At 41.8% G+C, this 72,089-nt stretch overlaps 1 protein-coding gene across 1 annotated transcript; it reads right to left on the reverse strand.

Moving 5' to 3' along the window:
• Nucleotides 1-9,065: 9,065 nt before the first annotated feature.
• LOC136694891 (BOLA class I histocompatibility antigen, alpha chain BL3-6-like) lies at nucleotides 9,066-37,500 on the reverse strand. Its single transcript, XM_066668718.1, has 8 exons — nucleotides 37,259-37,500; nucleotides 14,484-14,750; nucleotides 13,913-14,206; nucleotides 13,417-13,701; nucleotides 12,535-12,699; nucleotides 12,092-12,211; nucleotides 10,647-10,712; nucleotides 9,066-9,319 (listed from the first exon to the last, which is right to left on the reverse strand). Exons 1-8 carry the CDS (start codon nucleotides 37,461-37,463, stop codon nucleotides 9,066-9,068), a joined length of 1,656 nt encoding a protein of 551 aa, XP_066524815.1. The 5' UTR covers nucleotides 37,464-37,500.
• Nucleotides 37,501-72,089: the final 34,589 nt, after the last annotated feature.

Below are 72,089 nucleotides of genomic sequence, written 5' to 3' on the forward strand. Positions count from 1 at the left end.
TGTTTCACCCCACCACTGAAAATCCTCAAAGGCTATATATGGAACTAAAAGAAAGAAAAGAAATTGAAGGAAAAAAAAAAAACCACAACAAGCAAGATAAAACCTGAAGGACTGAAAATGAATTTAGACCATATGGAGTGGATTGGGAGTGAAATCTGTGATCTTCTGTTTTAAATAGAGGAGAATATATGTGCTGCTTTTTATTTCATGTATTATTTTTAAATATAAGAGTTCTGAACAAATGGTATGACTTGTTATTTAATATATGCCCTGTAGTAGTCATAGTGGTGCATACTGACACACATTTTAGTTGAGCCCCCCCCCCCCCCAAGTTCAATAGGAAAATAAGAGTCCTCTCTGAACAATCCTGTGACAGATTTAAAAAAGCTAGTCCACCCACGTCCAGGATTATAACAGTATGTGCTCCAGGACAATAAGAGTCCTCTCTGAAAGACAATACAGAACAGTGCAGATACTGTTTGTTTTTATTTAGTGAATCAAAAAATGTAAATATAGAAATTACCACTTAAACTATATCCCAAATGACATTTTTAAACAAACCTTGCTGTCAGGAATCGCGGACAGACGGAGGTGGACGCACTCGCTAAAACACAGTATTTTATTTACGAAATATAATAAACAAAGACTTAAACAGAAAGACAACCCACAGGGAACTAAGCAGACTTGACAGATAACCAGACTATGGAACGAAACAATACTAAGGTGAACGCCGGAGACAGACAGACTGAGACTGGGTAGAAACATAACCTGGGAAACTAAATGAGAAACAGCAGAGACAGACAGACTAATCTTAAAATGGAGAACTAATGCAAACAGGAAAGACAGACAGACTAAAGACCTAAAGAAATACTTAACAGAGAACTGAACAGAGATACTTAACAGAGACCTAGAAAGTTAAACGAACACAGATAGCTAAAGCTAAACACATTGCTAAATCCGAAACTAAACACAGGACTAGAGCAAACACAACAGACAGACTTAATACCATGGCCTAGGACAAGACAGAGACAGTCAGACCAGAATGAGTAACACGACACAGAAAACTCTGGAAGCAACACAAAAGACTTAGAGCATGAAACGAATGACCGACAAACAAGAACTGAGACAAGGGAACTTAAATACGTGACACAGACAAGACACACCTGAGACAGATAACGAGGAGGACGGACAAGGAGGCGGAACAAAGGCGGGACAAGGGCGGAGACATGGACAATAACAAACTGAGCCATGTGCTAAGAGAGCACACGGCGGGGAAAACAGACATGACAGGACGAGGGTGTGACACTTGCTGAAGGCTTTGTGAAGGCTACAGGACGGTAAGAACAATAAACAGTTAAAATGCCCAGTTCAGCTGGAAGAACATGAAAATTGTCATTTTTAACACAAATTAAATAGTTGATATAATTAATTAACACTAGTATTCTATAATTAAATTGTTTATAGAATGTTAAATATTAAATATAAATAAATTACTTCTAGCAGCCTCTAGTGATACCATAGCAACTACATAGCAACACTCCAGCAGCCAACTAGAAACCGTTTCACAACACATTAATAACCACCTGGGATACTTCAGAAACCATGTCACCAAGACCAACTGAAATACAACAGCAAACCACCTGGCCTCACTTTAGCTAGGACCGTGCTTGTTAGGGGTTGTTTTGGATCAGGGCCTGAGGAGTGTTCCAGCTGTGTTCAGAATCAAACTGTACTTTCATTTCACCAAAAGAAATTAGACGCTGAAATCGAGCTGTAACTTGATGCTGGGTTCAAAATCCAAACACAAGAAACAACCAAACAAGTCTGTTTCATCCTGGTCAGTGCAGTGGGGTTCAGGAATCAGAGACAACAGGTAGAAAATGTCCAAACTTCTCCACAGTGGAGCACAGCTCTGGTTCTTAATGAAACATCGGTGACCTGCTTTGGTCCCAAATTCACAAGTCCACAGCAGCGTTCTCTTCCTGTCTAAACAGCCCTGTTCAGAATGCCCGCTTTCAGCACCTGTTCCTTTTAATGATAATGAGCCTCTCTGTGTTCACCCCGACCCAGAGTGCACAGCAGTGAGGAGTGCCCCCCCCCCCTTGTCCGGTGAACTTGACCTTCCTGTTGTTGGTTTGGCATGGTGGATTCAGGTACAACTGCAACGATTTGTGTGTTTTAATTATTTTAGGTTGGACCATGGGTGTCGGTATATTTTTCCCTATTTGTGTGGGTTTACAATGTGTGGAGTAACGGGGTGATTTGTGTGCATTTAGTAGTGATTGCTGTGGGTGTTGTGCCATGGTCTGAGGCCTTCAGTCATTCTCTGCTTCGCATTGTTGCTGTTCTGTGCTTTGCATCTTCGCTATTTTGCTGCTTCACAGCTTAATTCCAGGTAGGCATGTTTCCTCTCTCTGAGAAGATTTCCCGTCATCTTTTGTATTTACATTCTATGTTTCGTTAGAACCGTCACACTGCCAGCTGCTCCGCCTCTTCTATCGGTTGTCGCTCTGTGCCGACAGAGATAGATAAACTCCTTTTAAACGGAGTTTAAACATTCTCCTAGTTGCTCCTCCTCTCGTGGTGCTGCTGTTTTTCTCCACGTCTTGGCTAAGTCGTGCTGCTGCGCTGTATAGATTCGTATCACTTGCGGGTCTGTTAAATTGTTTTGTTTGTTTTTGGTTATTTTCTTTTTTGTTTCGTTTTCAAAGCGCAGTTTATTCTGTGACAGTTATATTTCTTTTGGAAATTGTTGATTTTCTTTTGTGTTAGGTTTTCGTTTCTATTTTGTTAGATTATTTGTGTTAATTTTTGGGTTTAGTTAGCGGGTTATATCCCAATTTCGGGCTTGCTCACTTTCTTTTCTTATTATTTTTTATTTTGTCTTATTCTTTGAGTGTATACTATCCTTATTGATTTTCATTTGTTTATTTTGGTTTTGTTGTAACTGGTTATTTGAGTTGTCAATTTGTTTTATTTTTTTTTTCTGTTTGAGTCCTCTTCTCGCTCTCTCTCTCTCTCTCTCTACTTGTGGCAGCTAGTTTATGGCACCTTGTTGTCATTTTAAAATATATAGTAATTTTGAATGATTTTTAATGAATGTTGATGTATTAATTTAAAAGCTGCAGCTAAAGTCTTTTAGTGTTTTAGGGTAATGTTTGAACGTGTATTGAAATAAAATTCTTATTGTGAAAATAAATTTGTGTGGACCACAAGCCTCTGTCTCCAACAAACAAACCTGGGTCGCCTGGCTAATTTTACTAGTCTTATTTCCTGAGGTGAAATTCCTCAGGTGGCGTAGTCGGACTATAATCACAGAGTATTTTTTTTTATATATAACCCATTCTGTTAGTGGGTATTATCCCTCTTATGACCATTAGGGCGTGGTGATTTAATGGGTAGGAGGTAGGCCGCGTCACATCCACATTCGTTGTGTCTGTTTTGCTGCATTTAACCTTGTCTGTGTTCTCAAATTATAGATAGAAAATGATGCAAACTAGTGGATCAACATTGTTTTTCTTATGTAGCTAACAGCATGTTCTTTCCCATAATTTGACATCACAGTGTAATTGCACATATGAGATTTTATATTTTCAAAACAGTTTGGTTACAGTCTGAAATGAAGCCAAAGAAATGTTTGGGCAAATTTGCAAGGAGAGCTGATAATGATGATCAGATTGATGAAATTAAAGCAACCATTGAAGTTAAGGGTTAAAGCCAAGGATCAAGACGTCAACATGTAAGAAACTAAAACAGGTGACAGTGGTGAAGAGATCAGAAAAGAAGAGAAATGATTTTTGGTGAAAGAGTGAGGTTTTGGCATGAAATGGTTGGAAGCCTTATCACATTTGGGTCTGGTGAGAATGGATGGAATGATGTAGGTGTAAAAAGAGAATTGAGGCAAAGAGAAAGCTGTTGATTTAGAAGAAGATGATGTAAAAGATGTACAAGTGTTCAGAGTAAATGATAAAAACACAAATGCATGACAGGCTCGTCGTGATGGCATCAGTAGCTTCAAAGAAATAAAGCCCAGGGGTAGATAACTTTCCAAAGAACTTTTGAAAGGGAAAAAGATCAAGGATTTTTGACAGTAAGATTTCAAAGTAATTTTTAAGGCTTTGAAAAGTTTAGTTAAGAGGAGTTTTTTATAGAAAGAGATAATGGCTCTAATTTTTAAATATTACTATTAAACACTTCTTGTTTTATCTGGATTAATATTGCATTGCTCCAATACTACATGAAAATTATTTAATAATGCTAAATCTTTTCCTTACAGAGTGATACATTTTCTCAGCTGTAATAAGATGGTAATGAAAGCTCTGATAGCTGAGGTGTTTTTTTTTTTTATAAATGAACCAGTGGTTTGACATTTGTGATTGCAGGAGTGCAAAATACATCAAGGATTTTTATGGCTTTTTCCATAACACTTTTGTCTCTCAGGACTGTCTCTTTCTACAATAGGCACAGACACAGAAATCTGACTCTCAGAGATTCTGCAGTCTTTACCCACTGTTACAATACGAACTATTATAACGAACTGGAATAACATTGTAGTTATTCAAATTAATGTGAGATAAAAGGAGTCGTTCTGATTCTGCTCCGCTTCTGATGACAAGTGCAGAGAATTTAGAATAGCCCCACCTCCTCATCTGATTCTGTCCAATCACAGCACTGGCCCGGTGTTTATGTGATAGTGCAAAGATGAAGTTAAACGCAGCAAAACAGACACAACGAGCGCGGAGAATTAAAAGAATTTTGTTGATGATTGTTGAGCCTTCTGGAGGTGTTATGGGCTTAATTCAGCGAAACACTGACGAGGGGAGGGGCCTACCTGATGACCCCTGTGAAGAGCTAGTGATACAGTGGGTGGTTTGAGTACTCATGGGCTGGGCTCAGTGAGTAACCGTAGATGTTAAGGGTAGCTGGGTGCTGATTGGATAGTCAGCAACCACAGGGTGTAGCTGTAGGATTGGTACAATAGAAATTGTGTGGCTGCAGGTAGGAAGAGTGGAGTGGGCCTTATGTGAAGCTCTAATGGATTGGCATAGAATATTTTACATCTTATCTTGTGTATAATTATATTATCCATTCCCTCAATATAGTAATCCGTTCCCTCAAGTTAATAATCTGTTGCCTCAAGTTAATAATCCATCCCCTCAGTTTAGACATCTCACAGGCTATGCGTTAGGACACGTTTAATCTCTACTGCCCATTCCTTATTTACACGTTACAGCCATGTTTTAATCGACTAAATGCTGAATAGTTCAGGTCGAGGAGAGGGTGAATAATTTTGAATCCGTTGGGACTCAACGGATTCATTTAACTGATCATTCAGCTATAAAATAAACCCCCAGCACTGAGCTGTGGAACAGTGGAACTGTGTTCTCTGGAGTAATGGATCTCCATTGAATAGCACTGGACCAAGTCTGAGAGGTGTTTGTGATCCAAAACTGGTCCAACACCAGTACTTCACCTCATCAATATTTATGTGGCTGTCTGCAATCAAACCCTCACAGCGACGTGTAGTATAAGTCCTCCCCAGAAGAGCAGAGACTGTTCCTGTGGAAAAGAGGAACACACCCTGATTAAAACCCATTTCAGACTGAACACAGAGTGTGTGAACAGCACAGTGTGTATTAACACACACAGAGACAGGTTGTGTTTGAGGTGACGATGACTCCCTGAATTTTCAGAGCTGTGGGCTGAAGAAGATGAGAGATTACATTGTCAATAAATGTTATTGTTCTGGCACATATTCAGACAATGACACACGTGATCAAATAATGCCTTCCTTAATTACTACATGAGGTTTAAAAGAAATCCTAACCTATAATACACACCCACTGCATGATCACTGAATTAGGAACACCTACCTGGTTTCTACACTCACTGTAGAAGCACTTTTATCAGCTCCACTGTCCGTACAGGATCACTTTGTAGTTCCACAATACAGACTCTAGTCCATTATTTCATTTATTCATTCATTGTCTGTAACCTCTGTTCTTCAGCACTCAGGACCCCCACAGGGCAGGTGTGGATTATTCTCAGCGCTGCTGTGACACTGATGTGTTAGTGTGTGTTGTGCTGGTGTAGAGTGGATCAGACACAGCAGTGCTGCTGGAGTTTTTAAACCCTGTGTCCACTCTCTGTCCACTCTGTGAGACACTCCTCCCTCGTTGGTCCACCTTGTAGATGTAGAGTCAGAGACAGTAGCTCATCTGTCGCTGCACAGTGTGTGTCGCTCGTCCTCTAGTCCTTCATCAGTGACACAGGACGCTGTCGGCTGGATGGTGTTGACACTGAGGGGTTTAAAAACTCCAGCAGCACTGCTGTGTCTGATCCATTCTACACCAGCACAAGACACACTAACACACCACCACGGAGTCAGAACAATAAATCATTGCCTAGTGCTGCACACTTAACATAAATGCATATATCACACACTAAGCTCACGTTGTTCTACCAAAGAATGGTTAAAGAAGAATAAAGTTAATGTTGTGGAAAAGCCAAGTCCCCGTCCTGACTCCTGACTGTAATCTAAAATAAATGTCATGGAAGGACCTGAAGGAAACAGTTAATGAGAGGAAACACACCGACATAATGAAGCTGTAGTTGTTTTAAGTCGAGCTGCAGGACTGATCAACAGTTACCAGACCTGTTCAGTTGTAGTTATCACTTCACCAGACCTCAGACCAGTTCCTCAAACCAAAGGCTCACATACCTTTGTCTCTCACAGATCTGTAACATTGGATCATTTCCTCCAAGAAATAAATGACCAAGTCTAATATTTCCATTTGGTTTTGTTCTCCTTATCAACTTTTAGGACGTGTGTTAAATTTAGTTCAAATTTATACAGAAACAAAATACAGGAGGTTCTTAAAGGTTCACGAATGTTCCAGTTCCACCGTGTGGTCATACAGGAGATATATATATAGATTAAAATGGGACTACTGCATTAAACACAATACATTTTAATCCTAATATGTGGACTGACAAATACACTGCTTATGTGCTGTAATACTACTACAATCCAGTCTCCTAAATTTCTCAGTATTTTGTGAATCTTACATCTGTTACATGTTGATTTTGTTTAAAAACTGTACAATGAGTTTTCTGTTATAACTTCTGAAACGATCCTGTTTCTAATGAGGTGGTGGAGTGTGTTCCATGACTGTCACGCCCTGGTCCTGTCATGTGTCTGTTGTCCCCACCATGTGTTCTTGTAGCACATGGTTCTGTTTATTATTGGTCCTGTCTCTGCCCTAGTCCCGCCTTAGCTCCACCCCCTCGTCAGTGTCTCCATCTGTGTCTCCTTTGTAGTCCTGCCCCCTCGTTATCTGTCTCAGGTGTCCTTGTGTATATTTAAGTTCCTTTGTCTCAGACTTTCTTTGTTGGACATTCCTCTTCAAATCAGTTTGTGTTTCTTTTTCATCTGTTTCCTCTTTAAGCCCGTACTCTTTTAGTCGTCTGTAACTCTTGTCAGTCTTTGTACCTCTCTTGTCTGTGTCGTCTGTTCCTCTTTCACGTTACCTGTGATTCCTCTTGGTCTCGTCTGTTTCTCCTTCCCTGAGTGTGCTTGTTTTGTCTCTGTTAGTTTCTTCTTATTATTTCTTCCTTGTGCTTTGTGTGCTTGTTTGTTTGTCTGTCTCTGGTCTGTTAGCACTTCCCTGTCTCTGACCTGTCAGTATTTCTCTCTCTGTCTCTAGTCAGTAATTCCCTGTCCTGGTCTGTCTGTATTTATTCTCCCAGTCTAGGTTTCTTATGTGTCTGTCTCTCTAGTCTAGGTCTCTCTTTAGCTCTTTGTCTAGGTTTTTCTCTTTAGCTCTCCCTGTAAAATCTGTCCAGGTCTTTTTGTTTCAATAAAGATAGGTTTAATTACATGTTTAAACATAATAAATTATAAACACTGTGTATTTTTCACTGATAAATGTATTAATTAAAACACAGATACAGGAGGAAGAAACAATGAATCCTTAGGAATCACCTGGATTTCTGCATTAATGACAAAATGTATTCTGATCGTTATCACAACTGTGGACTAATGTAATAAAGCTAAATTACACACAAGAACTACACTAAACTAACACAACAACACAGTTCCACTGGTCATGTTTCTACTGACAATTGTGTGTAAACATCTACAGCACTAGGGCTGACACCTGAAAGTAAATGAGTTTAATCATCAGTCTGAGACCCAGTGAGCAGTCGAGAGATTTTATATTTAAACAGATAAAAAATTACAAAACAAACAGAAGGATCACATTTTAGTGATGAATAATACCTTTTTCTACTGGAGCTATCTGATGACTTGCTAAAAAATAATGCTTGTGAGAACATGCACTGATTCACTTATGGGAAGCTGAGGAGAGGGGTTGTAAAGTAGACCACAGCATAGGGCAGGGGTAATTAATCAAAATTCATTAAGGTCCAGTTACAGAAGTTTCTCAAGCCAAGGTCTGGAACATAACGTATAATCTGCATATGATCAGTGCCATACCCTGTACTAGAGGTGGGTGGATCGATCCAAATATCGATAATATTGATACCAGACCAGCGCTGGTGTCTGCCGCTAAAGTCTGTGTGAGACTCAGCGAAGAGCAGAGCGTGCACACCCCCCTCACATAGTGGAGTCACTGCGCTCATCATAATGCACAGATCTGATTGGCTGAGTAGCCCCACGTGTGAAATGCAGAAACACATGTGATTAGTGAGTTTCCTGGAGCGCTAAACCTCAACCGTAACGACTAGAATAGTCACTCCACTAAACACTGTTCACAACTGAACAGCTCTTAATAGTTTATCAGTTACAGGTCCAGAACGGAGTGTATCTGGGTCCGAACTCGGGCTGCCTTTCATGACCCCTGGAATAGGATTCACATCGATAGAGTGCCTACAGTAGGTTAGAGGCAGAAGTATATATTGGGCTTTAGGCTAACAATAAAGATGAACCGGTGAAGAAGAAATGTGGATCACTGTCCAAAGGTGTACCCTCCATCCCCTCCACCTCCTCACCATCAGAGAGAATATTCTCAAAGACCGGCTTCCTCGTTAACAAGACCTGAAATTCAGCTCTCTCCAGTGTCTGCTGCCCCTCCGCTATCTCCGGTGAGTGCGGCCCCTCCGCTATCTCCGGTGAGTGCGGCGCCTCCGGTCTCCGCGGAGTCTGCGGCCCCTCCGCTCTCCCCGAAGTCTGCGGCCCCTTCGGTCTCTCCGGCGTGTGCGGCCCCTCCGCTCTCCCCGAAGTCTGCGGCCCCTTCGGTCTCTCCGGTGTCTGCGGCCCCTCCGCTCTCTCCGGCGTGTGCGGCCCCTTTGGTCTCTGCTATTGATAAAGAAAAATGTATGTTTATATTTTTTGAGAAACAATATCTAAAAGGGGATTCATGATGATCCGTCTCATGTTTTATTACCGTAAAGTGTTGGTTTAATGGAGAAGGATTAGGACTACAAGTCTACTGTAATCAGTATAAACACTTTGCCAAAGGTATTTACTCTACAGTCAACTGTTAGTGTTATTATAACAAAGTGTAAGTGACTGGGAACCACAGCCATGAAGTGGTACGCCACGTAAAATAACAGAGTGGGGTCAGCAGATGCTGAGGGGCATAGTGTGCACAGAGCTCCAACTTTCTGCAGAGTCAATCACCACAGACCTTCAAACATCATGTGGCCTTCAGATTCACTCAGAACACTGTGTAGAGAGCTTCTTGGAAGTTATCCAAGCCCTACATCAAGCACAAGGCAAAGCATCAAATGCAGTGGTGTAAAACACACCGCCACTGGACTCTGAACAGAACAGAGAAACAAAAACAACCACAGGTAAAAGCTGTGAAAACATTAAGAAGCTGTTTTTAATGTTACACTGAGGACACTGAGCTCACTCTCACTTTCACCACTGTTTATGTGAAGAACATGTGTATGTTTATCTGAGGGGGGCTTTACTGTAGACACCCCCCAATCTCAGCCCACTCCCTACACACTCTGCCTCTGACTGTGTGTTCACGTGGAGGGCTCACCATTCAGAGTAAGTGTGTGTGTCTGCTGACTGGAGAACAGATGGGCGTGGTGAGTAGGCTATCAGTCATCAGCCAATCACAATTCAGAAGAACCCGTCTCTGGTTTTTGCATCGACCCATAGTTTAATGAAAGTGCAGTCAGCGAGGTGCTGGGGTTCACCCTGGAGCTCCTTAGAGGCTCTGCCACAATTAACAGGGTCCTCCCCCAAAAACCCACCCCTCTTGGTCTCCAGTCTGCAGCATTGTCCTTCTCATACAGAGGGCTGTCTCTCACTGATGAGTGTGGAGAGGGAGTGGGCTCTAAGACCCTTCAACAGTGAAGGAGCGCCACACTCAACCCCCACCACACTCCAGGAGACTGCAGCTCAGAAACAGAACTGAGGAAACACCTCACAAACACTGTTTCCAATATCACTTTCTGTGAAATATTACATTTGGTCTTCATCCTGAGATGTCGGGGTTCATTGTAGACGCTGTATTCTTCAGTGCCTTTAAACAAAGCCGTGGACTGTAGGATTTGTGAAATTAAACTTTTTAAACCACAAATAAAATTCACCACTGGAACAAACAAACCCACAAACTGCACGTCTGAGTGTCACTGCCCTTTTCTCAAATGTAGGACACACACTTTACCTTCACCAGGGGGCAGCAGCTGGACTCCCTCAGGACCATTTACAGTGGGGTTACTTACTCCATCACCTGAAAAATAAAAGAGTAAACAGAGTAAAGAATCCAGAATCACAGTCATCATGGGCTCTGACTCTGTTACTGAGTGAATGGGTTAATGCTCTCATTGACACTTCATTTTAGGTTCATTGACATTGACATTTCATTTTAGGCAATTTATGTTTAATAACCCTTTACAACGTGACTATAAGCAGTTATTTAGAGTATTTGATTTGCATAAACTCTTAAAACTAAACTATAAGCAACTGAAGGCGGTACGGTGTCTCAGCAGGTAGTGTCACAGTCACACGGCTCCAGTGACCAGGTGCTCCGGTTTCCTCCCACGGTCCAAAAACACATGGTAGGTGCACCATTTCTGTCCGTTTCTCTGCGGGCTCCAGTTTACTCTGGAGACGGACCACCCTTCACTCACACAGCTCATGTTCTTCAAGGAACCAGACGGACAAGTGGTGCAGTGGACAGAGACCCTTCAGGAGAACCGTGTGACCCTCCAGCACCAGACCGGGACTCTACACAACACTGACGCCTTGTCCCACCGCCCCTGCGCTGTTACTGTGAGGGGCTGGAGGAGAAAGTGGAGGCAGTGGAGAGGGGCGCTGCTGTGCTGGCCCTGAGTTACAGAGCTTGGGGTGAGGACTCCTCTGGTTCTGTCACAAATCAAACTCACACTGCTGCTCGTTCCCTTACAGCCTTTTCCCCCTGTGTCCTTTAAGGGTTTAATGAATGTTACTTTAAACACAGTAATGTGTTTAAAAACTCCAGTTAATTCAAAATGCTGCAGCCAGGGTTCTCACTAAAACTAGAAAATTTGATCATATCAGCCCAGTCTTATCGGCCCTTCACTGGCTTCCAGTTAAATTCCGTATTGATTATAAAATTCTTTTACTCACGTATAAATCCCTACATGGTCTCGCCCCTGAATACCTGCGAGACCTCATCACGCACTATGAACCACCAAGATTACTCAGATCTCAGGGCACCGGCCTCTTACTAGTACCCAGAATTCATAAGACTTCAGCGGGGGGGAAAGCCTTCTCCTACAAAGCCCCTCAGCTCTGGAATAATCTTCCAGCTAGTGTTCGGGACGCAGACACAGTCACTATGTTTAAGTCTAGGCTCAAAACACACTTGTTCAGTTTAGCCTTTGACAGCTAACCTCTGTCTAGTTTAAGGTTGTGGTTTCAGGAACTCATGGACATGGAGAATCAGGGTAAACCTGGATGATGTGCTCACAATTTCTCTTGTTTGGAGCGGAAGCATGTCTTTGCCTGAGCTCCTTCTGGTTTCCCTCCTCCCAGTCTGTTACAGTCAGATCCGTCACTACACTAATGAAAATATTCACATGGTCTTTTTCTCTGATTCACTCAGCTAAACTAACTGCTTCCCTTTACTGTTCTCTGAGAAAATGGTGGCCCACTGATGGAAGATTGTTTGCTGGATTCTCCTGCGGCTCAGACCAGACCAGACCAGCTGATCACCTCCATCCACTGCTGCCAGCCTCTGACCACTCACTGAAGTAGAAATGGACTCAGATTAGCAACACTGACTGATTCTTCCAATCTGATGCACTATTATTACACCCCAAGATTGATGTCACGTTTATTATTATTATTATTATTACTATCATTGTACTGTAGCATAATGACAACGTCAGTTGTAAAAGGCGTTATATAAATAAATTTTATTTGATTTGATTAATGTCTCAGTCTCCTTACCCCACCTACGATGACATCACAACATGTTGTTTTCTAATTTACACATAAAAAATGAACAGAATATTTACTTTTTCTCCAGAAACTGCTGCATGTTTTTAGTAGATTTAGTAGATACTCACCAAAAATCCCTTTTTTCCTAAGGACAATCAAGACAACTGCAACCAGTGAGATCACTCCAATCACAGCTACAATCACTCCTACAGTCACTCCTACAATCACTCCTACAGTCACTCCTACAATCTCTCCTGGACTCAGATTATTCCTGCAGTTGGAGCATCTTCCGTCTGTAAACAGAGCAGTGGTGAAAATCAGTCCCATCCCAGCACTAAATGTTTCCTGCACTATGAGTCTGTCTACAGGAGCTGACGACTCTTACTGAGTCACTGACTGACTGACCCCTGATCAGTGTTTAAATGAGCTGGAGTGAGAACATCATGGATCTTACAATAACGTCCTAATAAAGGCTCCAATAACTCAGTGTAGAGAAAATGGATCTGAGCTCAGACTCTAGAACTTCAGTGGTGTTCTTCTTCCTCTCACTCTATAAACAGCCTGGTTTACCTGTTTTTATTGTTCCAGGTGAGGATACAGTCGCCAAGCACAAGAACAACACTGAGACCTGCACCAGAATTAAACTGGAAAACTGCTTCAAGAGTTCATCAAGTGAACATTAACTAGATCTGAACCCATCAGCACGAGTCCTAACAGCCAGGATCAGCTGATTTTACTGCACTATTAACAGCCTTGACTTCAGAAGAGACACTGAAAGGAGTCTAAAACCTTTTGTACACAGTGGAACTGGAACTGTATCAGACAGAACACATGTGTAATGTGGCGTTTTACCAATAATTATAGAAGTTAATATTGATTAAAGTGGAGAAACACAGTGAAGTTTTGATCTCGTCACCCGTTTCCTACAGGAATGAAGGTTATTGTTAGTGTGGTGTGGACACATCTGCCGTTGTGGCAGGGTTTACAGTTACAAACACAGATATATTTACCCCATGGTGTAATTACTGCTTCACTGAAGGAGACGTGAGAAACAGAACAGTCGTATCCTGCTGTATCTTCCTCCTGGACGTCCACACTCTTCCTCAGCTGGTAGGTTCCATCACCATTGGGTCTGACTCCTGAGGATGTTAGTAGATGATCAGGGAGTGAAGTGGTGAATCTCCTCAGTCTCATCTTCAGGTCTTTGGGGTAGAAGCCCGTGGCCAGGCAGGTCAGGGTCAGTCTGCTGGACTCAGTCTGAGATTTCTTCACAAACACATACACATCTGGAACAGCTGCAGAGAGGAGAAGTGCAGATACACACTTTAACACTCAGACAGAATTCATTTTTAAATCTCATTTTCAGAAAGAAATGTGTTTCAGTGTGTATTTATTTTCTAGTGATCTTTTTGTAAAGAGCTGTGTTTTCTAATTTCTAAACGATAAAGAAAGTCACAGGAAGTGGTCTGTTTGGTGGAAAACACAATCACAGACTCTGATTACGACAAGTTTCCAGATACTCACTGGGTGTGTGTTGAGGACTGTACTGTAAATAAATCTCCATCCAATTCACACAGTCCTGACAACTCAGAGCCGGATCTAGACCACTTCCAGAATTAAACTTCTCCACCGTCTCCTGGGCCTCCTCCACTGAGACTGACCACTGTCTCGAGGTCCAGTTATAAGACATTAAATCTTCTCCATCGTAGCCGTATTCATTAATGCAGTTTAAAGTTGACACTGAACCGTCAGGAAGCTTTTCCCCCTCACAGCCGTTTCTCCACTGAAGAACATGACACTCTGAAACAGGAGAAGACCTGGAATCATCATCACACCCTCAACACTGTACAATCAGCTGCACACAGACACTGAACCCAGTCCCTGTTGAACACCGCACTCATTACCCATTCTTCACACATTAATGCACTCAGGCCTAAGGTAGACTCTGTTATGGTGAGGTTCAGGACCTTCACCATTTCTTTCTCAATTACAGCTTCTTTAAAAAGTAGGATTTACAAACTCTTCTCTTCATGAAGATTATGAAATCATAAATTAAGAGATACATTAATATTCTCACCTGACGCTTTGTGTCTGAAGGCCTCCAACTGTAACTGAAGAACCTTGTTCACCCACTGTTCTTTATTCTTCAGCTTCTCAGTTCCTGTTCTCCACTCACTCTCCCCTATCTCCTTCATCCAGCTCTGTTTAGGAGTCCTGATACAGTCCCGACTGCTGTAGGAGTCGGTCTGTGTGTCGTCCAGCAGAGTCTCTACACTGAACTGGTAGATGTTGTGTGTGGAGTCTTCAGACTGGACGGTGAAGAGGTAAAACAGAGTGTGTTTATCTGTGGGGAACAGAGAATAAATAGATTAGATATTAAAAGTATCTTCACTCTGAGATTAGTTACAGCTGAACACACAGATGAGACTTTACTCTCCAGTTTCCCTGAACTCTTCCTGTGACTCTTTAGTTTTCTCCTACAACTATCTCTCGTCTCTTCTGCATGATCCACACAGTCCTCTCCAGATCAAACCATAACTGGTACGTGTGCATGTCTGAAATAGTGTGGAAATTTGATCAAAATGCACATCAACATTTCAACAGTTGGTACAACAATTGGACAGTAACTGGTTGCATATGTTTTTATTGTTTAAAGCGATGCAGTAACAACAAAATTAAACCCATGAGAAATGAGCTTGTGCATTTATGTAACATATGGCAAAAGCCTGTTTTTTTTAGTTAAAGCTGTATTTGTCTGATTGGCTCCAGAGTTGTTTTTAGGGAGCCTGGAAACCACAGTGATGTAAGTTTCATTGTTTTAAAGTAATTATCACACAAACACACACTGAGCTCCACACTCCTCATTGTCTCCTCGTCTACAGTGAGTATTAGAGGCCGACAGAGCACACACTCAGAAATGCTGCATATACATACATTGATCAACCATAATATTACCACCACCTCCTTGTTTCTACACTCACTGTCCATTCTCACACCTCCACTAAAATTTGACCAAGAAAACATGCCTGAATAAGTTGATTACAGCACAATCTAGAGACGCAGTTGATCCAACATCATCCCTTCAGAGTCCCATAATTAATACATACACACAGTAGCAAACTTTAGGGAAAGCATTTCTGAGTTAGAGTTGTACATGTTTGATTTTTTTAATGCTGGCTGCACTTCTGCTGAGAAGGGACTGGACACTACACAGTGATGAAAGTTCCATTTTTATTTTTATATAATTTTAGAAGTGATGTTTTTTAAGATTCTGCTGATACCACGTATGTCCAAATCGGGTAGGAATCCAGTGACAAGTTCATGCTCAGATGTGTGTGTGCACCTGTACATTCAAACCCCAGAGTGAGCTCTGTATTGTCTCAGCAAACTCACTCCAACTTGACATTTCTGCAGAAAATCTCCCATTCAGCAGATACCCCTCCCTCTCCCATTTCACCTCTCTGCAGACCAAAAGGTGCCCCACTCAACAGATACCCCTCCCCCTCACACTCCATCTCCACAGAGCAAAAGGAAAGGTCATATTCTGATATATATATGGGTCATCTTTGAGCAAATAATAAGCTTGGATCCACGAACCACTGCTTGTGCCTTTATTTTTTAATTATGTTTCAGACAGAAGGTGCCTCAATTGAAAAAAAGGGGATTTGGCTGCTTTTAAATGCCATAGTTATTTTATAATTGCAGGTACCATTAAAGATGGGTGATGTACCATTAGAGGTGTTTCATTTCAACAGAAATGAAATCAGTTTGTAACTGGACACATTTATTTCGCTCCAAACTGAAGTCTTTGATTCATGAATCTGTTCCTTTACACAACAATTTGGGGTGTTACGACCCAGTCTAGGGTTGAGCCGTAACAGAATGAGGTGATGTGTTGAAATTAATATATGTGAAGGGGGGCGGCACGGTGGCGCAGCAGGTAGTGTCGCAGTCACACAGCTCCAGGGGCCTGGAGGTTGTGGGTTCGATTCCCGCTCCGGGTGACTGTCTGTGAGGAGTTGGTGTGTTCTCCCCGTGTCTGCGTGGGTTTCCTCCGGGTGCTCCGGTTTCCTCCCACAGTCCAAAAACACACGTTGCAGGTGGATTGGCGACTTGAAAGTGTCCGTAGGTGTGAGTGTGTGAGTGAATGTGTGTGTGTCTGTGTTGCCCTGTGAAGGACTGGCGTCCCCTCCAGGGTGTATTCCCGCCTTGCGCCCGATGATTCCAGGTAGGCTCTGGATCCCCCGCGACCCTAAATTGGATAAGCGGTTACAGATAATGGATGGATGGATGGATGGATATGTGAAGGGAATAACTGTCTAATATAAGAGACTGTGCAGCACCAGTGTCTCTTAAAATCTGAATAGACTGTTTATCTCTAGTATCGCTAAGAGAAACAAACCCAGAAAATGTAAACGGTTTAAACAGTGCTTCTACCGAGGGCTGATCAAATGAGGCGTCACTGTCAGGGCTGTAACTTTCTTTGGGGCTAAATTGCGGGCTTCTTTGCGTTTTAAAACGGGACAAGCAGCAATTAAATGACCAACAGCATGGCAATAGAAACATTGTCTATTTTCAGAGACGTTAGACGGAGAGGAACTAACAGCAGGTTGAGAAGTGGGGGTGCGGCGAGACATGTCACGCTGAGAACTCGGGACAAAGTTTGTTTTATGTGTGAGAACGAATTCATCAGATAAAGTAGCTGCAACAGACAGATTAGTGACTTTTTGTTCATTGAGGTATACCACAATTTTATCTGGAAGATTGTTTTTAAAATCTTCCAGGAGCACCAACTCCTTAAGCTGCTCGAATGTCGTGACATTACTAGCCGCACACCATTTATCAAACAACAGAGACTTTTCTCTGGCAAATTCCACATACGTCTGGCTGGGGGTTTTTGTAAGACGTCTAAAATTCTGCCTGTAGGCTTCTGGAACTAACTCATACGCCCGAAGAATAGTACTTTTCACGACGTCATAATCCAAGCTCTGCTCCAGCGACAGAGACGAACAAACCTCCTGAGCCTTGCCCACTAACTTACACTGAAGCAGCAGAGACCACAAGCCTTTAGGCCAACTAAGAGTGGTAGCGATCCGCTCAAAAATCGGAAAATAAGCATCCACCTCATTTTCCCTGAAAGCAGGAATCAGACCGATCTGCCGACTCACATCAAAATCCCGCGCTGTAACGGCCGATGAGCGAGCTGGAGAGCGGGGCTTGGGAACCGGTGGCGTGGCCGGTGCCTGAACGCTATCAGGAGCAGGAGAGTGCGCCGTGGGAGAGGCCGCACTGCGAGGGAGAGGGACAGGCTTATAATTCCCCAGACTCATTTTAATGCAAGCTCCTTCTCAGCTTCAACTTGCACTGCCTTAAACCGGAGTAACTCTGCCTCACGCTCCTGAATCTTTATTTCCAGCTCTAGCTCTTTAAGCCAAATGGCCAAGCGTGGATCTAACACAGGAGAGAGGGAAACACCGGGATCTATGCGCGGCAGAAACTCAGAGTCGTCCACGGCCTCCGTCGCATCCGTACTCCGAGCTGGACTTAAAGCAACACCCGAAGAACCCCCCCTCTCAGGCAAAATTCCCCTTCTAACTAACTGGGCCTCCAAGGCCTCCTTAATCTCCCGTTTTGGAGCAGAGCGAGGGACACTTACAGAAAATAAATCCGCTATCAAAAGCAGATCGACAACACGACATGTATCAAACACCTCCAAAGTGGGGCAAAGACCAAACGCGGACAAATCAAAACTAGCCATCCTCACCCCCCCACAAAAAAGAAAACCACCAGCCAGAAAAAACAACAAAAAACAACCAGAAAATGAAGACAGGACGAGCCCCCAAATTCTATTACGACCCAGTCTAGGGTTGAGCCGTAACAGAATGAGGTGATGTGTTGAAATTAATATATGTGAAGGGAATAACTGTAACAGATGTAAATGGTGAAACAAAAAGGACACAAACACGCTCTTGTTGTACTTAGATGACATTGTTATCTTTTCACAAGATTTCCGGCAACATCTGCAGCGACTAGATATGGTACTGGGCCGTCTTAAACAACACAATTTGAAGCTCAAATTGAAAAAATGTAATTTTTTTGCAACTAGGGTTAATTATCTGGGACATGTGATATCAGCATCAGGAGTTGAGACAGACCCAGAGAAAATTCGAGTGGTTGCTGATTGGAAACGTCCCACGTCTGTTAAAGAGTTGAGATCCTTTTTAGGGTTTGCCTCCTACTATAGGCGTTTTGTGGAGGGCTTTGCCAAGTTGGCTGCACCCCTTCATAGACTGGTGGGAGCTCTTCAGGGCTCCAAGAGACAGCCCAAGCCAAGGTTGCTTGGCACAGTAACGTCACACTGGGATGAGGCATGTGAGTTAAGCTTTCAGACCCTAAAAGATCGTCTGGTGAGTGCACCTGTATTAGGATATGCTGATTTTACAAGCCCTTTTGTGGTGGAGATTGATGCTAGCCATGCAGGGTTGGGAGCAGTGCTGTCCCAAGATCAGGGGGGACAGCGACGTCCTATTGCGTTTGCCAGACGAGGATTGCGTCCTAGTGAGCGAAATATGTCAAATTACAGTGCAATGAAGCTTGAACTGTTAGCCCTTAAATGGGCCTGGACAGAGAAGTTCAGGGAGTATTTGCTAGGTGCTGAGTTCACTGTGTTTACTGACAATAATCCCTTAAGCTATCTGCAATCCGCAAAGTTGGGTGTGGTGGAACAGCGTTGGGCATCTCAGTTGGCACTGTTTAATTATGAGATCAAGTATCGGCCTGGTACTGTTAATGGTAATGCTGACGCCCTTTCTCGGTTGCCTACCACTGATGATCAGCCTTCAGTAGGTGTAGGGGGGATTACGGTTCCCTCTGACGTTTCTTTGACTATAAATAGGACAACATTAGGGCCCCAGGTGGCCTTATCCTCGGCAGTGGATGCTATTCCATCACGTAGCCTGGCAGACCTGCAGGTCTTGCAAACTGCTGACCCTACTCTGGCAGCGTTTGTGGGCTATTGGAGGAGAGGGCAGATACCTACGGTAAAAGAGTTGAAGGGTGAGAAAGAAGGGGTTAGGGAACTGGTTAGGCAGTGGCCAAGAATTGTGGAAAAGGAGGGAGTGTTCTACAGAGCAGTACAGTTGCCTCCAACCAGACATATGGTGTTTCAGCTGATTTTACCTAAGGCATTGCGGACTGAAGTGTTGATGGCTCTTCATGACCATCATGGCCACCAGGGGGTGGAGCGCACTGCAGATCTCGTGAGACAACGGTGTTACTGGCCAAAGATGTGGCGGGACATAAAAAAATGGTGTACAGAGTGTGCACGGTGTACAGTCGCTAAAGCGACGCAACCCAAAGTACGGACCTTCATGGGTAGTTTGTTAGCCACTAGGCCACTGGAAATTCTTGCTATAGATTTTACTGTGTTAGAGAAGGCAAGTAATGGACAGGAAAATGTGTTAGTTCTCACTGATGTGTTCTCAAAATTTACCCAGGCCTACGCAGTGCCCAACCAGAAAGCCAGTACTGTGGCACAAGTCCTTACAGAGAAGTGGTTTTTTGTGTATGGCGTACCAAAAAGAATTCATTCTGATCAGGGGAGTCACTTTGAGGGGGAACTTTTGAAATGTCTTTGTAGGATTTATGGTATTGAGAAGAGCCGGACTACACCCTATCATCCTGAAGGCAATGGACAGTGTGAGCGTTTTAATCGAACATTGCATGATCTTCTTCGCACACTGCCACCTGAAAAGAAACGCAAATGGCCTCAGTTTTTACCTCTTCTCTATCTTTTGTTTGCTTATAACACTACAATACATCAGTCCACACATTATTCCCCTTATGAGCTGTTGTTTGGACAAAAACCTCAGTTACCAATTGATTGGTTGTTGGGAAGCATGGTGGAGGATGGGGTAGAGAATCTAGATCCTTCAGAATGGGTGGGTCAGCATAGAAAACATCTGTCTGAAGTTTATGCTACTACGAGGGAGCATTTAGAGTCAGCGGCAGCCTACCGTAGGCGAGAACATAATACGGTATTACCGATACTGCCTACCGGTACTTTGGTTCGCTGCAGAAATCACTTTCCAGGTAGATCTAAGATTCAGGATGTGTGGAGTTCAACTACCTTTGAAGTTTTGGAATGCTTGGATACAGTGGGAACATTGTATAAGATCAGACAAGTAGGAAGAGAGGGGTGCTGTAAAACCATTCATAAATCAGAGATGAAGCCAGTCTCAGATGGAGAAGGGGCTCAGATACCTGTGGCTATGTCACCTCAGGAGAGTGTCAATGAAGAGCTTGAGGAGGAGAGTGGTCCTGTTGGAGTAGTGGTTTGTGTGAGACCTAGGCCTGGCATGGGTCAAGGTACAGCCGATGTCGAGACACCTCTGGGGCAGAGTTTGGGTCAGGTCTTAAGTGATCATGAGTCTACAGACAGTGAGAGTTTGTCTCTGGTTGCTGCTGCGGGTGGTAGCCCAGAAAAGCAAGACGAGCAACCTACGCCAGTGGTTAGACGCTCTTCTCGCAGTACGGCCGGACAACATTCAAATCCGCTCCACCTCCCCCGTGCTGCTGTTCTGAACTCAGTTACATCGAATTGGGCTCCTATTTCTTTTCGACCTTGGCAATAACCATTACGCTATTGGATTTATTTTCACCGGGACGGTGAACCTTGAAAGAGGGGGTGAATGTGGCATGGCTAAATGCTTAATAGTTCTGTATAGAAAAACATGGACTCTTGCAGCTTTTAAAGACAAGTAGCGGTCTTATAGGGACACACCCACTATAGAGTGGGTGGAACCCAGGTAGGGAGCATGTGATCCCTAGGGGAAGATAAAAGGGAGCGCATCTAAGTTAGTTCACTTCCACTTTGTCTAAACGACGGGACGTCGGGAGTTGTCTGGTGCGTTGCGGCCGCTACTAGGAGAACTTGGTCTGTGTACGTGTGCTGGTGCCTGGAGCCAATCGCTTGAGAACTAGAGAAGCGCAGGTAGCTGAATCAACGGTAGGTTGCTGGTTATTATTGCTCACGCTAAATGCAGCTGTTGGGAAATGGGGCCTATCCGGTGAGAGTTTCTTAAGCTGTGGGTGAATGTGACTACTTCGGTGCAGGTTGGTGTGCAGTGACATTAGCAGCGGCTAACGGGTGCTGGGCTAATGCCGCTTGTATGCCATTTAGGTTTACTGTGCTCGCTATCGTTGTTCATTTGTTTTATTAGTGTCTGTGTATCATGCAGGTTGGAGGCGTTCGTGTTGCTTGACTGCCGCCTACTGAGACATTTTGTGTCAACAGAACGTTGCTATATCAATCATATTGACAACAGCAGTGTCTTTTTACTCGGGTATGTCACTGAAAATTGGGGTACCATGGTGATGGCATATGGGTTTACAGGCATGAACATGTGGATTTATTGATATGGTGACGTACTGACACTGTTGGATATGTTTGTGATTGTGTATTTTAATATACTGAATGATGTTTTGTTATTTCTTTTATAGAGTGGGGCTGCAGCCAGAAGTGCTGCGGGCCACTGTTTTTCTCTCCCCTGTGTATTGTTTTTTTTTTTTTACATATGTGGACATTGTTTTAACTGAGCCACTTGTTACTATTTTACACATTAAAAGGTTTTATTAATACTGTTTTGGGGTTTAGGCTTTAATGCTGCTAGCTGTAACGTTTTATGATAGCATATCATAGGCCGTTTTTATGTAATTGCACCCAGGAAGGTGCTTCTTGTTGTTATTAGTTTTTTTTCTTTGTTTTGTGGTCAAGGGGTGGGTCACCCCAGGTGCTTTGGTTGTGCTCTTTTTGGAGGTGGTTTATTGTGGTGCTGTCATCTTGCTTTTGGTGACTGTGGTATGATTTTGGTTTTGTGTGGTGGTGTTATTGACCGCATGCCTAGTGTGCAATTCAAAGGGCTCTGTGGGTTGGGCACTTCCTTGGCCACATCTTATTGGTCTGTGATATGTTACTTGTTGTCTATGTATATCAGCTTAAACCCCATACAGCCTTTTAAGAGTATCTACAGTGTTTAGTACCTGTTTTAATTAACTGAAATAAAATTTGTATTGATACTTGGCATCCTGAGTGATACACGTGTGTTATTGTCTGGCCCTCACACTCATTCGGTTGAGTGGCCTAGCAAGGGTTCCCCTTTCCCATAATATAGGGGTGGCGTAGTCGATTTATTGAATACCGTGGTTGTGCACAGTGTTAGCCTTGGGCATCTGGGGTGTGGTACACCGCCCACCATAATGTAGTATCCCCTCAGAGAAGAGCCGACCCTGGCACATTTTATATATATATATATATATATATATATATATATATATATATATATATATATATATATATATATATATATATATATATATATATATATATAGTAAATGTGATATGTACAATGAAACCAAACACCAGTGAACTTCAGGATGGCCTTTAGCCGACAAAAACAAACAAACACCCCTCCTAACTGACCCACAAACAAATCTAACTTACCTAAGTGAAAACAAAAGGAAACAAAAGACAACACCTTACCTTCCTCCCTGTCTATCCACAAAAACACACACAAAACCCACTCCCAAAACAAACGGCAGCCAACCCTACTCTGGTGTATATATATATATATATATATATATATATATATATATATATATATATATATATATATATATATATATATATATATTAGTGTTTACAATAATTTACAAAAGATAAATCTAGCGTCAGTATTCAAAAAGGGCAAAAACAAACTCGTAGTCGAAATAGGAATAGATCAAAGTCAAAACCAGGCAAACAGAATTCAATATACACAACAAATCACAGCACAAAACAAAGCTTCCTAACAGTGTACACAGAGACGTATTTATGATTCCCGCCGGGATGACGTAGACGAAACGTTGACAGACACAACACATGGACTGGATGACGGACCGGACTCAGGATGATGAACAAATACACGAACTGGAATGAACTCTAGACGGGTGAACACACATGGACTGGAACAGATGGCAGAACCTATAAATTTACAGAGATAGTGAGAGAGAGAGAAAACACACACATACACAGCGCAGCGTAACAGGGGCGATACATCACTACTCCACGTCCTCTCCTTAGGGAAGGCCATGGTTTGGTGATGAGGTACAGCAGCTCAGGAGTAGACCGGTCTCATTTTAAAAGAGGTTTATTCCCAATTTTGTGAAAGAACTGAATCTGACAGATGCACTACACTGACAAAAGTATTTACTCTCCTGCCTTTGCAAGCAAATGAACTTGAGTGACATCCAATTCTTAACCCATAGGGTGTAATATGACTACAGTCCACACTTATTTATATATATGTGGTATGGTTGACAGGGAGCACTAAAGAGGGTATTATTGTCGCCACCTGGTGGGTTGGATAGGACGATAAAAGCCCCAGGATCACCAATAATTTTCACTTCCGCTTTCGATCAACCAAGGTGGTGTGTGTGGGCGTGCAGCGTCGTCGCGGCGGTGGAAGCTGAGTCGTATTTCTCTGGCTGAATCGGAAGCCAAGTGTCCGAGGTTTAAGCAGGTTTCTAGCCTTGCTTGACTACCCAGCGATCTATAGTGTAGATGGTGGTTTGAGGCCACGGATAACTGACTTCGCCGTTAAGGCTTACACTTGATTGCAGTTGCCTGAACGTCATTGTTCCGGTGCTGGTTGATCGCACTTTGCAGCAGCTAGTAATTGACCGCGGTGGCCTGAATGTCACACTTCCTGTTCCAGTTGATCGTGCTTTGCAGCCTCTAGTGGGGCCAGGCCTGGTTGCCTGTAGGCCACTGTTTTCTTTTGTTTCTTTTCTTTTTTTTCTCTCCCTTCTTTTTATATTACTTGCTTGCCTCTCATGCCAAATTTTAGTAGTATTGTATTGTTTTATTGAGCCATCTGTACTGTTGTCTTTTAGTTTTCTTCTCTTAGTGGACCATAGGACCACTATTTTTACTCAGTGTTACTAGGGGTTGCCCGTTATGCCCATTTAGTGTTTAACACGTTTGAATAAGTCTTAATCGTGATGACCCTAGAGTAATTATTAGTGTTCTGCCCCAAGGCTTAAGTTTGAGTACTTTTGGTTTCCTTCTTTTTGTGAGTGGTTTATGTTTAGAGGTGTTTTCTTTTTGTTTCCTGGGGGTAATTAACTGGAACTCCTTTATTACTCTGTGGGCATCTTACTATTAACCTTTTTAGGCTTTGCCAGAGGTATTGGGCTGAATGGGAGTGTTCCTGGTGTTCACTATTGAATTCAAGACTCGTGTTAATGTGAATTGATTTTTATACTGTGTTGACTGAATAAAGTGCCTTTTGTTAAGCAGCCTTATCCCTCATTTATTTGAGAAACCTGACAGGGGTCCCCATACCCTTTAGACAATTGGGGTGGCGTAGTCGTGGTTATTGTATGTGGCGGTAAGCTCTTTTATTTTATAGAGGGTGCATAGTAGTAGCCCCTGGAGCGTGCGCCCCCGTCACATTCTTGGCGTAGTCGGCAGGATCGTGATTAGATTAAGGCTGTTTGACAGGTGTGTGGTCAATAGTATATGGTGGCTCAGTATTTGGCTTGGCAAGTAGGTGTTTGGAGGGAGAGGAGAAGGGAGAAGGAGGAGGGACGGAGAGAGCGGTGGTCACGGCTGGACTGAAGCGTTGATGCCAACAGAAGACTTTTGCCATCCAGAAGGAGCCTGAGGACCTGGGGATTGGAGCTGAAGCCACTTACACCTACAGATTTTTTTTTTTCCTTCCATTTCTCTCTCTCATTTTTTTCTCTTTTCTTTTGGGTATTTGGTTATAGATTTTAGATATAGAGTTTTTTTTCTTTTTTTTTGAGAGAGTATATTTCTTTTAAAAAAAAAAAAAATATATATATATATATATATATATATATATATAATAATAATGGCAGATGAGAATTTGGCAGATCAGCTTAAGGCCCTTACCGAGCTAGTTCAGCAGCTCAGGACAGAAAATAATAGACTCAGAGAGGAGGTAACTCAGAGACCTGTAGCCGCAAGGGTAGATAACGCGGTTGAAGGTACTTCCAGGCAATCATATACTTCTAGTTCTGTCCAGGGGAACTCTTCGATTGTGGGTGGAGTAGTAGAACGTTATGTTTATGTGCCTAGGGACAGAAAATGTCCCAGGTTTTCTGGAAACCCGGCAGTAGATTCCCTTAAGGTGGAGGAATGGATAGAAGAGGTTCGGCGGTATTTGATATTACGTCCTGGGTCTAGGGGTGAGCAGGCTTTGAGCGTACTTGACCTGTTGGATGGCGAAGCAAAGGCAGAAGTTAAGTTTCGTCCTGACTCTGAGAGGGAAGGACCAGAAGGGATTTTTAGTATTTTAAGTAGTGTGTATGGGTGTTCGCAGTCATGCGTTAGTCTGCAAACTCAGTTTTTTCAGCGGCGACAACGTGAGGGCGAGTCATTAAGAGTTTATTCCCATGCCTTAATGTCACTAATGGAGGCTGTGAAGCGTAGGGATCCTTTATGTTTTGCCAGTCCTGACATTACCTTGCGCGATCAGTTTATTGAACATATACGTGATAGTTCACTGCGAAGGGAGTTACGGCGCCAGGTCCGTGTAGACTCCGAGGTGACCTTTTTGGATATTCGTAGCGAAGCAATTCGTTGGGCGGAGGAAGGCGAATCTTTCAGCCATCGCCCCCGAGTACACTCTTGTCACACCCATTTAGTAGCTGAGCGCGAGGGAGATGTAAATGCTGTTTTGGTTAACCGTTCAGGCGAACTGACAGACCTAAAGGAGAACATACGGAAGCAACAAGTCCAGTTGGATGCTATCATGCAGCGTCTCGAGTCTGCCCCTTTAGTCCCTAGGCCCCAAGGTCACCAGATTAACCGCCATTCACGGTATCGGTTTCAGGCCGACGGTAAGCCAATATGCCTACGTTGTGGTCAGCCGGGGCACATGGTTCGTTTTTGTAAAGCAGAGGCCAGTGTTGGACTAAGAGTGGGGGGAGCAGTAGACCGGGCTACCGTTCAGCAACAGGAAAACTAACACCCCCCGATACAATAGCCCAGGTGTCGGGAGGGGAGGAACAGGGCTTTGGACTTTCAGGAGCAACAAGGTTAGTTGGTGAATGCCCTACAGTGGAGATCGAGATTGGGGGAGTGGTAGTGCCTTGCTTATTAGATACCGGGTCAATGGTAAGCACAGTTACAGATCGGTTTTTTAATGAGTATTTGCGAGGTCACTTGCAGCCATCCTTGCAGTCATGTCCATGGTTGCAGTTAAAGGCTGCTAATGGACTAGATATTCCATACTTGGGGTATCTGGAAGTGGACGTGTGCGTTTTTGGCAAGGTTTTACCCCGTATGGGTATTTTGGTCACTAAAGGTTCTAGTGAGTCTAATACTCTTCTCTCTAAGAACGCTATTCCCGGGTTGCTGGGGATGAATATAATTAGTCAGTGTTATAATGAGCTGTTTTTACAACATGGGTCGGCACTGTTCCGTTCCCCAGAGGTCCAACAGGCTGGTAGGGTGTGGCAAAGAGCATTTTCGCAATGTCAGCATTTGGAGCGTACTTGTCATGGGGGTAGGGTAGGCCTGGTTAGAATGCAGCGTGGCCCTGCTGTTCGAGTACCAGCTGGCACTATGAAGTTTGTGCCTGCCTTGTGCCATGGTGGTCTGGGGCGTGCCCTTTCTTCCGGGATGTTGGAGCCAGCATCCTTTGTGGATGGCCATTTGCCCGGTGACCTTCTCATCCCTTCAGCCTTTTTGACTGTGGAACAGGGAGTGATACATGTGCCTGTGGTGAATGTGAGTTATCAAGATAGGTGGCTTCAGCCCAAGGTGGTGCTGGGGGAGCTTTATGTACCTAGATGTTTTTCTAGTGGTAGTACCGTGCAAGTCCAGAGAGATGAGCAGCAGCAAGTGGTGACAATTCAGTCTGTTCAAAGGGATGATGGGTTTGGCATTGATTTTTCCCAATGTACTTGGCCCTCTCTTTCTGATCAAGAACAGGAACAAGCTCGAGCGGTTTTGGAGAAGTATCGGGACACCTTTAGTCAACATGATGGTGATTTGGGATGTACTACACTGGTTCAGCATACCATCCCTCTTGTGGATCCTATTCCAGTGAGGCAGAGGTATCGGCGCCTTGCACCTTCGCAGTATGATCTAGTGAAAGCCCATATACAAGAACTGGTAGATCGTAAAGTAGCGAGCCCTAGTACAAGCCCTTATGCATCGCCCATAGTGGTTGTTCAGAAGAAGGATGGGTCCATCCGTTTGTGTGTCGATTATCGTCAACTTAATGCTAAGACGCGCAAAGATGCTTTTCCTTTGCCTAGGATCGAAGAATCCCTAGATGCTTTGAGTGGTGCTAAGTGGTTTAGTACATTAGATTTGGCCAGTGGGTATAACCAGGTGTCAGTAGCTAAACAGGATAGAGAGAAAACTGCCTTCTGTACACCTTTTGGCCTGTTTGAATTTAACAGGATGCCATTTGGTCTATGCAATGCGCCGAGTACGTTTCAGCGATTGATGGAACGGATTTTTGGCGACCAAAGTTTCCATTCCCTGTTGTTGTATCTAGATGATGTGGTCATTTTCTCTCCAACTGTCGAGCAGCATCTCCAACGTTTGGATATGGTACTGGGCAGGTTGCAACAGCATAACCTAAAACTGAAGTTACAGAAATGTAAGTTCTTTCAGACGGAGGTCGGTTATTTGGGGCATGTTATTTCCGCTGCAGGTGTGTCCACTGACCCGGAGAAGATCCGGGTAGTAGAGGACTGGAAAAGACCGTCAACGGTTAAAGAGTTGCGGTCCTTTTTAGGTTTTGCCTCATATTATAGACGGTTTGTGGAGGGGTTTGCTCATTTGGCGGCTCCCCTGCATCGACTTGTGAGTGCCATACAGGGCTCTAAAAAACGACCCAGGCCTAGAGTGCAGGATCCCCTTGGGCAACATTGGGATGAAGCCTGTGAGAGGAGCTTTTTAGGTCTTAAAGAGCGACTTGTAAGTGCACCTGTGTTGGGATATGCTGACTTCACTCGCCCTTTCCATGTAGAAATTGATGCGAGTCATGCTGGGTTAGGGGCAGTGTTGTCCCAGGATGTAGATGGGCAGCGACGGCCAATTGCATATGCCAGTCGTGGGTTGCGACCATCGGAGCGAAATATGTCAAACTACAGCACTATGAAGTTAGAGCTGTTGGCTTTAAAGTGGGCTGTAACTGAAAAATTTAGGGAGTATCTTTTGGGCAATAAATGTATCGTCTATACGGATAACAATCCGTTGAGTTATTTACAGTCTGCAAAACTGGGGGCAGTAGAACAGCGGTGGGCATCCCAGTTAGCATTGTTTGATTATGAGATCAAGTATCGCCCAGGCGTGGCCAATCGCAATGCAGATGCCTTGTCTCGGTTGCCTGTCCCTTCTGAAGCTTTTTCGGGGGGGTTGGTAGGAGGGGTTTCCATTCCCCTCGAGGTAGCTCATCAGGTAGGTGGCTTAGAGAGACGCGACCTGATGTGTCAGACAGTAGATGCAGTCCCTAGTCGCAGTAGGGCTGACCTTAAGGTGTTGCAAGCGGCTGACCCATGTATTGCCGCGTTCTTGCAGTATTGGAAGCAAGGACGGAAGCCTACGGTACTAGAGCTAAGAAGGGAGACAGGGGTTGAGGGAGTTGGTTAGGCAATGGCCTAGGATTATAGAGATTGAGGGTGTTTTGTACAGACAAGTTAAATTTCCATCAGCAACCAACCCAGTCTTTCAGTTGTTGTTGCCTAAGGCACTGCAGGGTGAGGTGCTCACCGGGCTACATGACCATCACGGTCACCAGGGTATAGAGCGCACTACGGACCTTGTGCGGCAGAGGTGTTACTGGCCTAAGATGTGGCAAGATGTGAGGGATTGGTGCCTTCAGTGTGACCGATGTTCCGTGGCTAAGGCCACACGCCCTAAAGTAAGAACTTTTATGGGTAGTTTATTGGCCACTCGACCTTTAGAAATTGTGGCCATCGATTTTACCCTTTTGGAGCGGGCTAGTAGCGGACAAGAGAATGTGTTAGTAATTACCGATGTATTTTCAAAATTTACCCAAGCATATCCAGTGCCTGACCAAAAAGCCAGTACGGTGGTGAGGGTGTTAACCGAAAGGTGGTTCTATGTGTATGGGGTACCTCAAAGGATCCATTCAGATCAGGGTCGTAGCTTTGAGGGGGAGTTGTTGCGACGCCTTTGTGAGCTCTACGGCATAGAGAAGAGTCGGACTACACCTTACCATCCGGAAGGCAATGGGCAATGCGAGCGTTTTAATAGAACTCTGCATGATTTGCTTAGAACTTTGCCTCCTGAAAAGAAAAGAAAGTGGCCGCAACTGTTACCACAGTTAGTGTTTGCTTATAACACCACGGTGCACCAGTCTACCCATTACTCCCCATATGAATTAATGTTTGGGCAGAAACCACAGCTGCCCATTGATAGGTTGTTGGGGAATGGTTGTGAGGAAGGGGAGGGGAACATTGATCTTTCTGATTGGGTAGCTCAACATAGGGAGCATTTGGCTGAGGTGTACGTTAGAGCAAAAGAACATTTAGAGGAGGCAGCAGCATATCGGAGGCGTAATTATAATGCACCAGCACCCCTACTTTCTCCAGGCACACGGGTTCGTTGTAGGAATCATTTTCAAGGTAGGCATAAGGTACAGGATCTCTGGAGTTCTACTGTTTTTGATATAGTGGAGTGCTTAGATCATGTGGGGACTCTGTATAAGATTAGGCCAACAGGGACTGAGGAAGGTTGCAAAACAGTGCATCGGTCAGAATTAAAGGTTGTGACCACGGCAACAAATTCATTAACACCAGCCGAAAAGGTTATTGTAGAACCCGGGTTAGCTTGTCATCAGGAGGTAGGTTTAGATGATTTAGAAGAAGAGAGTGTATCGGGAGAGGTATTGGTGGGTGTAGGGCCCCCAGTAGTTGATGTGGTTGGGAGGGTGACTGAGCCTCGTTTAGGTCAGGTAGTGGAACCTATCCAAGAGCAGCAGGGGTGTACAGTTAGCGCACCTGCTATCCCCTTAGCTCCTCAGGTGCCGTTGATACCTGAACATCAAGGGCCGGAGTTTTTACCTGTTCCTATGTTGCGGCGTTCGGCTCGTAGCACTGCAGGCCAGCATCCAAACCCTTTCCACCTCCCTCGTGCAGCTACAGCAAATGGTGTTACTGGTTTAGTCACATCTGGCCCCGTTCTTACCATTTTTCGGCCATGGCAGTAGTGTTCTGGTGGGGTAACTAGTTCACCGGGACGGTGAACTTTGAAAGAGGGGGTGAATGTGGTATGGTTGACAGGGAGCACTAAAGAGGGTATTATTGTCGCCACCTGGTGGGTTGGATAGGACGATAAAAGCCCCAGGATCACCAATAATTTTCACTTCCGCTTTCGATCAACCAAGGTGGTGTGTGTGGGCGTGCAGCGTCGTCGCGGCGGTGGAAGCTGAGTCGTATTTCTCTGGCTGAATCGGAAGCCAAGTGTCCGAGGTTTAAGCAGGTTTCTAGCCTTGCTTGACTACCCAGCGATCTATAGTGTAGATGGTGGTTTGAGGCCACGGATAACTGACTTCGCCGTTAAGGCTTACACTTGATTGCAGTTGCCTGAACGTCATTGTTCCGGTGCTGGTTGATCGCACTTTGCAGCAGCTAGTAATTGACCGCGGTGGCCTGAATGTCACACTTCCTGTTCCAGTTGATCGTGCTTTGCAGCCTCTAGTGGGGCCAGGCCTGGTTGCCTGTAGGCCACTGTTTTCTTTTGTTTCTTTTCTTTTTTTTCTCTCCCTTCTTTTTATATTACTTGCTTGCCTCTCATGCCAAATTTTAGTAGTATTGTATTGTTTTATTGAGCCATCTGTACTGTTGTCTTTTAGTTTTCTTCTCTTAGTGGACCATAGGACCACTATTTTTACTCAGTGTTACTAGGGGTTGCCCGTTATGCCCATTTAGTGTTTAACACGTTTGAATAAGTCTTAATCGTGATGACCCTAGAGTAATTATTAGTGTTCTGCCCCAAGGCTTAAGTTTGAGTACTTTTGGTTTCCTTCTTTTTGTGAGTGGTTTATGTTTAGAGGTGTTTTCTTTTTGTTTCCTGGGGGTAATTAACTGGAACTCCTTTATTACTCTGTGGGCATCTTACTATTAACCTTTTTAGGCTTTGCCAGAGGTATTGGGCTGAATGGGAGTGTTCCTGGTGTTCACTATTGAATTCAAGACTCGTGTTAATGTGAATTGATTTTTATACTGTGTTGACTGAATAAAGTGCCTTTTGTTAAGCAGCCTTATCCCTCATTTATTTGAGAAACCTGACAGGGGTCCCCATACCCTTTAGACAATTGGGGTGGCGTAGTCGTGGTTATTGTATGTGGCGGTAAGCTCTTTTATTTTATAGAGGGTGCATAGTAGTAGCCCCTGGAGCGTGCGCCCCCGTCACATATATATATATATATATATATATATATTTTATATAGATTTTTTTCCGTTATTTGGTAAGTTAAGGCTTTATGTTGTTTCAGCAATAACACCATACACCAGTAGGTGGCAGTAAAGCATCATGATTCACGAAATACAAAAACTTAACGTGTTAACATGTTCATAACGTGTTAACACGTAAATACCTTAGCGTGTTAACACGAAATTATAAGCTACGTATTAACACGGAGAATCCAACACGTTTAGAGACCAACGGCGTTCCATAAAACTTTGTCGCGATAACGTGACCAAAAATGACACGTTTACACGCTTCTTAAGGTTTTCGCCAATGGGAAGCCTCAAATCCGGGTGTACTTACATATTCATGATATGATTTACATCACACACTGTACCTGACACAAAACATAAATCCTTTGTGAACGTAGTCCCTACGTTTCATCTGAATTATTCATAACACAGTGAGCTGAGCACTGACCTATGGCTACGTTGAGCCCTACGTGAGCAGTGTGAAGACAGCAATACTAGTAAAGCTGATCCCCATGACAACTGGAAGTTTATTTTTCACAATTAAAGATTTTTTTACTATAATGCCTTAAAATACCTTTCATAACATGCTCTAAAGCTTTTTATAATTTTATATCAAACAAACATCACTATTCTCTCACACTGTGTGTGACACATACTGAGGCGTAATTCATTCACATTGATAAATTATGTGCATTCTTTTAATAGCATACTGCTAAACACTACAGTGTCAATACAAACCCATAGTGAAATTTCCAGATCCTCCTCTTTCTGTAAACATATATAATATGTTTAAAGATACATTAATTTACTCATGTTTTATTTAATTATGTGTATCTACTTCTATATATACACATTAAAAACGTGAGAGGATAAATCTCCTTCAAAATAAAATTGAACAAAAAAATCTGAATTAAAAAAGGGCTTTTTTCAGCAGTAAATTCTGTGGTGGTTGAATGGGTTTTATATTTATATATACGTTCAACAATATACATTTATATATGTATAATGTTTTTACAAAATCTCATAAAAGAAACATTTTTCAGGATATTAAATACTGGAATGTTTCCGTTATTTGGTAAGTTAAGGCTTTATGTTGTTTCAGCAATACACCAGTATAAATAAATACACAAACTTAATACCGTAAATACTTTAGCGTGTTAACACAAAATTATACGCTACGTATTTACACGGAGAATCCAACACGTTTAGAGACCAACGGCGTTCCATACGGAGGAACGGTCACGGTCAAGGGAAACATGTTCGTTGTTTTGGTGATATCATGGCTTTAGACGAGTCTGGAAGGAATTCTGATTAAGCTCCAAAAAACCCGATGGCTTATGCCTTGGAGCCGCTGAGGAGAAATTAAAGAGGAACGGTGCAACACACGTTTGTGGAGAGGAGCATCCAGCCGTTCCCCGAGTTTGGAGAGGGTGGGAAACGCTGGTAGTGTTGTGACATTTGAAGCGAGGCTTCGGAGCCTGTGTCGAGCAAAAAGGGGCGTGTCAGAGGAAGCCCCTGTTCGAGGATGGTATCGTTACCGTAAAAATCACGTGACTGGTGACAAAAGAGATTCTGATTCTGTGGGGCACGTGATCGTTTCAGTTTGAGTGTCACTAACGCACAGAGGGCTCGAGCCTCGCAGCACTTCGTGGGATTTATACATACTTATATCAGCTAGCACTGACATCATGTACTCCAGCCTCCTCAGTGCTGTGTGAAAGGGTGTTCTCTAAGGGCTGGGGAGACTGTATCAAAGAAAAGGGATCGCCTCAACCCACACAATAAGAGTTTAATTTTGTTTTAAATAAGAATCAATAAGTTATATTGGTCCCTCTCCCCACACTGCTCTGTTACAGTTTACTGTCTTTCACTCCCAGTTCCATAAGCACTCTCACAGTCAGAGTCAGTGTATATCATTGCTGTGTTTATTTTAAGTGTTCACCCTCACAACAATTAACTAACAATATTTCCATGCAAACACACACTTTTATATTCACTGAGACAGAGTGGGAAACCAGTTTATTTTAAACATAGACATTCCAGGATGCTCTGGCTCAGGATTCATTTAATCTGTCATATAACGCTTTGCACAGCAGGTGTCACTAGTGAGAACGACTCACTGAGGCTTCAAGTAATGAACCCTTTGGCTGAAAACCCCCATTGGTTCATGAAGCTTCGTTTTGTCATCACTACTAGCTGGTGCACATATGATCACTGCACTGAAATGCCGTCTGCGAACGAGTCCATCTGCTGCCAGGAGGCTAATGTGGACCACTTGTTCAGGGATCTTTCCTGCATAACCCTGACCAGCACTTATCAGATTAGATTAGATTCAACTTCATTGTCATTGTGCAGAGTCCAAGTACAGGGCCAATGAAATGTAGTTAGCATCTAACCAGAAGTGCAATATATAACATCCATCCATCCATTATCTGTAACCCTTATCCAATTTAGGGTCGCGGGGGATCCAGAGCCTACCTGGAATCATCGGGCGCAAGGCGGGAATACACCCTGGAGGGGACAATATATAACATTATTTACATAATTTACATAAAGTGCAGTTGTGAAATGACACTGTGATTATGGAAGTTAAGTAACCATATATACATACTGAAATATAAAAAATGTAAACAAAGTAACATTGCTTTGACAAAGATGCTTTGCTGCGAGCGAGAAGTCCATGCTCTCTGTGTGAGGTCCATGCGGAGACCCTGGAGCGGCCCATCAACACCAGGTATAGTAGCTAACCTTAGCTAATGATTTCTGTTTAGCTATTTATCCTGTAAAAGGGACAGAGTTTGAAACGTAAACATATTTTACTAAATCATTGTTTTAAGCTGATGTTAGCTAATATCTCTAGTCACTGTCTGGTTGGTAAGTGCAGTTCAGTTTGGCAGCTATATCACCAGTGTGTTAGATAGTAGTCAGATGCAGTGGTGGTGTCACCTACCAGGACTACAGAAAACTATATAATGTTAGTCAAATCTGTAGTTTAAACCATACTTTCTGAAGCTAGTTTATTAATCATAGGACTGAAAAGCTAGTGTAAAATGGCATAGTATAATTTATTTTACAAAAATGGACTGCAAGTTAAGCAGTTAACCTTGTCAGTAATACAAAGGAATATTGTCTCTGTCTTATCTGTCATCTTTTCTGCTTATTCCATGGTGGAAAAAGGACAATCAAAGAAGCAGAAAGGCATATCTGTCCCCCACAGCAGGAGTCACCAGTCTTCACAAAGGGCTGGGGTGACTGCAGGTGTTCATTCCAACCCAGCACTGGCACACCATCTATAACTAATAAACTGTCCAAAGGAACACTAGGTAAAGTCAGTGGAGCATCGCAATGATTTTGAATCAGTAATTTTATAGTAAAAATACAAAGTGTTTCTTTATGGAATAAGACAACTTGATTAAACACAGTGTAACATTTTTACCTTAAAATTACAGATTCTAAATCATTGTGATGCTCTACTGACCTGTAATAAGAAGAATAAGGCTCAGCAATGCATAAACTGCACTATGTAATTTCATTACAGTGCTATAAATTATTTACACTAGGGGGAGCCCCAGGAGCAAAAAACCTAAATCTTACATAATGTTCTTTTTAAACCAGTAGAATCAGGTTTACTTCTCCTTTATTGGAATGAGGCCACACCAGCCCTTTGTTGATAAGATTGGTGTGACCCTGCCCCACAGCTTTCACCAGCTCCTCATTTTTATAAAATTTAAATGTATTTGAATGAAATCTGTCAAATGCATAAATGTAAATGTAGAACAGTGTTTCTGAACCTGATTTTGGAGACACTTTGCCCTGCACACTTTAGTGGTTTCCATGCTCCCAACACACCTGATTCAACTAATCAGCTCATTGACATATCCTTTCAGAGTTAGTAGGTAGTGTGTTACAACAGGGAGACCATTAAAGTGTGCAGGGCAGTGTGTCTCCAGGATGAGGGTTGAGAAACACTGTTCTAACAGGCTTACATTACAGTTCCATTTGAATACTGTTCAGTTTCCTGTTATTATTTCCATATTTCTTATGAATCAAGCACAGTGCATGTCAGTATCAGCTTATTTTATTGAAGGCAAAATGTACAGTAGTAAAAGACAATGTGACAATTAGTTCACATTATTCAAACAAATGTGTGAAGGCCAAGTGTCAGTATCAGAGCTTGTTAATCCAAATAGCTTCTCCAGTAAAGACATTAGTTAAATCTGGAGAGCGTGTTGTAAATGTTGATTAGAGAGATGTCTTTCCTGCCACGGTAAGAAAGGGATGCACCTATATAATATTTTATGTATCTATAACTATTTAAAATTATTTTACGACTGTCTTTGAGGGGAAAACATAACTAGGTAGATCACTAATAAACATGTTAACTGTCGCCGATATGAAAACGCCATACCCACAATTAAAAGGATAATTGTTTACACATGGTTCTTAATGAAGTCCTGATTAAATGATCTGGAATCCTCGTATGCTACATATCTCTGCTCTGCTAGATGTGTGCACCGCTGGTCTCTTTTCTCGTTGCCGTACACCCAACATTGTACTATTAGGACACCTAAACAAAACACCCTCTCCTCGACATAGTCCTTCTGTACACAGTACTCGCTACAAACCCTAGCATCGCGGCTAAGTGAGGGGTTCTTTCGCTTCAGTGCAACTATCCAACGGCAAAAGGACCGCTACTTTTAAGAGGCAAAGTGTGAAAATGGACTGTTGAAGTGTGTTTACAATGTATTAGTTGCTGCATTCAGGGACAATACAAAAGTGACTCCTTTGCATCGACTGTTGCTTTGTCTTTTATTTTTCATTGAGTTTACTAACGCAAGCGAAAGTAAGCGCTAGGCACCACTCACTTCCTAAAAGATGACGTAACAATAGCTGTGACGAAGGCTAACACCTCCCTTTCTGTCTTCCCTTCTCAAGTTGCGTTGCGCGGTGTGCGCGTGTGTAGGCATGAGCCCAATGCTCAGTAACTGCACCAAGTACTTCTACTATCAATGTGTGACATTATAATATTTAGTGTCCACTCACACATTTAATAGAGAAGAGGTTAACTCTCTCGATGAGTGTGAGGACGTTACTCATTACACAGTATGAACTCTTATACACCAACACCTCCACTTGATGCACAGAAGAGAGGTAATTAAATGAAGGCGCGGAAAGGGGTTTCCCCCTAAATTAATATTAGTTTACTACTGTATTTTAAGTGTCTTGTGAGTAATGCACTGATGTTACTGAAAGTGTTTAACAGTTAAATCTAATGAAAACACTGATGTGTTGATCTAATGAAAAGTCACCTCGTCGTCCAGTTTCATGTTATTGATTCATAGATTAAAGAGGAGCGGGTCTTACCTGAGACCACCGCTGTGGACCCGGGGGTGAGGAGAGAAAACACCCACCAGCTCCAGGAGAGAAACACCTTCATCCCCCTGTTTCTCTCAGGAGATCTTTTCTCTTCTCTATGAGGAACAGTGCTTGAGCTGAGTGTCCACTGGGTTTGAGCCCTTAAACACCGCCATGTAAATAACCCGTTATTCTCAGTGTCTTTATTCCCCATGCTCCTTTATCCGTAGCTCTGTCTCCCGCTCCAGCCGTTTGAGTTCCTAGCTACGGGTACAATAATGAAGCCCCGCCCATTGTTGCGGCTGATTGGTCGAGAAGAGGACTGCTGTTTGCTTCCCAAAAAAAAAAAGAAAAAGAAAACGCTTCATATCTACGCTGACGTCACAGTTCCTGGAAGTAATAAATTGCAGATTTTTTTTTAAAATCTTCAATAAATGCTTTGATTTCGAATATTTATATCGCACATCAATCTGTTTGTTTACATTTATATGCTTTAAAAGAAAGCCCACAATTTCAGGATTAGTGTGAAAACCTTGTTTTACTGCTAATGTAGTTATATTTTAGACAAATCTCAGTCAGACATTTTATTTTTCATATTTTTTAAAATTATAATTAGTGCTTTGTAAATGTGTAGAGTAGTGAGTATGAAATATACCCTATGGTCTCTGATCTTTTAGACCAGTTAAGATTAGTTTAAGTAATCCACACAAATATATTACCATACCTTTATTCCCACAATTAACCAATCCACAACCCACTAACACAGTGAAATACTCTGTTTCAGTTCAGTAGAGTGAAGTATCGTTACATAGAGATTACATCACAATGAAAATGTGAAGTCATGTTCAAACATTGTATTTGGACATTACATTAATATCATGTTTCCCAAATAGCCTCCAAGAAAATGGTCTCATCTATTACTGATGTACACACACACCCCAACCATCCACTCATTCACACAATCAAATCTTCTTAAAGAATGGGCTGCAGAACCCAGGTCCATCAGTGTTCCCCTGCCTCCAGTGCCCAAAGCAGTCTGTAGACAACAAATAAAAGAAGATACTCTGAATATCAGAATATAACACAGCAGCACTGCTTTTGACTGGATACTTCTAAAAAGTTTTCTTCAGTTCTTAACACTTGTGCTGATAGTTTTTTTTTATTTATTATTTTTTTGCAGCCACTGATCTGAGGAACAATCTTTAAACTTCATTAAGTACACATTTATTGCAGTTTTATACACGATATTGCAGACACTCACCCGTACAAATCACTGAAATCACTTGAAGCATAAAGACCGCTTCTACAAACATTTGTGAAAGAATGGGTCACTCTCAGGAGCTCAATGACCTCTCATCAACGTTTACAGGGGGGTTACTGACTCCGTTCCTGTCTCCATCATCTGAAAAATGAAAGAATAAACCGAGTAAAGTGTCTGAGAGTAAAGTCACTGTGTGGTGTATTACATGTTATTTCTCTGTAATGTGATTGGCTGAGAGTTACTCTACGAGTGACAGTACTCGTCTCTCACAGTATAACACTCCCTCTGGTGTGTTACTGTGGTACGTGTTGGTAGAAGCTGAAAAGATGTGGTTCAATTCCAGGTGAATGTTACTGTAGTGAAGTGTCTCCAGAAAGTTAAAGTCTTTCTGAGGTTCATCACAAACTAAGACTGGATCATTTCAGGGGAAAGAAATAAGTGATTTTATTAAATTATAAATATTACACACACTATTTAACACAGATTATTTTATTATCAATTACATTTTTGTTGTGATTGTGATGTCACAGCTCATGGAGGTGTGGTTTATTCTGACTGGTCAAATAACACAGTTCGTAAGGTTTGGGGCTAGTGTACTACATTTTTACAGCACTGTACTAAAATCAATGAAGGGAAAGGAAGGGCGAGGAGGTGGTTCCTACCCACCTCCAAAAATTACCTAATGCGGTTTCATAGATATAACATAGTGTTCCTCTAAACTCAAAACAATCTTGGGCTTTCAGCCAAATTACAAAACTCCTCCAGATCTACAAAACTAACTCAGACCTGGGTGATATGAGTGCAAATCAATATCACGATTAATTGTATATTTTACCTTGATTACGATTATTTTGTTTTGCTTGTTATTTTTGACCCTCAAAGTTCAGAGACAAGGCTTGTGCTGTAAATATGCTCCAGTATTAAAGCTGGGATATATTTTATAATGTTGCTCTCGTTTTCTGAGTGCTGCGTGATTGTGCTTCGGTCGCTGAAACTGAACAAAAAGACATCAAATGTAATCACTGAGAAAAAAAGTGTTGTCTTAATTATAGTCAAAACAGCTTGAGTTGATCAATCAGCCTCAGCGTTTATGTCACTTCCATGTGGCAGAATCACGTGACTACAGCTTGGTAGCATGGTTTTAAAGTGACAGTACATGAACACACAGTGGGAACGTAACAGAATAAAAATAATCAACATAGACAAGATTATGTCCATTAGAAGTTCTGAATGTGGATTTCAATTAATTGCCCAGCCCTACCTTCAGTCTACTCCCTTCGCACAAGTTTACTGAAACTTTAAGTAATTTTTACAGAAAATTTGAAAAACTAACCCTTGAAACCCCCAAAATGTCATTCAGCGCAAATGTCCACCTACCTCTTCAAGAACTAAAACATCTACATTAAAACAACTAATTAATCTTAAGTAAACCTTAAGTTTTACTGCTTTGGCATAACTGTACAAACGTCATGTGTCACATTGTAAACGACAGTCCTTCAGATGTGTTTTTAAATATTAATAATATTCAAGACACTTTCAGTCCCCATTTCCCCAATTTTCTGTTGTCATTCAGTACAAAGTTAATAAAGACCCTTATTTTGAAATGAGATCAAGTTACTGAAGTCATGTGACCAATTGTAACAACAAAGACCTCTAGGACCCTTCAGCACATGCACAGTGTATTTCAACATTTGATAAAAATGTCTTTTTACTGACATAGTTTAGTTGACATTAAAGAACAAAACTGAGTGTCATTCAGTACAACAGAATTTCACTGTTGCACTAAATTAACAAGTATATTTATATTACTTTTAAATATTTAAAAATAATTTAATATTAAAAGCACTTTATTCCATTCTAGGCTTTCTTAATAAGAGCAGTATATAATGAACATTAATGTCTTACTTTATAGATGCCCTTATCTGTTAGACTTCAAAGACTTCAAATAATTTCACGTTACATCAGTTAAGAAAGTATCGTTTTATTTAATGTGTTCTGAGTCATTACGATGGCTTCATTAGCTATGTTTTTATATTAATGTAATTTATAAATATACTGAAATGCTTTAACAGCATAATGACTGAGGACTTAAAATGATCTGAAGTTACATCACTTTTACACCAGTTTCTTGTTTTAATTTATAATAAAGGTTAGTTTTTTTCATAATAAACATACCTCTGTATTGCTTTACTTTCTTCCTGATGCAGTAATACCATAACACACACACATTTTCATTCTACTACTGCTACTTTAATCAGAGAACTAAAACCACAAACTAAGTCATGAATATTCTGATGTAACAGGATACTTGAGTATGTCATTCAGTGCCACAATGCAAAATAAACATTTGTTAAAATAACTAACAATTATTATAATTAATATAATTATATGTTTTCATGTGAATGCAAGAGAATCCAGGCCTGCTACAGAGATTTTGATTGGATTTTAAATTTAAAAGAGTGTGTAAGAAAAAAAAAAAAGTTCTGTATACAAATGAACAAAATCCCAAGACGCACTAGAGTACATTCATTTATTACCTGTAAGCCTCATCCAGTTCAGGATCGCGGTGTGTCCGGAGTCTACCCGGAATCATTGGGCTCAAGGATGGAACACACCCTGGAGGAGCCTAGAGTAGAAACAAGGCACAGAAAATTCAAAACAGAGTACGTACACCTTCTTCTGAGGTTTTTAAATCTCTGGTAAGAGGTAAGACACTGGGAACACACTATTGATCTGTCACACGTTTACACCTACGGCTGCTTCCTGTAAAGTCTGGAAACATTCTGGGTTTCAGAATGTGTAGAAGGGGTTTTGGGGTAAACCACAAGGTTCGTACAGTTTATCCAAAGTCAAATTCAAGCACTTTAAGGTCTTTCAGGGTCCATTTTCAAGCTTTTCCAACACCTCACAGTAAACTGCAGATTTATTCAAATAAATACAAACTCAAAATGATAACTTCACTTTTTATATATTTTTATTAAAAGGATAATAATTCTGAACTGTATTTGGCAATAGCAGAAGGATATGAAATTAAAAAGAAATCAAAGTTTCAAAATGTGTCACCTGTTTATAAGTAGACTTTCCTTGCTCTCTAAAATGAGTCTGTTTTCTTTTTTTAGTCCTGTGCTTTTGTGCGTGAAATGTTTAAAAATGCACATTTATAATTTCACCTCTTATTTTCTAGTATTGTATGGAAATAATGCCATGAAAACTAGCATTACCCAATTGTATCACACACAGTGCACATCATTAAGCCTGAAAATTCGGAAGCTAGCAGTGTACATAAACACATAAGCATTCACATGTTCTTGAAAACTCTCCACTACGATGTACCTTGATGTTCTCGATGTACTCTCCCACTGTTAAAAGCTGCAGGTGCTTTTTGAAGACTCTGCAGAAGGCTACTCCTGGGTTTTGTCCTTGTCTTATACATAAAACCTCTTCTAAAAAAGACAAATTTAGAATCATCTCTGATAAGTAACTACAGACCAATTTCCAATTTACCGTTCATTGGCAAAATCATTGAAAAAATAGTTTTCAGGCAAATCATTAGTTTCTTGTCCATTAACAGTAGCCTAGACAAATTTCAGTCCGGGTTCTGGTTTAATCACAACACTGAGACTGCTCTAATCAAGGTAATTAATGACATTCACTTAAATACCGAGGACTTGTCCCCCAGGGTTCTATTCTTGGTCCACTTTTATTTAATTTATATATGCTTCCTCTTGGCCAGATTCTACAAGACTATGGGCTGTTCCTATCACAGCTATGTAGATGATACTCAGATTTACATGGCCCTGTCCCCTAACGACTCTGGTCCAGTGACTCATTAAGCAAGTGAATTGAAAACATCACTAACTGGATGGGACACAACTTTCTGCAGCTGAATAAAGATAAAACTGAGATTATTCTATTTGAGAACAGTAATGAGAGACACAGATTGGCTGCGTATCTGGACTCGAGGGCCCTCAAATCTAAAGAACAGGCTCGCAACCTTGGTGTATTAATGAACTCAGATCTCAGTTTTAGTCTCATATTAAAGCGATTACAGCGTTTTACCATCTTAAGAACATCAGTAAGATTAGAGATTTTCTGACTAAACCAGACCCGGAGAAACTTATCCATGCCTTTATTTCTAGCAGGATTGATTACTGTAATGGTCTCTTAGCTGGACTTCCACAAAAGACCATTAAACAGCTTCAGCTGATTCAAAATGCAGCTGCCAGAGTCTCACTCGGAGCAAAGGAAGAGATCACATTACCCTCATCCTCAAATCCTTACACTGGATACCAGTCTGTTACAGAATAGACTTTAAGGTGTTATTACTGCTCTATAAATGTCTTAGTTGGGTAGGACCAGTGTATTTATCAGTTGTTTTCTTTTATTGTATCATTTTAAAATTATGTCCATGCGGAGCAGCTATCGTTTTAAGCTCTGCCACTTATTTTATTTTTCCATCCAATAAGAACTATTCAGCCATTTGTTGTGAAAGAAATACAGTTACAGTTTTAAGCATTTTCAAGAACTTTATCCAAAATTCCAGCACTTTTCAAACCTGAAAAACACAACAATAATATTAAAGCATTTTCAAGGATTTCAAGCACCTGTCTGAACCCAGAGATCATCAGACACTCAACACTGGATATTCAGCTGATCACAGACATCCACATCGTGCCCTTGCTCCTCACGAAGATTACACATCCAAAAATTAAAAACAAATACGTCTTCTAACCTGATGTGTTGTGTCTGAAGGCCTCCATCTGTGTTTGAATCACACTGAAGGAATGAAACATTCTCCAGCTTCTCAGTTCCTGTTCTCCACTCACTCTCCTCTATCTCCTTCACCCAGCTCTGTTTAGGAGTCCTGATACCGTCCCGACTGCTGTAGGAGTCCACCTGTGTGGTGTCCAGCAAAGTCTCTACACTGAACTGGTAGACGTTGTGTGAGGAGTCTTCAGACTGGACGGTGAAGGGGGAAATGAGAGTGTGTTTATCTGTGGGGAACAGGAAATAGAGAAGGAATAGGTATCAAAAGTGTACTTAATGAAGATGTTGTGGATTACATTTCTTCTTTGTTGGAGAAAGTTGTGCAGAAACGAAGCAGAGCACAGTCACTAATGTCGGTTTCCCTCTTTAAAATCTGAAATCCATTTACAGAGTGACTTACATTTCTAAACCTGTTACAGGTGAAAGCTAATGCACAGCTAGGAGTCTTGACCACACTCTTGTTGGTGTGAAATGGTGTTGGTGTTGTTTGTTTTGTGTGTCCTGTATGTGTTTCAGCAAGTCTCCTTAAGGTCTTCCTATTGCAGGGTTAGATGGTCCTCTCAGCTTCACCAGAGACAGCCTCCACCTCCACACCTGCTGTTTCCACCTTGACTGGCTCACTAAGACCTACACAATCATCCTGAAGGGAGCTATGCTCTCGTTTTGGTGATACTCTGTGTTCTGTGATTCCTGAGTCTCTGTGGTCTGTGTTGGTATGCTGATCACCATTTCTGGATTGTGCTTGGTCCTTTTTTTGATCCAGTTGTTTCTAATGCTGCTGGAGTTTTTAAATCCCTCAGTGTCACTGCTGGACTGAGAATAGTCCACTGACCAAAAACATCCAGCCGACAGCGTCCTGTGTCACTGATGGAGGACTAGAGGACGAGCGACACACACTGTGCAGCGACAGATGAGCTACTGTCTCTAACTCTACATCTACAAGGTGGACCAACGAGGGAGGAGTGTCTCACAGAGTGGACAGAGAGTGGACACAGGGTTTAAAAACTCCAGCAGCACTGCTGTGTCTGATCCACTCTACACCAGCACAACACACACTAACACACCACCACCACGTCAGTGTCACTGCAGCGCTGAGAATGATCCAACCATAAAAACCAAAAACGTAAAAGAGCTCAATCATTGCCAGCAGTGAGTGATTTATTAAGAGTTATAAAGGAATTCCCAGTGAGACTGGGTTAGTGAAATTAAGCAGACTAAAAGATAAATGATTTTTATAAATAAATGCAGATGTCTAAGGACTTATTTATTTAAAGTGGAATGAAGCATTTTAAACTTCGTCTTTTTCCTTTGCCTTTATATTGTGTGCAGCCCGTGTAACACTGAGCGGAAGTGAGATTTGATTGGCTGATTGGAGTAGGGTGAACCTGACGGCACACCTCACCAGTGTAAATGACAACACGCCCGGCTCCACGCGCTTTAAACAGGTCTCTTTTAGCGAAGCTGTCCTCTCTGCTGCAATGTCTCTGGATAAAGCCTGGATCATCGCGACATTGGTGTACACAGTCTTCACCGAAGGTAAGAAACCGTGCGGATTATTCACCTCTTTATCTCTCGGTAAACTAACACTGACCTGAAAACACACTGCACCGTGTTTCAGCGCTAACTTCATTCAAGTCCGACTCCATTTCTTCTGTCCATTTGGTGTTTGTCATTAATTAGATCGGACGAACTGTAGGGAGCTTTTCATTAGCTTTATTCATTCACTTTATAAAGTCATTTTCACTGATAAAGTAACAGTAAGTGAACACACACAGCTCTTCCACAAACGTTTGTTCATGTCTTTGATTTAAGGAAACACAGTAATAACGAGTTAAAGTTGTAAATCTGTGAAAATCACCCCCAAGAAGTTATTTAAAGTGATCTGGTGGATGTAGTCTCTCTCTCTGTGTGTGTGTGTGTGTGTGTACAGACCATAGACTCTAACTCTGTCTGTGTGCTCCCTAAACCCCGCTGAGGCACAGAGAGAGAGAGAGAGAGAGAGAGAGAGAGAGAGAGAGAGTGAGCTCCTGCTGCTAACTTTCCTCAACAGAAACCACACACACGGCGCTAAAACGCTCCTAAAGACCCCGGGAATTTAGACTCTATTTTTATAGACACCAGATTTACCCTCGAATAGACCGCTGACTAAAACTGGATCCTACACCGGTATTTAAACGGATATCTGACTCTTTAAAAGTGAATCAGACAGAGCAGTAACTCACCTCTAAAACCGAACAGAAAAACCAGAACCACAGAAATAATCCAACTCTTCACTGCAGAATATCCTCAGTCTGTTAAACAGATCCAGTCCAAACCCGTCCTCACTCTTCACCGAGAGAAACGGCGCGTTCCGGGGAAAACAGAGCAGGTCGGAGTCCACCGCGAATTAATCACAACAAGACACACGATGTTTCTCGAAACAAAGTACTTCAAGTTCGGGAGGCCGTCTTTCGACTCGTGAGAACAGACTCCTGAGGACTGAAGGTCTTTGAGGCGAAACTCCGGGGAAATGGTCAGGCTCCGTCTCAGTGGCGGGAAAAATGCGCGCGAAATCGTCGCCGGTAGGCGGGGCAACTGTCAATAATTTTGTGTGCAACCAATCAGATACTAGACTTTCGTTGTCAGTCACGTTATTAAGCCAATCAACAACAGGAGTCACACTGCAGCCACTCGTTTTAACAGATCTTCCAAAAGAAGGCGGAAGCTGCGGTGCTATTGGTTAAAACTCGCCTGACTGAAACTACAGACTCTGTATATGTACTTTACAATAGTGATGGGAATTTCGGCTCTTTTTGGAGAGCCGGCTCTTACGGCTCGGCTCTTCATGAAGAGCCGGCTCTTTCGGCTCCTAAATGGCTCTTTGTTTTACCACTTATTTCCACTGGTACAGAACAATATTACCTACATTTTACATGACTGTATGGACACAATATTATTGTTCAATATTAAAAATAATAAATAGTGTTGCAATGGCCAATTGTTTTATGGCTGTCTTGTAATAACTCACTGATTGTACTCTCACATTCAATTGTATAAATAACTGGATTTTTATTTAAACACCTTAATAATAAATCACTTGTAAACTCTGAAATATAGCCAATGGAACCCAAAAGGTAGGTATTACAAAATAGCTTATTAAATTAAATAATCATCCATTTCTGGGAAATAAAATAAACAACAACTCTGCACAGTGCAAAATAGCAGCATTCAATGGTAGTGATTAAACCAACCACAACTGTCAACAAACATTTAACTGATTTAACATTTTCTTAAACAATTTTTTGGAAGGCAGATTGGCATTCAGGAAAACCAAGTGTCTCAGCTCGGAGGGTTGGAGCTTGCTTGTTGTTCTCTGATTGGTTGAATGACAAGCCTTAGAAAAAAATGGCTCGGTCTTACACGGGAACCGGCTCTCATCGTTCACTTACAAGAGCCGGCTCTTTGAACCGGTTCGTTCGCGACCGACACATCACTACTTTACAACATACTGTACAACATTAACAGTTAAACTACTGTGCTATGTTAGTTAGCCCTGCCTCAGGTGAAAACTGAACATGGAGAAGCTGCTGTGCTGCTCTTAAACAGAACCAGACTGAGAACATTAGAAGAGCCCTGACTTTAGACACTTTTTAAATTAAGACTGAAAACTTGGTTTGAGCAGCTACAGCTCAGTTAAAAATACTCCCATTTTCATTGTTACTGCATTTCAGTGTTTTTTTTCTTATATTGTATAAATTTAATTGTTTAAATAATTACATTGTTTTTTCTTTTATTACACTATTTTAATAGTTATGTCCTTTATGATTTTTTAAATCTTGCTCTTGGTTTAACTGCTTTTGACCCTTTAAAGCACTTTGAATTGCCCTTGTGTATGATGGGTGCTCTATAAAAAAACCTTGCCTTTAGTTTGTTCATTAATTAGCAGACTTGTCTATAAGTAAAGTACCTTAATGACCTAAAAGAAACTGTACATGTCATTACATTACAGTAAGTAAATGAACAAATCTGACATTGTTTCATTGTAGTTTACACATGTTATCAGTGCAAATCATCTTAGGTTGTGGTCAGATACAATCAAACTATAGAGCCCATTAACGCTTTTCAGTTTTCAAATGACAAGGAATCTACTTTGGGTTCCTCCTTCCAATGGAACATTCTAACAACTGCCAAAGGTTTATTCTTACCGTTGTCATCGTAAATTATGTACCTTTAACATAAAACAATTAACTCTAATCTTACTATCACTATTAATACACATTTGCTGCATTTGTTTTACTGTTAGGCTGTGTGCTGTGTACAGAACAATCAGATTATTTAGGACTCATATTTCTCTTACAGTCAGTGTTTTGTGAATTATGGAAGTATCTGATGTGATCATACAAACAATTACACTGCTTTCTGAAAGATTTTACACACAACAACTTTACTGTTAATATTATATTATTATTAACATTTATAGATAATGTTATTATTAGAACATTGTTAATATTTCTGATATACCAAATACAAATAAAAGAAACAAGTTACTTGTTCCTAGTTATTTATTTGACATAAACACATCAAGCAATTACAAAAGACAATCAAACTGCAGTGTCATCGTCTTAAATAGGAATAAATAACTATGCACACTTTCAGCTGCACTGCACCTTTATAAACTGTCTATAACTAAGACCATGTATTGACAAAGTGTCCGTAAGTGACAAAGAAAGACAACAACAGCAGTGACCGCGATGCTTTAAACCCAAGAACAAACACAGGATTGAGTTTGTAGTTATAACATTAAGTAATTTAAAACAGAAATGTGAGATTGAAGAGCAGCTTATTCAGTAGAAGGATGTTTCAGTTCATTCGACCTGATAGCAGTCTGGTTAATAGGCTCTGAGCTCAGTGATTGAAATCTGCTGTGAGTTTATAAGTCTTCCTCAGACATCATGACTAGTAAATATCCTGGGTGTGTGTGAGTGAATCTTTCTCGGGTGAATCTCCTGAAAGGCTGGGAATGAATCTTTCTCAGTTGAATCTCCTGGAAGGCTGGGAATGAATCTTTCTCAGGTGAATCTTTCTCAGTTGAATCTCCTGGAAGGCTGGGAGTGAATCTTTCTCAGGTGAATCTTTCTCAGTTGAATCTCCTGGAAGGCTGAGAGTGAATCTTTCTCAGGTGAATCTTTCTCAGTTGAATCTCCTGGAAGGCTGGGAGTGAATCTTTCTCAGATGAATCTCCTGGTTCCTCTGTAGTGCATGTGCAGAGGGTGGTGGGGATGTTTGTGGTTAAGACTTATTTTGCAGAAGTCCATTGGGATGTTTGGTGCTAAACTCTCTATGATCTGTTTAAACATACAGAGAACAACAGGATTAATTTGGTTATTTTGGTAACTCATGATGTACAAAAAATCACGAACCAGAAACAAGAACACATAGCATTTTGCTAACAGAACCAGGGATGGACTGGCCATTTGGCATACTGGGCATTTTCCCAGTGGGGCGACGTGCTATTTGGTCCAACAGTTCTGACACTTTTATTTTTTTGACCGGCCCATAAAACCAGTAGATCAGTGGCCTGTGGCCCATTGGTTATTTTCTTTACTGACACAGGGCTGGCCCGATCATATCAGAACACTTAGGCTATGTAAGATTTAAGCTAAAGCAAACCAAACCCTTGGTAAATTTAGTAAAATAATAAAACTTCAATAAAATAGTTTTGGCTAATGTTCTATGGCCAAGTAAGTTTGTATTGTAAACGCAGGTGAAACGGGCTAATAATGGACTTACCACTAGCAGCAATTTATAAGACATTGTGTACACTGAGTGGATGAGAATATATGTTGGCACTTTCATGTCTTCAGTCCTGAACTAAATAGTCTTAATTGTAAGAACACTTTATAAAACCACTATTCAACAACAATAACAGTAAGTCAGTCTAATTTCATTATTAAACTATTATTGTTTGTGGAGTGTGTAGTAGGCTAGGCCAAGGCTAAGCTAATTTTTGGCCCTGGAAACATGTGCTAGGCAGTTATTATGTAGGTGGTTAAGGACCAGAAATGAAAGAAAATCACTTTTTTTAAATTATATCATTTTGTCCAAGTTATGTCACTGCAGCTGTGTGCCTCTTTAACAGAGAATCCAATAATTCTAGGCGTAAAGTCACCACTCACCAACATGGTTTAAGGTTTGCACAGTTATTTACACATTCAAGAGTCCGAAAACACCTAAAAGGTGTGCGTTATTGAATGTGGTAGTCCGAATATTTTTGTCAGAGTCCGCCACTGCACACAACAGTAAGTTAAGATAACTGTTTTCAGTTTCTGCTTTCTGTGATGTGACTTTCATATTCAGTGTGATCTAAAAAACCCAATTACTGTCAAGTTCTTACTGAAGGAAGACTACACAGTTTAGTATTGAGCCTTCAGTGTAAACTAAGTACGTAATAACAGTTTTAGTACACTGTAAACATCAGTCCATTCAGTAAGACATTTAACCGCAGAGAAATCTCTCTGAATGAACTGTGGTTTACAGTGTAATCAGGAAGGACTCAACCCCAAGTTTAGATTTATCTCACACCTCTGAGTGCGCTCTGATTCACTGAGGAACTTTCAATTTTTGTCTCATTTGTGAAATCTTCCCCAGCTCTGACAAGTCTAGAGTAATAACCTAACACACTAAACCAAGACACACACCATGAGAATCACACCAGGGTTCACTTTTAATCCTGAGCACTAATAATTTACTCTTTAAAACTCAGCCATGGGTAAATCTGGGAGAACTCTGATCCTATCCAGTGACAGACCAGTGAAACAGTGAGAGTGGGCTCCATTACAGCATCCTAAATTACTCCTGTAGATTTACTGGACTACAGCAGAAAAAAACTATGTCAAACAACACCACGTGCAGCTTTTAGGACGTTATATATTACCAACACTGTTCTTACACACATCTGTGTTAGTGAGTTCTTCTGTAGGTCACCACTTTTAAATGTGAGAGATGAGACTCCATTAACACACAGCATCACTTTTACACACACCTCCATATGTCACTAAATGTTTCTGACGTCCCGGACAATGCTCATCGTCCTACAGCAGTGTTTCTCAGCCCTGGCTCTGGAGGCCCACTGCCCTGCACATTTAGTACTTCTCCTGCTTTAACACACACACACACATTGTCTAAATTACAGATTGGTTATACAGTACTGTCTAAAAACAATAAGCTGTAACTTCCCCGCGGTTCAGTGCCTCCACGACACAGGAGGGAGGAGGGAGGAGACCGCTGCAGTGTGCATGATGAATCTCTTACTCTGGCTGCTGATTGGCTTAGTAAAATAATATTTAAATTAGCCAATCTAGGGATGTCGGTGGGTGAGATTTGATTGGCTCCTGTAGTAGGGACGTTAGCGGGTTACTGAAGAGCGGAACTTGTGTAGCTCTAACCATTAAGCATTTATCTAACAGCAACAACTCCGTCTCCACGCGCTTTAAACAGGGCTCTTTTAGCGAAGCTGTCACCTCTGCTGCAATGTCTCTGGATAAAATCTGTTTCATCGCGACATTGATATACACAGTCCTTATCAGAGGTAAGAAACCGTGCGGATTATTCACCTCTTTATCTTTTTCAGCGCTAACTTCATTCAAGTCCGACTCCATTTCTTCTGTCCATTTGGTGTTTGTCATTAATTAGATCGGACGCACTGTAGAGAGCTTTTCATTAGCTTTATTCACTTTATAAAGTCATTTTCACTGATAAAGTAACAGTAAGTGAACACACCGAGCTCTTCCACAAACGTTTATTTCTTTGTTTTAAAGGGAAACACAGTAATAACGAGTTAAAGTTGTAAATCTGTAAAAATCTCCAAGAGGTTCATGTTTAAAGTGACCTGGTGGATGTAGTCTGTGTGTGTGTGTGTGTGTGTGTGTGTGTGTGTGTGCAGACACTATCGGTCTGCTCTCCACACCCTGGTGAGGCACAGAGAAAGTTAACTTTCCTCAACGGAAACCACACACACACACACACACACAGGGCTAAAACACACATTAAAGTCCTCTAAAAGAGGGCTGTTTTGAATAAAATCACTTGCGTTCTTCTCTAGACAGTTCACCCAAAAGGCAATCACAGCTGCTCTCCGGTCAGAGACAGCGATAAATGCACACAACAACCAACAACCAACAGAATCTTTGTCACACCCCCATCTGACACCGACACTGAAAGGGGAGAAGACGCCATCCAATGATTGGTCACAGTGCCCTGTCACGCATCAGTATTGGGCTCCTATTGGTGTTGCTAAGGTCAGGGGTAAGCCTTGGTAACCAGTCGGTGAAGTGTAGAAGGCTGGACTGTTCTGAACCAATCCACAGAGAATTGCCAAGTCCTGTTGCCCTTTTCTACAGTGCTTGTGCACATTAATGAGGGGTGTAGACTAAAGCAGGTGGTTTAAGATCCAGGATTGTGTTTCCCTGTGGAGGAGTGTCTGATCGGAGTTCCTCACACACAGTACCAGAGAAATAATAATGTTTTATACCGCAGTAGTGTGAGCCGAGGCCGGTGGTCTGTCTCTGTACTGGCTGTGTGTTCTCCTGCTCTTTCACATGTTCATCTCAGACCGAGATATGAAGAAGAGAGGGGTATATTTCCAACAACCTGTCTCCGCTAGGAGAACAACACCGCACCGTTTACTTTGTAAAAGAAACTGCTCTGACAACCACTAGAGGACTAGACTTAGAGGGCACTTTAAGATAAGCGGGGTTAGTTGTGGTTGTTGATTTAAAAAACAGATTAAAAATACAGTAAGGAGACACAAACTGAGGAATACTGTGATATTTAGACTCTGTTTTTATAGACACCAGATTTACCCTCGAATAGACTGCTGATTAAAACTGTATTCTACACCGATATTTAAATTAGTATTTAAACAGAAATCTGACTCTTTTAAAAGCGAAAACAGGGCCCATCCAGTCCGACAGAGCAGTGACTCACCTCTAAAACCGAACAGAAAAACCAGAACCACAGAAATAATCCAACTCTTCACTGCAGAATATCCTCAGTCTGTTAAACAGATCCAGTCCAAACCAGTTCTCACTCTTCACCGAGAGAAACGGCGCGTTCCGGGAAACACTCTCCTCCCTAAAGCGCGCAGAGTGAATCAGATTCATGACTCAGATGAGTCGACTCTGTTAAATGCCACACGGTCCAAAAACACGTTGGTGTGTGTGTGTGTGGTTTGAGACGAGAGGGCGAGGCGAGATCATTGGAGTCTGCCAATCATTCTCGACTGACACCAGTCAGATGCTAGACTTTTGTTAATCATCATCATTTTTTTGATTGATTTTTATTAAGCCAATCGCCAACAGAAGTTCATCTACTTTCCTGTCACTTCCTGCTGCAGTTAGTCCGACAGTAATTTAAAGAAGGAGATAACTGTGGGGACAGTCGTTAAAAACAACTCTGTTTAACATCCAGAGAAAAGGAAACGTCAGGACCCCTCTGACCAGCACCAAAACAGAGACAGTCCACGTTTTCCAAATACCACATTAACATCCTTACAATCCACTGTACTGCTTTAATCCTTGTGTTATTTCCTGCCTGTAGTAGATCTCAGGTGAATATCTTATGGATCTAATAGAGTCTTAACCATATCACATTACAATAATGTATTTATTTTTACAGTAAAAATGTAGAAACACGTGGAATATTTGACTGAAGCCCACACCCTCTGCTCAGTGATGAGTGCAGATCGTTTTCGAGGTTGACTTCAGTCCATTGACTAAATATTATTTAAAACATGACTGTTTCTGTGCCCCCGAGTCCCCAGCTCCACCCAGAACCCCTCCTCCTCAGGTCACACCCTGTCCTCGTCTCTCCAAAAACATGGGTGTTTAAGAGTACCCTCCAGTACAAAGGGCCTTGTCCTGCACTGTGCACATTAACCTGGGTCCTGGAGGAACACTGTGTTGTTTCACACTGTACTCTGTGTGTGGTGAGAATCACAGTAAAACCCCCTTCAACCTTCAGTTGACTCTTTAGGTTAAAGTTGTGTATTTCCACATCTGCTGAGTGTGGATTACTGACAAATGCCTGTAACTTGCTCAAATCCTTAGTTCATGTCCCAGAATGAAGTGTTTATGTCAATGAACATGTCAGTGTCATCAGAACCACCTTGTGTCACTGATTATGAACCAGACAATGTTCATCCACACTGTCAGAGTATGAGGAACTCTGGGGGTGTTTTCTGAATGATCTGATGACAGTGAAAATGCACAGGCTGCACTTTTACTGTGAGGTGTGTATAAAGAGTACAGAGGTAGACATCACTGTATGTGGGAGACTGACTGAACGAGACTGGACTCATGCCTTTTCCTGTTTGTTCTGTAGGTCAGTGACAGGACGCATCATTATGACACAGAGCAGGGACAGCACAAAGGGATCAAATCTGACCAATCAGAAATATAAACATGGGAAACCCCCTTTAGGCTGAGACGTACATATAGGGGCTGCATGGGGAGTTACACTGGGGTCTTTCTAGACCTCCTCTCCTCTCTGTCAGCTCACAGATTCTCATCAACATCACACCAGATACTCTCTGTTAAGATGCAGAATGGAAAGAGTCTTTTTGAATGTGTTATTCAGCCTCTACAGGCATCAGCAAGTGCTCAAGATATGACTTCATACCACAGTTAGTCCCAGTAATGCACTCTGATTGGCCGAGAAGTGCTCCAACCCAGAGCAGTGTGGAGAGGAGAGTCGTGTCAATGGAGGTCCATGCTGGTGACGTGACTCATGCAGGCTTCAAATACTTCAGATAGGAAGCTCTAGACGACAAGAGAAACTGGGCATTTTAGTCTTCAATAAATGCATTGATTTACAGTATTTCTACAGCACATCGACCTGTGTATATCTTTACATTTATATGCTTTAAAAAGTCACCACTGTTTCAGGATTAGTGTTAAAATATGGTGTCATTTCCCTTGTAGCATAGTTTAGACTGATATCTCAGTTACAGACAGGTTCCTGTTGATTATTGCTTTGAAATACAGGGGTTAGACAATGAAACAGCATCACGTAGAGACCTGGCCACTATCCTGCAAGAAGAATGGCTTAAAATCCCTCTGACCACTGTGCAGGACTTGTGTATGTCATTCCCAAAATGAACTGGCACTGTATTGGCCGCAAAAGGTGGCCCTACACAATACTAATAAATTATTGTGGTCTAAAACCAGGTGTTTCACTTTCATTGTCCAACCCCTGTATATTTCTAATTATAATTAGTGCTTTTGTACGGTAGTCTGTATGAAATATACCCTATAGTTTCTAATAAAGGAAGGTGAAGAGATGCTTATTAACGAGTTTAGATTAGTTTTCTAAAACATCGTGGTGTCAGTGATCCTGTATGAACCTAGTCTTTAAGACTAATGTAAAACCGGTGAGAGCAGATTCAACAGAAGGTGGAGCCAGACTTTGGGTATGTAGAAATCTGCTGTTAAAACGATACATCACATCCAGCCAGGAGTTTAAATCACATATGTTTGCACACATTAAAACTATTTTACCATGCACTTATTACATGCACATTCATTCATTCATTGTAACAGTTCAGGGTGGTGGTGGGTCCGGAGCCTACCCAGAATCACTGAGTGCTAGGCAGGCACACACCCTGGAGGGGGCAACAGTCCTTCACAGGCGACACACACCTACGGACACTTTTGAGTCACCCGAAACACCCGGAGGAAACCCACGCAGAAACAGAGAGAACACACCACACTCCTCACAGACGGTCACCCGGAGGAAACCCACGCAGACACAGAGAACACGCCACACTCCTCACAGACAGACACCCGGAGGAAACCCACGCAGACACAGAGAGAATAGGCCACACTCCTCACAGACAGTCACCCGGAGGAAACCCACGCTGACACAGAGAGAACACACCACACTCTTCACAAACAGTCACCCGGAGGAAACCCACGCAGACACAGGGAGAACACACCACACTCCTCACAGACAGTCACCCGGAGGAAACCCCCGCAGACACAGGGAGAACACGCCACACTCTTCACAAACAGTCACCCGGAGGAAACCCACGCAGACACAGGGAGAACACGCCACACTCCTCACAGACAGTGACCCGGAGTGGGAAACGAACCCACACCTGGAGGTGTGACTGAGACACTACCTGCTGCACCACTGTGCCACCCTTAACACATTTAATAAACCTTTAACTAATTTAAAAACACACACTCACAGAGAAACAATGGCTGGTTCAGTTCAGTAGAATGAAGCACTGTTACATTACTAAAGATTACAAGTGTGCATCATTTAAATATTAAATACCTCAGTACTGTGCAGTGATGTACTTTATAGTCTGCTTGGGTGATCTGTAGTCAATACACAAACAGTTAAACTTAGAAAATTACGTATTTAAATGTTCATGACTTTTTATAAATGAACAGTTTATTTTTCTCTATTCCCCAGGCTCCGAATGTGCACCAACTCCAATCAACATCACAGTCAGTGTGGGTTCTACTGCTGTTCTCCCTTGTGATTGGAGCCATGTATCCACCGCACTGTCGTCCAATCAGAGTGGAGTGCAGTGGCGTAACTCCTCTGGAGTTGTGTTTGAGAGACACCAGCAGAAGCTGTTCCAGGGCGAGGGGTATGAAGGGCGTGTAGATGTTCCTGAAGATCAGCTGCTGAAGGGGGACTGTTCTCTGGTTCTGAACAACGTTAGACCTGAGGATGCAGGAGAATATAAAAGTTACCTGCTGCTCCCAAATAAACATGTCTCCATCCTGTGGGTGAAGCTCAGTGTTGTCGGTGAGGAGATCAGACCTGGTGTTTCTAGAGTTATACAGAGAGTAATTCATGATTTCATGGAATTTAATTTAGCTGTGTTTAATATAAATAAATAAATACATTCAGGGTCTAGTTTTAAAGACTAATTTCCTTTAACCCACCGGACCATGAAAAACACCACCACTGAATATGATAAATAATGATAATAGGTTATAGATATAATAGTAATAAATGATAATGATAATAACAGTAATAATAACAGTGTAATTAGTAAGATTCTGTCTGACTCATTTCTGTGTTTCTTTGTTCTACAGAGAAATCAAAGGAAAACAACAGTGAAACTAGTGATTCTTCAGGTGAGTCCATTACTAACATATGTTCTAGGTTATTAAAAGGGGACTTGTTTATAAATGTTCTGTTGGGTTCCTGTTCTCTTTGCAGGAGAGAGTCCATATTGTTCTCTCTGTAACACACAGCAACGGGCCACAATCGACTTCTTTTCAGAACACAAAACTATGGAAGGCCATTGGGTTATAAAGACGTTGACACATGCACATTAACACGTTGTTAAAATTCTGCACATTAACATGTAAAATCTAGTCGTGATGATATCACCAAAAAGAACACGTTTACTGACTTTTTAAGGTCTCCACCAATGAGAGGCCTCAAATCTGGGCCTATTTACATATTCATAATAGGACTTACATCACACATATTAAAGCTGACAATTGAACATAAAATAATGTGAACGTACCCCCCCTTTCTTTCATCTTAATTATTCATAACATAGTGAGCTGAGCGCTGACCTATGGCTACGTCGAGCCCCCGTCTCCAGACAGGAGAAATGACGTAAGGTTAATATCCTCTAAAAGTCAACAGAAAAGATGGAGTAATGTTCATGATACATGTGTGAGTTATGGTTTATGTTTTAAAATAATATAAAATAATAAAATCTCCTAAAAGACATCGTTCAGAACATTAAACACAGGAATGATAATGTCTTTTTTGTACATCTTAAGACATTTAGATAAGGGACTTCCATAATATTGGTTCAAGTCAATATACACACCCTGTGTTTTAGTCGTATGGACTCTACGTCGTGGTCTTACAGGCCTGTGGCCTTTGTTAGTGTTTAGATACATTTGAGCCCGACTACGCCACCTAGGGAGTTTCACCCTAGGAGATAAACGCAAGTACTTATCATAAGCACACAGGTAAGTTCAGAAGTGAACAGACAAAAAGAAAAACAGCATCACCATTTGCATATACTTCAACTGGCCTCAAACAGCGCTCTTCTATACCGAGTTTCCAATACAAGAGACTACACACACACACACACACACACACACAGAGATTACCAAAAACCTCATAGCGTAGTGACTCCACACAGCAGACCAAGTGCCCAAAAAGAAGAAAAGAAATCTCCCAGGAGGATAACCAGTCAGCCAAAAAGGAAATTCATGCACTAGGTTGCTCTGAAGGAACAGATAAAATACACAATTGATTTATAACGGGCAGGTCATATGACTCCAAGAACTGCAATACCCACAGCCAGTAGTCCAACCACTAATAAACAAAAACACAACCCAAAATAATAACCAAATCAAGGGTTAATTCAAAATAAAAAGACAAAAGAACACAGTAACAAAAAAATAAACAAAGAACACCCACAAGGGCTCTTACTTGCCAATAATCAAAATAAAAAACAACGACAAAATATAAAAATGGTTTAACCCCACAACATTTCAAATTCTAACACAAAACAGCAGAAGACTTTAGGAGAGGCTCTGCTCCACACCACCTGGGCCACCTCCAATGGCTACACCCCAGAATAGCTAATGAAAAGAAACATTTTAACCACAGTGAAAAATAAAACCATTATTTGGTAGGTGGAATAAAGAAGACCTAGCCACATGTTACTAAGCACACATACCCTCAAGTTTGAATTTCCCCTAGACACAACCAACTTGCTCACATTGCAATGACTCCAGTATCTGAGATAATCCCAATTTAATGCCTACACCAAAAGTCAGTGCTTTAAGCCTTTAAACCTATTTACAACTAACTTAACATGCACCAGATGCCTAACAAAATAATGGAATCCATACTTTGAAGCAGCTTATCAAACCCACCCGTTCTCAGACACGCCAAAATACACACCTAAATACAATGCATTTGCTGTTCATTTCCATTCTATTTAGTTAAACAAATCCATTACACAGGTGGCAGGTAGCTCCTAATGCCTACCATCCAACCAATAGTACTCACCAACATAATCCGCTTTATATGCACTGTTCCAAATTAAACTGCCGCTAACGGCTAGCAGCGTGGAGAATCGACGGAGAGTGTGACACCCGTTTTTCTGGTAAAATGTCCTCAGAAGACCCTCAGCAGCAAGTCCCGCAGTAACACGACCCAGACAACAAGAGAAGCGTGAGCTTAGCCCAACGCGTGCTAACTGTACACACTAACAATAACCTTCACTCCTGTAGGAAACGGGTGACGAGATCAAAACTTCACTGTGTTTCTCCACTTTAATCAATATTAACTTCTATAATTATTGGTAAAACTCCACATTACATATGTGTTCTGTCTGATACAGTTCCAGTTCCACTGTGTACAAAAGGTTTTAGACTCCTTTCAGTGTCTCTTCTGAAGTCAAGGCTGTTAATAGTGCAGTAAAATCAGCTGATCCTGGCTGTTAGGACTCGTGCTGATGGGTTCAGATCTAGTTAATGTTCACTTGATGAACTCTTGAAGCAGTTTTCCAGTTTAATTCTGGTGCAGGTCTCAGTGTTGTTCTTGTGCTTGGCGACTGTATCCTCACCTGGAACAATAAAAACAGGTAAACCAGGCTGTTTATAGAGTGAGAGGAAGAAGAACACCACTGAAGTTCTAGAGTCTGAGCTCAGATCCATTTTCTCTACACTGAGTTATTGGAGCCTTTATTAGGACGTTGTTGTAAGATCCATGATGTTCTCACTCCAGCTCATTTAAACACTGATCAGGGGTCAGTCAGTCAGTGACTCAGTAAGAGTCGTCAGCTCCTGTAGACAGACTCATAGTGCAGGAAACATTTAGTGCTGGGATGGGACTGATTTTCACCACTGCTCTGTTTACAGATGGAAGATGCTCCAACTGCAGGAATAATCTGAGTCCAGGAGAGAGAGGAGGAGTGATTGTAGGAGTGATTGTAGGAGTGACTGTAGGAGTGATCTCAGTGGTTGCAGTTGTCTTGATTGTCCTTAGGAAAAAAGGGATTTTTGGTGAGTATCTACTAAATCTACTAAAAACATGCAGCAGTTTCTGGATAAAAAGTAAATATTCTGTTCATTTTTTATGTGGAAATTAGAAAACAACATGTTGTGATGTCATCGTAGGTGGGGTAAGGAGACTGAGACATTAATCAAATCAAATAAAATTTATTTATATAACGCCTTTTACAACTGACGTTGTCACAAAGCAGCTTCACATAGTTTCAAAACAGAACATTTAAATCAAAGCCCAATGCGAGCAAGCCGAAGGCAACAGTGGCAAGGAAAAACTCCCTCGAGGCTGGAGGAAGAAACCTTGGGAGGAACCAAGACTCACAAAGGGGACCCATCCTCCTCTGATCAAACTATAGATTGAATTTTAAATGATCACCAATGAAGTGTCATTATGCTACAGTACAATAACAGTAGTAATAGTAATAATAATAATAATAATCATAATAGTAATAATCGTGACATCAATCTTGGGGTGTAATAATAGTGCACCAGATTGGAAGAATCAGTCAGTGTTGCTAATCTGAGTCCATTTCTACTTCAGTGTAGTTGATCATGGTGAGTGGTCAGAGGCTGGCAGCAGTAGATGGAGATGAGAAGCTGGTCTGGTCTGGTCTGGTGTGGGCCACAGGAAAATCCACAAAAAACAATCTTCCATCAGTGGGCCACCATTTTCTCAGAGAACAGTAAAGTTTAGTTGAGTGCAGCAGAGAAAAAGAGCATGTGAATATTTTCATTAGTGTAGTGACAGATCTGACTGTAACAGACTGGGAGGAGGGAAACCAGAAGGAGCTCAGGCAAAGACATCCTTCCGCTCCAAACAAGAGAAATTGTGAGCACATCATCCAGGTTTACCCTGATATATTTCAGGGTTGTGGTGGTAACAGAGTGAACAGAGAAACCCAGAGTGTGAGCTTGTGTTTTACTTTAATCTTGTGTGTGTTTAACAGACTGGAGACGTGATGGAGGATCAGATCCAATCAGAAATGACCCTGAGGGAGTTACTCCAGTTCCTACAGGTGAGTTAGTTTTGTAGATCTGGAGATCTGAACCACACCTTTTCAGCTTCTACCAACACGTACCACAGTAACACACCAGAGGGAGTGTTATACTGTGAGAGACGAGTACTGTCACTCGTAGAGTAACTCTCAGCCAATCACATTACAGAGAAATAACATGTAATGAACTACACAGTGACTTTACTCTCAGACACTTTACTCTGTTTATTCTTTCATTTTTCAGCTAAGGGAGATGGGAACAGTGTTATTTACAGAGTCGGTAGTGGAGTCAGTAAAGGAGTCAGTAACGGAGTCTGTAACCCCACTGTAAACGGTCCTGAGGGAGTCCAGCTGCTGCCCCCTGGTGAAGGTAAAGTGTGTGTCCTACATTTGAGAAAAGGGCAGTGACACTCAGACGTGCAGTTTGTGAGTTTGTTTGTTCCAGTGGTGGTTTAATCAGGAAGAAAACTCCCATCTCTAAGACACCCTTCTATCAGGACAATGCTGTAACATTGGGAACAGTCTTTAGGGAGCAGTGAGGCCCTGGACAAGTTTATGACCAACTTCAGAAACGTTTAGACCCAGAGTTCTATGTTTTTACCCAATTCCTGCAGTTCCTCATTGATCTGGAAATCAGTGTGTGTTTGTTCTGCTGTTTTCCAGGTGATGGAGACGTTAAAGGAGCAGGAGGTGACACTGATGAGGGCTCTGACTCCTGACCTACCCTCTGATGAAGACTGTTACTCTAAATGTGTCAGTACTGCGTTATACGGGTGGTCCTTATAGCTTCCTTTACACCAGGGGTCTCTCACCCAGTTACACTCGTGTGTGTGTGTGTGTGTGTGTGTGTGTGTGTGTGTGTGTGTGTGAACAAATTACACACTGGTTTTCCACTTCTGTGAATGAAGTAATAATTAGTATTTGAAAAGTGTAAGCTCTGGAGTATTAGGGCTGTACTGAATGTGAGAGCTGTGATTGGCTCTGGAGTATTAGGGCTGTAGTGAAAGTGAGAGCTGTGATTGGCTCTGGAGTATTAGGGCTGTAGTGAAAGTGAGAGCTGTGATTGGCTCTGGAGTATTAGAGCTGTACTGAAAGTGAGAGCTGTGATTGGCTCTGGAGTACGTTGACTCACTGTGAAACTTATGCTGTTCTCTGAAGGCCAATCAAACACGAATTTAACTTTAAACAGAGGGCAACGGTTGGGGGTTAGGTGTCTTGTTCAGAGTCTCCTTAGTCGTGGATGTTGAAGGAGGAGACAGTGCTGTTCTTAACTCCCCCAGCCCCCACATTTCCTCTGATTCAGGGATCAAACAGCTGCTGTTTCAGTCCTGAGTCTGATTCTCTGACCCTCAGACATCAGCTCTTTTCTTTCACTGTCCAGACTACAGACAGTGTGTAGCATGTCGTATGATTTCACTCCACTACGGTCTTTCCTTTATGTTTTTATGACTGTCTGGGCTCTTCTCTCCTGTTTTTCTGAATGTGTTCTGTTTGTATTTGTTTGTACACTTCACACTGTTGCTGTGGTGGTGTGTTCTCTGAAAGAAAATCTTTGTCATGTTTCAGCCTTTATCCCTATATTTATGCTGTCATTTATTTATTCTGCACGTGTACTTTACGTCCTGCTGCCTGACTCTCGGTAGAATTCAGTTACCAGGTCTTGAGTCTGTGATGTATTTCCTGTTAAAACTGAGAAGCGAGCAGACTTTTGAGAAGCGAACGCAAATTTCAGAAGGGATTTAAAAAAAAACTGGAACGCACGCTGAAAACAGTGAAACAAGTGCGGAACTACAGGAAGCGAGCACAGTGATTGTTTTTCTGCTGTCGGTGTCGCTGTTTTGAGTCTGACTTGCTTGATTTAGTGTCGTTTTTGCGCTCTCCCATAAAAGACAGTGATCTCACTCCTAGTATCGTGTAACCCAGGTCTCCTGTGGGTAACATAAAAGACACTGATAAATAATGATGCGTTGGTCGCGAACGAACCGGTTCAAAGAGCCGGCTCTTGTAAGTAAACGATGAGAGCCGGTTCCCGTCTAAGACAGAGCCATTTTTTAATATGCTTGCAGACAACCAAATCAGAGAACAACAAGCAAGCTCCAACCCTCCGACCTGAGACACTTGGTTTTCCTGAATGCCAATCTGCCTTCCAAAAAATAGTTGAAGAAAATGTTAAATCAGTTAAATGTTTGTTGACAGTTGTGGTTGGTTTAATCACTACCGTTGAATGCTGCTGTTTTGCTCTTTGCAGAGTATTTGTTTATTTTATTTCCCAGAAATGGATGATTATTTAATTTAATAAGCTATTTTGTAAAACCTACCTTTTGGGTTCCATTGGCTGTATTTCAGAGTTTACAAGTGATATTTTATTAAGGTGTTTAAATAAAAATCCAGTTATTTATACAATTGAATGTGTGAGTGCAATCAGTGAGTTATTACAAGACAGCCATAAAAACAATTGGCCATTGCAACACTATTTATTATTTTTAATATTGAACAATAATGTTTTGTCCATATAGTCATGTAAAATGTAGGTAATATTGTTCTGTACCAGTGGAAATAAGGGTTAAAACAAAGAGCCATTTAGGAGCCGAAAGAGCCGGCTCCCCAAAAAGAGCCGAAATTCCCATCACTACTGATCAAATGGACAAACAATAGAACATACCTAATTATAATTTTAATTTATTCTAGAATAGAACACAATAGTAGCCAATCAGTTTTCTCAAGAGAATCCAATGCGCAAAGTAGCATCCAATAATATTCCTCAAAGAGACTAAGACAGGCGTTGGTTGGCCAATCTGTGAGTCGGTGGTGAGCCAGTTTTTATTTTACTGTCCAAAAAGTTTTTCCTGTGGGTTAGAAGAAAAGAGCGAGAAAATGAGCAGAAAGTTTTCAGCTCGAAATATCACAACTATTAGAGAAGCACAAGGATTAAAGCGTTTCTAATTCGTGAATGAATTACTGTAGGGCTGCCTCCTGCTGCGTCTGGGACTTTACAGAGTCGATTAAAACTTTCACTTGCTGTGAACAGGCGACTTTCCAGTCAAATGTTCCCGTAATCTGCAGGTGGAAGAGGAACCTAAAATGTTACCTAAATGGTGTATAAGAACACCAGATAGGATTCGGTGAGTTTGAAACACACTTGTATATGTGTCTTGACCAAAATGGACAAGTAAGTAAAGATATAAAATAGCGCTAATTAGCTTAGCAGCTAAAACCACTCCCTACAGCTAAATTGGTTTCACTTAATGTAATGAGAGCCTAAGCTAAGCTAACGTTGCTAAATAAGCTATGGAAATGAGTTGTTTTCATGTACACGAACTTTTGTGAGAAAATGCAAAGCTTTATTGAGCTGTATTCAGATTATTTTGAGTATTTCATGGTATAACTGCTGGATGTATTTATTTTTAATTGAACCGCAGCTATATGTATGCATTTATGTGGAAGGTAGAACTGTTAAATGAGTGCTAAGATGCTGTTTGTGCAAAAGGTGGGGAGGGACTCTCGGTAGAACTGTATTCGAGAATACTCTTCACATCGCTCAGCTGCACACAGACTGTGGGTTGTCAAGATGGCGAGCCAAAGCCTGTATTGGACCAAGTTAACTTTGAGTGTGTGTGTGTGTATATTTGGATCATTCTCAGAGTATCATTTTTGTTTTTCAGACATTTGACAGTTGAGTGAAACTGAACTTTGGGAAAAATACCACCTTCATTTTTCTTGCTGGTTGCTGAATTATTTATTTATTTTGGGTAATTTTGTAGTTGGTTTTGATACACATTTCATATTTACTGTTAAGGTTATTGATAACTGTTGGTTTATACTGAAGTTTGAGCTTCGAGTTTGGACTAAAGATAAATTTAAAGGAAATTTAAAGGAGACAGTTGTATCTTACTGCCTCTTAAAAAATAAAAAAAAATACCACACTGGAAATTTAAATAATAACTAGTACAAATACTTACCTTAATACTTACATTTACCTTATACTTTAAAATGACCTAAAAGAGAAGAGGAAAGATACAGTTAGTTGATTAAATATCTGTAAATAGGTTTTAATAATTAATACTTACCTGGGGTCTGAATAAAATGTCTGTAAAAGAGAACAGGTGTTCAGTGTTGAATCATAATAGCTGTAATCAGCTCATAAGCATTGAAAAAAAAAAAAGGAATCAGTACTTGCATTTGGTTTTTGTGATTTCTGTTAAGTTTGTTTATGAAAAAAATATATGTATTATCTTTATTTAATGTCTTTTTTATTAAGAACTTCTGTTTTGACTGAGCAGATTCTGTTCAATATATTTTTTTTTCAATAGACCTCATAATTTTCACAATTTTGGTCTCATCTCTCTTATGTAACTTTCAGCGAATCTAACTGCTCCATTGATTCTCTCTATTGTTTATTCAAGTAACCCTTAGTGTAACTGTAAATCAGTTGTGTCTAAACTGTTACAATTAACACACACAGAGACAGGTTGTGTTTGAGGTGATGATGACTGCCTGAAATTTCAGAGCTTCTACTAATGATTTTTGAATTCTTCACAGAACACTATAGATAATAAATATATAATAAAAGTCCCGTGTGAGACCCCTGTGTCCACAGCGAGTGAAACCATTATAAAGGGTGTCTGTAAACTTTTGGACATATATTTTGTGTCTATTAGAGTGATATTTTCCAGTGTCGCCCCCTGGTGGTGTCAGTGTACAACAAGACCTCAGCATGTGTGTCTTTTTACTACGAACACTAATTATTTTAATACGTTTCTCATAATTACACTTTGAATTATGTATCGTATTATTACACTGTTTTATACACTGTCTTGTGTAAATGGAGATTTTATACACAGTTTATTTGTTGAATGTAACACATTATTGGGGGAAAAATAAATCAGAATGGGGCCTGTACAAAATTAACGCCCATTTAAAATGTTACATTTTAAGAATTTTCCCCTCAGTTTTAAGTTCCTGTGAAGTACACTTTAATTTTATTTCAATCAGAAAATGAAAGAAACCCACTCCATGGTCTTCAACAGAAAGTGTCCAGATTCTTTTCAACACTCACTGTACATAAAAAAAAAAGACACCACACACTCTCCCCCCTTCAACTGCATTAGTGTAGAAATGATGTACAGACTCCATTTACAGAAACAATGGACACTGTGTAAAATGTGATAAAAGCAGGAATCTGTGAGGCTCTAATTTTCATGAAGCTTTATTTTAAACAATGTTCAAGAAAAGATTCCCAAGATTTTACTGAAAAAACTGATGGTAAATTTGTTAAAAAAACATTTAAAATGTGATTTCTACGACTATTGAGACACGGTTAAATAAAAAGTTTATTGTAAAAGTATATCACACTGTTTTGAAGAATTACAGCATTTTGAACATTACGTTATGAACAGTTTAATACAAAAGGCTCTGAATTTACAGAAAAAAATAACTTGTTCCTCACTTATATACACTTTATTATTCTACACTTTTCTATATATTTAAAAAAGTAACACAGTGCTTGTGTCCTCCACGCCCTAATCCATAAAACCCCGGCTCTGATCTCAACAGAAGAAACAAAGCATGGGTTTAGAGAGCAGCGCGAGAGTCTGACGACGTGAAATAAAGTACAGAAGGACGTCAAACACTTACAGACACAGAATAAAAACAGTGATAAATTAAAGACTCCACAGCACCAACACAAACCACTGGAAATGAACAACTGTGTGTGATGTCTTTAAGAGTCGCCTGAGAGAATCCACCACCACCGCCACAACAACAACAACAACAACAGCAGCAGTGTTTAAACTAAAGAAATAAAGATTAAACATTTAGAAATAACTCACAGAAAAATAAAAATAAACTCAGCACATTGTTCAGACACAGTGTCTATAAACAGTGTTTAATAAAAAAAACTCTTTAAAGTCAAAGTAAAAATCACTTTCTATAAATGAGTGTGAAGTGTATTTTACTGTAATTCCATCTGTGTACAGTACACAGTGAAATAAAACGTTCCTCAAGAACCAAGGGCACTGAGCTCCATGTCTTTTGGGCTTATAAAGCCCTCTGCCCAGGTGTGGGACATTGAGCCTGATTACCTCTGGGGTTGGTGTAATGTCTCCCTCTGGTGGTCAGAGATGGCCCAGCACCAGAGCCAACCATTACAGAAATACTGACATAAGAACAGCTTTTTAGCCTTAATACGTGACAATATTCGACATACCGAGAATCTTTCAGCTGCACGGTGAACACAGTACTCTCACTGAAAAGGAAAGAACCATAGAAACCGCTTCCTCTACAATAGGTACAGTAGAGGATGAAGGTCCACATTAGGAGAGAGGGTACGCTGTAAAGGACGAGGCGGGTGTGGGACAGCCGCAAAGGGGAGAGGATTAGGACATGTTCCGTAAAAGCACCTGAGAAGATGACGAGCTGGAAAGTCAGAGACTGGGAGTAGTGCAGCAGCAAAATAAGTGGGGGATGAAGGTCCACTGAAGCACCTGAAAACAGAGCAGGAGCTAGGAGCTGTAGAGTGTGAGCAGCAAGGCAGCACAGAGGAGAGTACGGTACGATAGTCCACTGCAGCATCTGAAAAGGGTACGAACTGGAAGCCGGAGAGTGGGAGAAGCACAGCAACAGAGGAGTCGGATGAGGCTGAATAGGAAAATAAGCACCTGAATAGAAAAATGAGAATTGTAAAGTTAGAAGCAGTGTATGGCACGGCCGCAAATTGAAGAGTTTGGGATGAGCATCCATGAAGTACACAAGCTGCTGGAGGCAGGCCTGCAACAGCAACCTGTAGAGGGGGTGTGATCTGGAAAGTTTGATACATAGAGTGGCAGCTGCAGTGGGGAAGAAGGTTAGAAGAAAATGAAGCAGCAACAAGGAAGCCATGCAGTTAGGAGTCGAGTGCCCAGAGCACTGGACAGGAAACAGGCCCACAGCAGCACCTATGGAGGGGTGCAGGCTAGAAGGTGTGAGGCATGTAGCTGCAGCTGCAACGGGGGTAGAGGTGGGATGATAAAGGGAGGGGTTGGGATGATGTGTAGAGAGGATAAGAGGGAACGAAACAAGCAAGAGGGCTGTGTCTAAATGGGTGCAATGTTGTCAATCAAGGCAGTGTTCAGAGGGAAGGAGGAGCCGACTTGGAATGAAGGCTTAAACATGTTGCCTGCTTTCTTTCCCAACATTTCAAATAGGACCATCTTGGCAAGCAGTGTAGGTGAACTAGTGCCCTGGTACATAAATATTGCAGATTCCAAGCCGTTATCCAATGCAGCTCAGGTAATTATATTTTTTATCAAAACAACCCTCTAAGGCACCGACCTGTGAGACAGCAAAGACTATAAGACCCCCATACTCAAATAGCGGCCTCCGGGCCTTTTTAGGCCCATTGGACATCTATTTCTGGCCCGTGAGCTGTTTTGAAAATTTTTTATTATTTTTTTTAATTATGATTTTTTTTTTCAATTGCGCTGTCCGCTCTTATTTTGAAATTGCGCACCGCGATCTCAAAACGAGGCTGGGGATTGCCTCCATGGCAATAAACAGATAGCAGTAAACGAGACAGTCACTCTCTCGCTCAGCAGCAGCAACACATTTACTGACCGGAGCAATAATGACATGCCCCAAAAAGAAAACTGGACAGCGAAAACCGCCAGTTCGAGCCAGAATGGACAGAAAGATTTGCGTTCTTTCTACCACCATCCAGTACTCGCCCTATGTGCTTAATATGTCAAGAAACTGTTGCGGCAAAAAATGTGAAATGTGAACATTAAGCTGAGAAATTTCTTGACACAGCGATGCATAGTTTGTTAAACAAAGCACAAGAAATGGGCTGCCTGAAGGCTATTTGCTTTGGATCTTGAACATGGTTATGTTTGGTTTTATTTAGTTATTAATTTTAATTTATGCCCAAATGCAAATTATATTTTTATTTTAGGTAATATTTTTGTTTTGAATAATAAAGAAATGTTATAAATACTATACATTATATTGTTATGTTATGATACGTTATCGTACACGGTCCCAATAAATAGCCCCTTGAGTCATTGAAAAAAAAAAATTGTGGCCCCTCATCATTTCTATTTGAATACCCCTGCTATAAGACATTGAAGCTAATGCCTCCAGCTTAGACACAACCAGGAAAGGTAACAGGAAGACGAAGAATGCTCCAGCAGGGGTTGTTGTGTTGGAGATTGACGAGGTTGTGACATCATCGCATTGCTGCGTAGGGACTCCGTACACTGGCAGACGGGTTTCTCTCTTTAGCTGAGTGAGCAAAGGGAACGCTATTGATTCAGAGCATTTTACTGGAACGCCGAGGCTGTTCTGCTGGAGAGGAAGAAATGGGAGTTTCAAGGCGCTGCAAAGCTTGTAGCAGTGGAGCAGCAGCCATGACGATGGTAGATTTGCGTTTCCCCAAACATGAGGCAGTCCCATAGCAGCGTTGCCAGAGATGAAGGTAAGGGGAGGCTCAAAGCCATGCGCCAGCATCGGAGGCAGATGCTGGGGGTCACTCAGGAGGCCGGTTCCAGTTGGAGGAGAAGCAAGAGAGCAGAGCACAGATCTGGAGCGGGAAAGACCGCAGACCATAGAACATTCGAAGCAGTTTGCAGACGCGACAACAGCCGTACATGACTTCAGATACCAGACAGTCCCATAGCTGTTTAGCTGGAGAAAGGGGAAATCAGGGAGCTCGGTGGGCTTGATAATGGTCAAACACGGCTCTGAAAATGGGGATCAGCAGAAATGACCCAGTGCGGAGGAGCGAGCTGACGTAGTGAAGCAGTCGAGCCGAGATCCGTCTCCTGAACCAAATGAAGCAAGTTTGTCCGACATGGAAATTACGTGAATTTGCGGGGGGAGAAAATAGGGCTGAGAGGAGGAGTTCAGGCGTGGTCCTACTCAAAAAAATTTGTCATTACATAACTTCACTTAAAACACTGGTAATTTGGTGAAGGGTTTCATCCATGGGTTTACATAAGAGAATAAAAAAATGAGAAGATTGACTGCAACATGCTTAAGGAACATTTTAAGTTGAACTACAGTCCTCTCAGGCAAAAAGGTTATCTTGGTGCGTTAACATTTATTTCTTTTGTTAACAGATGGCCAGGGAAAGTATATTGACATTTCTGTGGGGTATCCTGGGTTAGTGCGGTTAGTGCAGGAAGATGCATTCTTGGGGGTGGTGTTATCCCTGCATCAGCACGCCGATCTGGTTCATGACACACTTCAGATAGCCTGTGTAATCTCGCTTCAGCATCAACCTCTCTCAGGCCAGGAGCACTGTTGAAAGGGCATTTGGGTTGCTGAAATACAGATGGAGACCCATCTTCTTCAGAGATTGTGGCATGCTTTTCTGTGCTTCACAACCTCTACATTGCTCATGATGATCTCACTGAGCCAGAGGTGTTAGAGGAGGCTGATGCTGACCCTCCAGAGCCTGGGAGATTAGGTCAGGATCTACGAGACAACTTAACTGCAGCTGAATCAGCACTGTGTGGCTGCTCTTCATGAGCATTCATTCATTCATTCATTATCTGTAACCGCTTATCCAATTCAGGGTCACGGTGGGTCCAGAGCCCACCTGGAATCATGGGGCGCAAGGTGAGAACACACCCCGGAGGGGGTGTCAGTACCCCACAGGGCAACACACACACACACACACACACACACCTTTGAGTCACCAATCCACCTGCAACGTGTGTTTTTGGACTGTGGGAGGAAACCGGAGGAAACCCACGCGGACACAGGGAGAACACACCAACTCCTCAAAGACAGTCACCCGGAGCGGGAATCGAACCCACAAACTCCAGCTTCATGAGCATGACTACCTGTAAATAAAAGATTTCATAAACACAATATTCATCTATTTATATAGTTTCAAGTTTGACTTACTTTGTAATACTTAGTTGGTAATTTTTTAAGTAATTCAGATGCGTACTTGCTAGTGATTGATTTAAATCAGTTCTAGAAGTTTCTTACAGTTCCTAATTATTGTATGTAGTAAATATTAGATATATATTAGTTGTATAGGTAAATAAATCATTATAATCTGTGATAAACCTGTTATATTTTAGATATCATGATACTCCAAAGTTCTTAAATGTTTTTGTATTTTAAATACAGTGGAACCTCTACTTATGAACGCCTATACTAACGAATTTTCCAAGATATGCACCAGGCATTTGAATATTTTTTTGCCTCCACCAACGAACCATGACTCTAGAGATGAACCCGAGCCTCTGCCGAGCCGGCGGCTGGAAATGGTCACTGACCCCAATAGGCGAGTCTCCCAGCATGCCCAGACTTGAGTCATTGACCCATTTTCTCTTGTTCTCTCGACCCTCGAGCTTTTAAGATTAGCAAATTGTAGTTTTAGCAATTGAGCATTAGTGTAAATAGCAGACATGGAAATTTGTGCTAAGTTAAGATGTATCTATGCTTCATCTCCCCACATTCACCTGCCAACTCGCCGTTATTTCACCCCATCCCCCACCTCCCATCATACAGCCAGTGGTCTTAAATGATCAGGATGAAAAAGGGGGAGATGGGGTGGTGGTGGGTGCGATTTTATTCGACATGGGGATGGAGTGAGTGTGAAGGGATATAAATAGAGCTGTGGAGAGGTAAGTGGAGCGTGGTCTAGCTCCCAAAACTACATCACGTGGTGACTTCACTTTATTACCATAGACCATGCCCAGAGAAGTGTGGTAGAGGGGGGCGAACTCAGAAGGTTTGGGCTGGAGTTAGAGGTGGCTCGAAGGCGTGTGTGTAAAAGCCGTGCCCCCAAAATTAGACAGTTGCCAATCGTTCATGGGCCGCGAGCGTGGGTATGGATGTATCTGTGGTAGGCTTGTGAGGATCAGCGACCGAGGACTTGGATGGTGTGGTCAGGAATTCCTTGGTGGGAGGCTGAGGAAACTGCACAGATCCTAAAGGAGTGAGAAGAGAAGTAAGCGGGATTGGAAGCACTGAGAGAAAGGATGCGACGGAGATGGAGGTGGAACCAATGGTGAGTGGCGACGGATCCAAGTTCGGTTGTGAAAAGCGGTTCGTGTCCAGATGAGGCTTGCGTGTTACGGGACTGAAGGTGGCGAACGAGTGGTTCGAATGGACTGAGTAGGGAAGACAGTTTGAACAGATATACAGGGGTGGTTCTGTCAAACTGGTCGGTTTTGCTGTGTTTTATCGTGAAGATCAATGTAGTGGTGTCGAAGATTTGAAGATCTGTAAGACTGGGGTAGTGTGAAGGATTGTAGAATGAAGAAGATGGTTGATGACCGGATAGAGAAGTGTAAGCTGGCAAAAGTTATGAACGAGGTTGTGGTTTGGAAGTCAAAGGGTGGAAAAGGAATGTTATTAAGTTGATGGAAACATCTGAAGGTTAGCCAGCCGGTCCAATATGTAGAAAGGGTGTTGGGTGTTACGGCCTAGATTGAACGATGGCAGAGCCGGGATGAAGTGGGAAGATGATTTCTGAAAATGGAGGCGTCTACGTGGGATGAAGGTCCGATTGAGGTGACAATGCTCTAAATCTATGAAAAATGAAAATGAGAGAGTGAATCAGCTATTGGATTGGATTGGGCCGGGGATGTGAGTAGCCTTTAAAATGAATTGGTGCATAACTGAATGCCAAACGAGACGGCAGAGAAAGAACATGAGTGGCAGTGACTTTGAACGACCTTTGTTAATTATGTTTACGACTGATGCATTGTCTGAATGAATGATATTGGTGCGACGGGCCCATTCGTGCCCCCAAGGATCTGAACCAAGAGAGGGCAGAT

Source organism: Hoplias malabaricus, chromosome 4, assembly GCF_029633855.1.
Source record: "Hoplias malabaricus isolate fHopMal1 chromosome 4, fHopMal1.hap1, whole genome shotgun sequence".
Taxonomy (NCBI): Eukaryota; Metazoa; Chordata; class Actinopteri; order Characiformes; family Erythrinidae; genus Hoplias; species Hoplias malabaricus.

Bases quoted from the DNA above. Each gene is read 5' to 3' on its own strand.
- LOC136694891 (XM_066668718.1), bottom strand. From the start codon at position 37,463: ATGGGGAATAAAGACACTGAGAATAACGGGTTATTTACATGGCGGTGT. The intron at 14,751-37,258 runs GTAAGACCCGCT...TGTTCCCCACAG, and splicing joins GTCCACAGCGGTGGTCTCAG to ATAAACACACTCTGTTTTAC. The intron at 10,713-12,091 runs GTAAAGGGAAGC...TTTATTTTTCAG, and splicing joins CACCATTTTCTCAGAGAACA to GTGATGGAGTAAGTAACCCC.